Genomic DNA, 72,089 nt, shown 5'->3' with positions numbered 1-72,089 from the left:
TGTTAACTGTAAACAAGAAGCTAGTCCTCATAATATGTAAAAAAGACAACATAATGAATTCATCAACATAATTACATGTAGTCATCAAACAAGTCCATCATAGCCATCATCGGCATAACATCACAATTATTATCACATTCATTAATAATAAAAGTAAAATAACTGGATCCTCGACCTGAAGTCCTCAAAGAATAATGTATGAGCCCTGAGGCTATATTAGGGCTAATGTAATATCAAACTCAATCAACCAGAGTGTGGCACTACAACTTACACTATAGGTGTGCAAGCTACTCATATATGCTTAATAGATAGAGAGGATGAGTTGGTTTAGTCACTTTCCCCTTTTGGGGATTCAACACCTAAGATGGGTTATCTCCATTTACTAGTAGACAGGTTGGGAGGAGAACAAGTATGGTGGTGGAAGCCACCATGGAAGATTAAATGTCCCACGAAAGCCCAACTCTTCATGTGGTGTCTCCTTGAAAATAAGGTCCCAACTTGGGATAATCTACATAAGAGACAATTCGAAGGACCAAGCTAGTGCACTTTGTGTAAGGATGGGAGTGAGATTATATAGCATCTCTTCCTCGATTGCCCCTCTACAAAGTCCATTCAGAATACATGTAGAATAAAATTAGCTTTAACAATAGATTGGCGTGGAAGAAATCTACTGGAGCTATGGAAGACCTGGGCTGAAAACAAAGCTATTAAAAAATTTCATGTTTTTCCACTACTCCTTTATTAGGTCATTTGGATAGAAAGAAATAGAGATATTTTTCAAGATGCCACCACTTATCATGTTAGAAGAAAAACTCAAATTTGGCTATTTTTGCCAATCTTCCTCAAAACACCTTGGTGCGTGGTGAAAGACACATTGTGGAAGAAGAGATTGACAAGGAAAGACCTTGGGCTTTCTTCGATGGAGCCTCCCAAGGTGAGGATAGGAAATTTGGGGGCGAGTGGTCCTTTATCTTTCTAAAACATGCTTATTCACTCTAGAAATGGGTTTAGGAGCAGGCTCAAACAATTTTACAAAATTGTTGGCTCTAAAACTGTTATTTCTCTTTGCAAAAGAAAAAGGTTGCTCATCTCTACAATTATTCAAGGACTTTATGCTTGAGATAAACTGGCTTAAAGAAGTGCAACAATGTCACAACCTTAACTTGTTACCCTTAGTGGAAGAGTTGTTACATATAAAATCTACTTTTGATTTATTTTCATTTTTCCATGTTTAAGGGAAAGGAACCAGCTTGCCAATCAACTATCTAAAGCGAGCCTAAGAAGGATTTTGGGAAATGGTTAATCAAGGAAACCAAAGGTGTATATCACTATGAATTTTATCATCGCCCTTTCATTTAAGACCAAACAAATCATCGGCCACATTAGTAATAGCATAGGATTTTTTTCCATTATTAGCCTTTTATAGGCATCATTGAATTGTAGGCTCTTGAAGCTCCTATTTATGTATATGTATTACTGCCATAAGGATAAAATTTGTGTCCAATACAAATATGTGTGACATAGACAGATGGATAAACATCTCAGGCTTTTTGGTCTCTGCTACTTGTATTAGAATGCATTCTAGGAAATGCATAGACAAGGTGTAATTTTGTATAATCATCTCATGAAATAAAATTATTATTTTATCCAAAGAAAACAAATAATAATAACAATTTATTTTATTGATAATATTTCCTCGTATGTGTGGCACTATTAGTATGAAAATATTTAATTAAAAAAATTTGGGTAAAATTTTGGAGTACTTATGAGGAATCTTGCAATTGGTATTAGAACCTAATTCACACATTGAACATGGGCACACCACTTGATTATGTCTGTAAATTGAAGTGAACCTTCAAATTCTGTGAAATTTTCTTGTGGCCTAATAACATGAATTGACCCTATCAACTCAATAGAATCTAGTTCATTGTTATTTAGTTGGTATTGAATCTGCCATTTGATGATAGTTTCATAAATGATCATTAAGTAAAGACCATCAACAACAGAGTAGCTTGTTTTCCAAGCTATTTTAATGCAATTTAATGTCAAGAATATATAGAATATCTAATTAACTTGTTTTAGAACGATCACTTTTTGCATGATGTTAGTTGGCAAGCTCTCAATGTTAAAACATAAGTTCATTAAATGAACACGGGAAAATGGAGAAACTGGTAAATTGTACCAATTCTAGTTTGTATAGTTATAAATTAAGTAGTTGAAATGAAACTGCGTTTCTTTAGTATGAGCCTTTTCAGAAAAACTACATCTTGCAAAACCTAAATCATCGATAATTTAGATGAAAATGTTTCATCGTAGAAAATAAGGACATAACAACTTTGGTGTTAATGTGCTTATCATCTCAAATTTCTTGTATATCCCTACACTTGAAATTATAATTTGTTGTGCTTCTTTGAGCAATGAAGGCTCACTAGTAGAATATCTATATTCTTCAAACAAAATTGAAGATATCTCTAAATAGCGAAGCAAGTAAATCATGGGGCCTACTCTAGTTGTTGCCAATTTGTCATTTCTCCTTCCATAGCCATCCAATAACTCTTAATTTTAGTTCTTTCCTATAACCACCCGAGGAAAACAATGCCATGTTTAAGGATGATCAAACCATCATTGCCATCACACCTTCTTGTGGCTATCTCTAACACTTCGTAGAAAACCTTTCAAAAGTGATTTCCGCCCATTTTCTCTAACATCAAGAGTCCCAAGGAAAATTTTAAGGATGGAAAATTTTCTTGAAGTTTAAAAACATTAACGAATCTCACTAATCCCTAATATGCAAACTATAATATGTTTATTGATATATTTGTAAAATTATTCAAATTTATAGTTATTTTATATATAGTATCTATATAATGTTGGCGCTTTCAAGGTAAAATAATTTTATATTCTAAAATTTGGGTGAATCATCTTTTATAAAAATTGGAAATTGGTGAATCTTTTATGTGGAAAAATCATGGAAAATTAGCCCACTGGGTGAACATTAGCCCCTAAAATTTTCCATGGCTAGCCTATACGCCATTGACCCTATCCTTTCAAGCACTTTAAATGGCCCACAAAACTGTGGTGTCAGCTTTGCCCATGACCCAATTATCAAGGAGCTCTTCCTGGGCCTAACATGAAAATACACATGCTCCCCAACCTTGAACTCTTTATGGACTCTATGTTGGTCTGCTTAGCTCTTCTACCTATCTTGTTCCACCTTCGAATTCCTTATGTTAGTTTCTATCTCTTGTTACATTTCCTTCAACATGTTCGGCCCAATAAGTGCTTCAAATGGACTTATTTAAAAAGACTCTTGGTACCCATTATTGTATGCAAACTCCATAAGTGGAAGATATACCTCCCACTTCCTTGGTTGATGCATTACATACATTCTTAGCATGTCTTCAAAAATTATATGTGTTCTATTTGTTTTCCCATTAGTTTGTGGATGGAATGTTGTGCTAAAATGTAACTCTACCCCGAAGACTGCAAATAATTCTTTCCAAAACTTTGAAGTAAATTTAGAACCTCTATCCGAGATTATTTTCTTGGGAAATCCATGCAACCTTATGATCTTCTTTATGAAAACTTGGGCTACATTAGTTGTTGAATTAGTATATTTTATAGCCACAAAATGAGCAACTTTGCTTAATTTGTGAACAACTGCCATGACTACATCATGTTGTTTATATGTCCTTGGAAACCCTGTAATAAATTCCATGGATATCACTTCCAATTTTCATTCTGGAAAGGGAATGGGCTACAATAAACCAGTTGGGTGCTTGCACTCGACCTTCTCTTGCTCGCAATTTATGCACTTAGAAATTAAATCAGCCACCTCTCTTTTCAAATTAGGCCAATAATATAATTACTTGATGGATGCGAGAGACTTTTGATATCTTGGATGGGCAAAATATGGTTTTGCATGAAACTCCTTTAATATGAGATTCTTTAGCTTGCTTTCATTTGGCATATAGAATTTATTTTTGAATTTAATCAGCCCCTCTTATGTGAGGCAATATTCCTTTCACTTTTCACCCTTAGGATCTTGTTGTAGCTTTTCCTTTATTTGCTAATATTTTTCATCATGTTGCCCCACGTTTTTAATTTTGTTCAAGATCAATTCCATAAGAACTCATGGCTGCTACATGGCACATTTGTACTCTCCTACTAAGTGCATCAACAACTCGGTTTTCTTTTCCTTTTATGTACTTAATATCTAAATCAAACTCCCTAAGCGTGGCTAGCCATCTAGATTTCCTCATATTCAACTTAGGTTGATCAAATAAATAATTCAACCCTCCATGATTAGTTATTAAAATGAATCCCCTACCAAGGAGATAATGCCTCCACATTTTTAATGCATGGATGATGGCAACCAATTCCAAGTCATGAGTTACATAGTTTTTCTCATGTTCATTTAACTTTCGTGATTCATAACAAACCACTTCCTGCATTAAGACTCCACCAAGTCCTTCTTTGCAGGCATCTGTGCACACCACAAAATCCTTATCCAAGTATACTATTTTTAGTACTAGTGCATTGATGAGCAGTTGCTTCATTTGATCGAAGATTTAACTTGTCCTTCCTGCATCAAGACTCCACCAATTCCTTCTTTGAAGGCATTTGTGCACACCACAAAATCCTTATCCAAGTATACTAGTGCATTGGTGAGAAATTGCTTCATTTGATCGAAGATTGATGCACATTCGATTATCCATTCAAACTTCTTCCCCTTCTTTTGTAAGGCTATGATTGCATGACCAATCTTGGAGAATTTTTTAATGGATCTTCTATAGTAGCATTTCAGCCCCATAAAGGACCTAATTTCATAGAGCTTATGTTCTCTTAGCAACTATAGTACTATAGATAAATGCACTTATGCTCCTCCTTGGTATTTGGATAAAACAATATCTCATCAGCAAAAGCTACTACAAATTTATCTAAATAATGGTGCAACACATTATCCACAAAGCACATAAATGTTGTAGGTGCATTGGTAAGCCCAAAGGGCACTAACACAAACTTGCAATGCACATACCGTGTTCTAAATATTGTCTTATGGATGTCTTCGTCTTTAATGCGCACTTGATGATAACCTGATCTTAAATAAATCTTGGAGAAGATTGTTTCTCCCCTTAATTGATCAAATAGATCGTCAATCTGTGGAAAGGGATATTCGTTTTTGATCGTTATTTTATTAAGTTGTTTGTAATCAATGTACACTCTGAGTGTGTCGTACTCTTTTTCACAAATAAAATAGGTGCTCCCCATGGTGACACACTTGGCCTTATGTAGCCTTTGTCCAGCATGTCCTTGAGTTGTAGCTTCAACTCAATTAATTCTGGAGTGCTCATTCTGTATGCAACCTTGGATGTTAGGGTTTTCCTTGGTAACAATTCAATAGAGAAATCCACCTTCTCGTGAGTGGGAAAACCTAGTATCTCTTCAAGAAATACATATTTAAATTGATTTAGAATGGGATGCTTCATTAGAATGTCCTGACCATCACCTTCGGTGCTGTTGTTAGCTTCAATATTGCCATTAATTTGAAAAACAAATAAAATGCACCCCTTACTTTGACTCCTTTTGGATTGCATGGTTGTGATTAACCCCATTGATGTGGGTTTTAATTTTCCCCGTAGTATCCTTCCTTCCCCAAACTCATCCAAGCACTTGATTGCCTTATCAAAGAAATCTACCTTGGTGCAATGCATATATAGCCAGTCCATTCTCAGTTGTGCATTGTAGACTCCTAGTGGCAATATATTAAAATTTGTAGTTGTTGGAATGCCACATAGCTCAAATGGGCATGCTTTTACCCAATGCTACACTCTTTTCTTTGCACCTGTGGCTAATTGAATGAGCCATGATTCTTCATGCGGATTCTTGGAAATTTAGCACAGCTCCACTATTTCTAGGCTAACATAGCTATAGTTAGATCTTAGGTAAATTAAAATGGAGATAGTGCAGTCAAAAATCTTACCTTCCATCTCAAATATGGATGCCTAATGGTCAACCTATCTGCTATCTAATGTTGCATAGATCCTAGGCATGCTTTTATCCATGTCCCCCACTATCGGGGATTCCTGCACATTATAAAGTCGTGACTCAACGTCCCTTTTTGTGGAAAATCTCTTTTGCGGTGATTTTCTCTGCATGTCCAACACTTAAATGGTTCCCAACCATCGCCTTTGTTCTGTCCTCCCATGACCCGGTTTTCTCGGATTTTCTCAATTGAATTAAACTTTGGTTGTGGTTGGCCTTGACTGATTGATGTCGCACCTTCCCTTTTTCCAGTAGCTTGATGCATCCCTTCTCCCTTATGTCATTTTCCTTTATTTTTCACGCTTTCCTTTTCCTTCCAATCAATCTTGATTTCAGGCTTGCACTTTGACTGTTCATAATAGTGATTTAGTTTTTTGACTGCGTCTTCTAATGCCTTAGGTTCATCAAAATCAATTATGTCCTTGAAAGATTGTGTTAGCCCACTAACATACCTTTGAATATTTTCTTTTTCCTACTTGAGGTATGGAACATACCGGAACAACTCTAAAAATTTGGTGGTATACTCATCGTCTAACATCTACCCTATCTGAGTTCATAGAACTCCTTGGCCTTACTATAAAATACATTTCTAATAGGTATTTTCTCTTGAAAAGTCTTTAAAAATCACTCTAAGACAACTCTTCTTCTCTTATGCCTTTTACATTCTTTAGATCCTTACACCATATGTTTTCCTTTCCTTTTTAGCTAAAGGTGGCTACTTTTGCCTTCATATTCTATGAATGACTGTGAATTCTCAAGAACTCTTTTATCCCAAGGATCCATGCTTCAACAACCTCTAATTTCTTCACCTCACCATCAAATGCAAGAGGTTTTTACTTCTTGAATTCCTCTGGTACATACTCCCTTTCATTTCCTTTATCTTGATGATGATTATGATGTCTACGAACATCTCTGGATCACTGCCTATGATTCTCCACCATTGGTTTACATAAAAGCCAAGGCCCTCCAACACCTGGTTCTAACGCTTAGCCGTATGACATAACAAGGCTCAAGGCCCTTTTCCTTTGAAGATTTAAAGTTCTCATCCCCACACAAATATATATGGCCTCCTCCCTTAGCACTTGGTTATGATACTCGGCATATGGGTGAGGTAAGCCTCGAGGGCTTATCCTTCTAGGGCCTAAGGTTCCCAACCTATGCCCTTTTGTGTGTATTAAATGAAAGTGTTAGCCCTCCCGAGTTGTCCAGTGCCTCCATCAAGCATGTGTATTTACTTAGATTGTCTCCTGCACACTCGAGGTATTAGTCTAAGTTTTTAAGGCCTTAGTCAAACTTGTATCATTATATAAAATCGAAAATCAAGGCCTTGAAGCCTTCTTGTAAATATTTCAATAATAGTACAGTGATCTAATCATATCATTCAAGCAAGACATAGAGAGTTTTAAACTCAAATATTAACCGATATATGCATCCAATACATTCTAACCATTAGCTTAAAATTTGTACACAAAATAACACAGGAAAATATCCATTTTCCAAATCTAAGCACACATTTTAGTGTTTCATCATTGAATAGGAATTCCTCATTCCTTATTATTACCAGGTATACATAAATCAACATATCAAAATGTAAAAAATATACAAAACTTAGGATCATAAGAGAACACTTGTATTTTATAAATAGAGCTTGACAACTGAGATTGGGACTATGACTCTCCACCCAACCTTAGATTTGGCTACATTGTGGCCTTTCTTGCAGCCATTCACCCCGAGCCAGATTCCAAAGCTTGAGGATGAATGCTCAAAGGATTAAACCAATATTGTTGGCTGAAACAAGGACTCCATAGGCCCAATACCTTCATCCACTAGCTATTCAATCAATGGGCTGAAACAGGGAATGCAGAGGCCCATCACCTCCACAACCAACCCAATAAGGGAGTCTAGAAGTATGTCACCTCTACCCTCAATCAATCAAGGGAATCTAGATTTTCTTCACCTCCACCCTCAAGGTAATGTCAATAGTGACTTCACCTAGGACTGGGAATCCAAAACACATTGTAATGAAACTAGAAAACAAGAAAGAAAGCTCCAAAACACTCCTTACCAGGAATCCAAGAATCATACCTCCACCCCAACTATCAAGGGAATCCGGATATTAATCATATCCAACCTCCAACCTATTAGGGAATCTAGAGGGCACTACTTGTCACTTCACAATTGTTCTTCTTGCTTTCAATGCTCAATCGAAATATCATTTCTTCTTCTTCCTATAATAGTTGCAGAGCTTCCTCTTTTTTTCCTTGTTCCCCTACGATAAACCTCCTTATCTTTTTATTCACACATTCATGATGATTGGTCTCCTCCTTTCTTCTCTATGTACCCCTATATGATCTCCTTACCTCTTTTTCTTTCATGCCTCTACATTTGTTTTCCCTGTTTGTTCATGATTTGTCTAGGTTAGTGAACCGATTCTATGTGCCTCTTGTCTCCCCACAACCTTCCTTATTTTATTTTCTATTATCTTCTTGTTGTAACATATGGCCAGCTGTCCCCTACATGTTATCATCCATGGATTGGATTCTAAAAAACGTGGCCATATCCTCTTTAAATTGTTGTCCCTTCTTGCTTGTATATTGTTGCAAGAGGCATGTTTTATGCCCTTCTTTCTACCAAGTTAATGTATATAACATGTGCCTTTAAGCACACATGCCAACCTCCCAAGGTTGCCATTTAAACACTTAGGCTTCCTTCTAATCCCAAGCAATCTCCTTCCTCAACTTTGGAAATTTGTGTCCCATTGTCTCAACCCATTTCATCATAACAAAATAATTGCAATATTCACAATAAGGGGGATTAGCTAGGAGATGTCACACCATCTTAATATTGCAATCCATTTCATATATCAGAATAGTTAAATAATCTAAATGGTGTGTTTTTATTTCTACTAAAGTGCTACAAACATAAAAATATAGTTGTATAGTGGATCATATTCTCACTATCATTTTAAGTTCAGATCTATTGTGGTGAGCCAATTATTGAAATAACCAATGTGGTTTATAGATTGATAAATGCCACAAGCAACTTTGAAAAACTTGGATAGAGTGGTTAAGGAATTGTTGTGGCTATGCTTTGAATAAAGAGTATACACACAAATTTGAGTTCGAGAGTGATAGATTATTGACATAAGCTTGAGTATGCAGATAGTAAGTGAAAACAAAATATCATCAACAAAATCACCAACCCCTTTTGTAATAATGGATTACAATTTTTAGGTCTACCTTATATAGATACTTCTATAACCACCTGTTGACGGTGCTGAACCCGGCAACATTTAGGGGATCTCCCCGATATGAAGTCCCAACTAGACCTCACACCGTTTGATGTAAGAGTCCCATCCGGTACAATGGTTCGATTTCCATTATCTTAGATATTTGCCTTAGCTCTTGTTGTTCAGCACATGAGAGTGTTATGCTTGTAACTTCAAGAAAGTGAGTGAGTATGCCTGGTGAGTTGTAATGTAACTTTGTGTCCGAGTTCTCTTACTGTAAGGGAGAAGGTAAAAGTGAGCCTCTAGATGAAAGGTAGTAGTACCACCTAGGGAGAGACACATGCGAAAACAACAAGGGTCTGTCCAACATTTAGTGGAATAGTCCATAACAGATGCAGCAGGCGTTAAAACCAAAGTGCAAGGGAAAATATGTACACCATCTAATGGAGTAGTCCACACGAGGGTGATGGTCGTTATAACCAAGAAAACAAGAATGGTCTGTCTAATGTCCGACGGAGTAGTCCACATGGACGAGACAACGGTGATAAACAATAAAATACATCTTCAATAATGTAGGTACTAAAATAATCGAAGTAGTTCAACTATATTAGTACAAGTTAAGAAAATACGCATTACAAACATTTAAAGAATAGTCTTACAAACGTATAGAAAACATGTGTGAAAATGTGTTGGCTCGAGATAGGATTCTAAATTAACAAAAATTTCCAAGACAAATCTGTACACCATACATCACTAGCCCCAGTAGTGGGACATTGGAGCCACTCCTCACTCCTCAAAGAACAAACTACAGACTCTCAAGGCTATGTGGGAGGAGCCAAGGTGAAAAGTCCTTTGCTCATACAATGAGGGGGTATATATAGCCAAGGGGGATACTTGACCCTTGTGACTCTTCGACTTCCCTCATGACTGTTTGACTTCCTATGACTTTTCGACTTACATGACTCTTCAACTTCATATGTATGTCTCTAGGACTTTCACATTACATTACATGTGATTACAACAATCATGGCCCATATTAGTGATGTGGCCGAGACAACTCATGACACAACTCAACATGACATTGTTGAAATGTATTGGCCAATTGTGTTGTCTGTGTCGAGTTTCTATGTTGTTAAGTGATGGGTGTGCTCTCGGTTTATCATGTCTTCACCTCTGCATCGAAAATTGTGTTGGGTCTTCAATGGTCTTGGTCTTTGCTTGATGGTGCATGTGTATTTGTCCCTTTCGCTTGTTTCTCGATGTGCTTCGTACATTCGTTCAACTACGAGTAAGTCTTCTAGCATGCGCTCCTTCATTTTGTTTGTAGTCGCGTCATGTTTCATCAATGTACTTGTTCCTACAATCACTCATGACGAGACGACATCAAATCCAAAAATATCCTAGTCTAGAATGATGCATTGTTTTTCGTTTCGGGTGCAGGTGACCAAGAGGGAGGACAAGGCACTGAAACTGCGCAGAGCACAACTCAGGCCGGGATGATAGGCTTCGGAGCACTGTCGGGAAAAACTGCGCAGATGTCACTAGGAGGAAAATTTGCGCAATCTGAGATAAAAGTGACAGCTGCAAGGTAGAACCCAGCTAGGCAAAATTGCACAGTTCTTGGGATGAAGACAAGGAAAGGTGTCGGGAGGAACTGTTGGGAAATTTTGCGCAGTTTTCAGAATGAGGAGTGGGTAGGTCATTCGGGGGTCCATTTGGGAATCTACGTAGTTTCTCCGAGGAAGACAAAATGGGAAGAGGGAGGCACTGGCAAACATTTCTGTACATTTTTCTAGAGCAAGGTTGGATCAAGTTGCAAGGAGTTGTTGGTCACAACTGCACAGTTTTGAGGGACAATGTTGAATAGGCAGTAGGGGCCTTCTTGAAACAGCTGCACAGTTTCTGGGATGAGTGCAAAGCAGGTCAACAGGGAGAGTGCCAGTCAAAACTATGCAATTTCCATGGATAGAGCAGAGCAAGCCAACAAGGGGGCCTTCCAGTCAGATCTACACAATTTCTTGGAACAGTGCAGTTCCAGGTAGCAGAGGCCTGACTCACATGACTGTGCAATTTCTGCAAGCAATGCAGGGCAGGAAATTGGGCATGTCTACATAATTTTGGAGAGCAGTGCAACCTGGGGTCACAATGCAGTTCAAGTTTTCAGTAGACCAGAGGGAGGCTTGATGAGTGATCTTGCAAGAAGTGCATATTGGATTGGACTTGGGGACAACTTCTATGTAGTTCTGGGAGACAGTCAGCTTGCTCACTTCCAGGATTGCACAGTGCAGGTTTCCCCGGAGGACAACCTCAAGCTATGCGCAGCTATGGGCAACAGAGTGGGGTCACTCAGAGCTGAGACTACGCAGTGCATCTCAGTCGGGGTCCGGTTGAAGGAGGGTTGTCAGGCAGAAAGATTTTCAAGAAAAATGGCTAAGTGTGAGAGAAAGTGAAATTTTGCATGCATAACATTATGATCACACTCTTAGCGTGACTCGATGACAAGACACCTCAAACCAACAAGACAAACATGTGCTTAGTGAGACTGTCTTAAAGGTTAAGAGCAACAAATGTGACACTTGAGATATATCTTCGAACGATCGTGACGATACTTGCACGACAGTGCTTGAAACTTTGTGTGTGAGTATGACCGATGTTCACAGAGTGAAAATAACTCATGCACACAAAGACAAACCTTCAAAATTGCCAGAACAAGATCACAAACATGACATAGAAATGACATGCCAAAAGACGACCGGTGGTTGATCAAGAAAAAAGGGTGTAAAGACTCGACAAGAGCTCATGGAATGAGCCTGATTGTTTGAAACCATCAAGGGAAAAACCAAGGAAGGCTCCAAAATTTTGGTGTAGGCCCAAAATTTTGGAAGGTGTTGTAGCTGCTACAACACTTGAAGACACACTAGTTGAATACCAACTTCTTTGTTTATGTTCATTTTTAGCACAGGTCCTTGGCCTTTTAGGGAGTATTGATTTGTTGTGCAGGTTGCTTTGGCTTCCCCACTTACCCCATGTACAAACATGGTTCACCTTGTACCAACTCAGTCAAACATAGAAAAAGTTTCAACCAGATCACAGTGATTCAAAATCAGGAAGGGTAGTTTGGCTCACGAGCTTAAGATTTTCAGAGTATAAGTTTCTCATCTCTGGTGTTTCTCTGTTGCCATCAGGCTTGGACAACACCCTGGCGGAGTCACGTAGGAACACAAGCATTACTCCACTACCAACGAGCCTGATCAGTAACCCGATGGAGTTTCTTGATTCACCTCTCTGTGCGGGAAGCCTTTCTCTTCTTTCACCTTTGTAATTTTTTTGAAAGAGGACTATGCATAGGCACTTATTTATTTTTAGGCAGAAGAGGGATCCCGAATTATTGAGAGTAGAAGAGGTTTTTCCTTCAGAGAAGCATGTAAGGCCTCTTATTTAGGTCTACTCGTTTAGATTTTCCCCTTCTCCATTTCTACTAATTGGATAAGCTTGAACATACAGAGCAGAAGAGGTTGTTCCTTCAAAGAAGCATGTAAGACCTCTGATTTAGGTTTACTCATTTAGATTTTCCCCTTCTCCATTTCTACTAATTGGATAAGCTTGAACATATAGAGCAGAAGACTAAGTGCATGCATGGGGTTTCCTAGTTTGGACACAGGTTCATGGTTTGACCACAACTTCCCTTACAAATGGATCGTATTTCTGTGAACACTTCATCGGCCAAAAGTTACAACCAAGCATAGAGAAGACGTACACAAGATTGGTCAAGCGATGTAGTGTCACAAGACTCCTATACTTCAGCCACATACTTATTCAAAAGCCATAACATAGTGTAGGACAACACTTATTTACAAACGAAATGGCAAGACATCAAAATAATGCAAAGAAAAACAAAGCAAAAAACAACAAAGCGAACAACAAAATAACAATAAACATGCTATGTACATAGGCCGGGGCACGGCCCCAGATCATTGAAAATAACATTTTAAATCTTGGCCATTGACAGGAAGGTTGTCAATCCTCTCATCAAGTGATTGTAAATGATATGTGTGTTGGCCAAGTTTTTCGTGAACCATGAAAGGACCAATCCACATGGATTGAAACTTCGTATGTTTGTCTTTGTCTTCACGGGGTTTATCCCACTTCAAGACTAAGTCATCCACAGCGAAGTTGGTGTTCCCTACAGACTTTTTGTCAAACCATCTCTTGATACAGTTATGGTGGAGTTAAATTTTTTCTTTTTCTTTCATCTGTTCTTCCTGTAACTTGTGTAGTGTGTCCATCCTATGCTGAACCAATAGACATGACTTGCCTTGGGATTCTTGGGATAACTGGAGAGCAGGCAAGTAGATATTTGGTGGGAGGATGACTTCTTTTCTGTATACAAGGAAGTATAGTGATGAGTTCAGAGAGGGTTTGGGTGTAACTTGATCATCCCAAAGAGAAATCACCATAGCAAAATGCAAGTTTCGTTATTCAGAGTAAATGCTCTTTTTTATGATGAAAATGAGATTCTTGTTTGTAGATTCGACAAGACCATTTCCCTGCAGGTAGTAGTTAGTTGAATGCTTAAGCACAATACCATATTGCAATGCAAAATCATAAAGTTTCAACGAAGAGAAGTAAGTTTCATTGTCAAAAACAAGTGATACAGGAACGCCAAACCTCAAAATGATGTTCTGTTGAAGGAAGTTGATGACTTCTTGGTCATTCACTTGTTTGAGCGGAACTGCTTCTATCCACCGCGTGAAGTAATCTATAGAAGTCAGGATGTAGCAGTGTTGCTTTGATGAATGTGGGAAAATTTACCCAATGATGTCTAAGCCCCACTGTTGGAATGGTTCATCCACTGCAACAGGTTATAGCGGGGCCGCTAATCTTCGAGTTCTATCGGCGCATCGTTGACAGACCGGGCACTTGTGGGCATAAGCGTGCGCATCTTTGAATAATGTGGGCTAGTAGAAACTAACACTCATGACTTTATGCATTGTTGTGTTACCCGCGAAGTGACCCTGGTTGGTCCGCCATGCAGATCTCGTAACACTCTCTCTAAATCCTGTGATTCCAGGCACCTGAGAAAAATGTCATTGCGGTGCTTTTTGTAAAGCACTATGTGCACCAACTGGTAAGATAAGGATTTGAGTCGGAGTGCCCTCTTTTTCTGCATAGATAAGTGAGAGGGCATGGTGTCATGCTCAAGGTGCTGAAGCACTTCTTTGTACCAAGAGTTGTCGTGCGAAGTGGGTGGTGCTCGCTCTACATTATACATATCAATTTCTTGCTCCCATCCATTAAGATCTTCTTCTTCCTCTTGTGCCTGTACCATTTCTACTGCAAGTCCGCAGAGGCCGTGACCCTTGATAATGTGAACTAGCTTGATATCAAGATCATATTCTTGCAGTCCTGTCATCCAATTCACACATCTTTCACTCATCTCTTGTTGAATAAGAAATGATCCGGCTACTTGGTGTGGCACAAAGACTATGCAATGGTTTTTCAACAAGTAGGGCCTGAAGTGTTTCACCACCTTGTATGATGCATATTATTTCTTATCCATGGTAAGATAGTTGAGCTCGGGTCCCTGCATGCTCGTGCTCATGAAGGAGATGAGACATTTGTTGTTCAGCTCATCCTTCTGAGTGAGCACTACAATGAGTGAAGTGTCAGAAGCGAAAGTATAAAGCAAGAAAAATTTGTTGAAATATGGTTTGTATAGTGCAGGTGCATCTGCTATCGCCTGCTTGATACGAGTGAATGTGTCCTTTCCTTCTTTCCCCAGTCTTGATCAAACATTGGATATGTTTAACAATTTATGCATAATTGAGATGAACTTCCGGAGCAAGTTGATCTTCCCCAAGAAGGACTGCATAGCTTTCTTGTTCACTAGGTGAGGAATCTGCATGATAGTTCGAACTCGGTCCAGATCAACCTTGATCCCACTCTTAGTGATGATATGCCCAAGGAGGTTCCCCACAGACACTGCAAATACACTCTTCTTAGGATTCAAGGATATCCCGTACTTGCGACATCACTCAAAGATATTCTTGAGATGGCACAGGTGGTATGACTGTTTTCTGGAAAAAAACGATTATGTCATCAAGGTAGACCGCCACTCTCTATTCGATGAGCCCACAAAAGGTGATGTCAATAGCGCACTGAAAATACTTGCCTGCGTTTACTAGCCCAAATGGAATTCTTCGGAAAGCGAACATACCCCACTTGGTATGGGATGTAGTTTTAATCCTGTCAAGTTCTGCTACCAGAACCTCATTGTATCTGGAAAAATTGTCAAGCAAAGAAAACATGCATGCTCCAAATATTGTATGCAAGATGTGCTCCATAGACAACACTGGGTAGTTGTCTTTGTCCGAGGCACGATTAAGATTTCATAAAATACTCATAGGCGATCTCCCTAGATTTCTTCCTTACATGAAATAAGTTTGAAGCCCAAGTAGAATGATGAACCTTGTAAATGATCAAAGCATCCAATAACTTAGTTAATTCTTTTTGTATGAGCGGTTCAAGTGACAGATGGAATTTTCTGAGCTTCTGCTGAAATGGCTTGACCCCTTCTTTGATCAGAATGATGTGTTGGATTATTCGTGTGTCATATGTTTTCAAGTCATCGTATGTCCACGCAAATACATCATGGTACTATCTAAATAGGAAAAAAAGGCTTTCCACTCTTCTAATGTGCAACACGTACTAAGATTCATGAACTTCAGATGTTTGTCTGTTCCCAGATTAATCTGTTTGTGCATTAGTGTGGAATTGTGGGTTTTAGTGTTAATGGCATTGAAGCGGTTCTGCAAGTCATATAGCTTCTCGAGTGAAACCACACCCTTGGGGATGAGGTTTCCTTTACTCTTATTAGTTATCTTACAGAGACTGCTCGTGCACATCTTCATCTATCACTGCGTCTTTGAAGATGTCAGCGTTGGCCATGAAATGCAGTATATGTTCATCATCATAAAAAACACATAAATTAGTGATGTTGTCAGGGATAGATGGCTTATACAAAATTTCAACAGAAAATCTATCCCTAAGCGATGTCATCCTAGCAGTTGCATTTGCCAGAGCATCTGCAGTTGCATTACACATTCTTGGTACAGAGATGATATTGAAAGCTTGGAAATTAGAGATAAGTCGCCATACCTCTTGTTGGTAACTCTTAAGACGAGGTGAAACACAGTGTATGGTGTTACATACCTGACATACCACAATCTCTGAATCACCTACCACTTTCATCATAGAAATGTTGAGGTTGATGGCTTTCTATAAACCCAAAACAAGTGCTTCACATTCGGAAGTATTGTTCGTGCACTTGAACTCTAAGCGGCTTGAGACTAAGTGTTTCCTTTTCCTTGGGTCTATCAAAACACACCCAGCTCTAGAGCCATCCTGTGTTTTGGATCCATTGAAATACAAGGTCCACAAGTCATATGTACAAGGACCGTTTGTTGCACTAGTACTGCTAACAATACTACTACTACTGTTACAATGTATTGTACAGGTTTCATTTCTATCAGTTGGGCAAGGAAGGAGACCCAACTGTGTATCTAGTGGGGTCGGGCTCGGTTGTGCCAGATAACAACCTAACTATGTTTCCAAAAATAAATTGTTGAACATAAGTTATGCTAAAGCCAATGGTTCATTTTGACCATTCAAGGGAGTAACATTATGTTTCATATATCTCTCTGACAATACTTGGATCTAGTTGTTTCTACCCTAGTACGGAAGCCATAAGTGTGACCAGTCTGTAGCAAAATATCCTTGCAACTTGCTGAGCCAGTCTCTGCTGAACAATAAGCCATATGCTTCCGGGATGTCCACGATCACAATGTTAATGCACTGATGAACTCGTTCGTCAGATGATAACCGGATGATCACATCCCGAAGTTCACGAATGGCTGGTGCACATGTTCGGTTAAGTTGGATGATCTACACAATTGTACTCCATTGTGCATTGATCTGTTTAGCGATGGAGAGTGGCACAACATTGACTAATGTGGCAGAGTCAACCAAACAATTGTGGACATTGAAGTTGAATACTTCAAATGATAACAAAAATGGTGGGCAAAGTGAGTTCACTTCTTTCATGTGAAACTCGTTGAGCACAGATGCGATTGATCCAGGAGACTTGATTGATCCCTTGCTAGAAGAGGCAACATTATTTGTGGAGGTTTATCCCAATGTGCGCAAAAGAATATCTCGTTGACCTGTGAACTTGGTTAACTCATAAAAAGAGATGTTCACACAAGTATTTTTCATATCTTCAACAATATTGTAATCCAAAGCAGTAAGACTCACCGATTTGTCCGGGGGAAGACTTGTGTTTTTACTATTTGGTGGAGTGTTTTGGAGTTTGCTGCTCATGAACGTATCTTTCACTATAGTTGTCTTCCCGGACTTTCTTTGTGTTTTCTATATTGAGGAGGCTGGTGGATCAACTATTTTGAGTAGTTGTCTAAATTTTTCTTTCGGTATCTCAAACACAGTGGGAGCCCCTTGACTTCTCAAGTTGTATCGATTGTTCTGCTTTGGGGGCTCCTTCTCAATGGTTGTTTTCTTCTGGGTAGTGTTAAGACATTGATACATGTTAATTACATGCCCAGAACTTGGAGCTTCATTAGATGCAATATCCTCTTCTTCATCTTCATCCTTCGGGTGAAATTACTCACTGGATTTAAAATGATCAACCAACCTTGAAGCCATAGTGCCCATAACTCGATTCCATTTTGGTCAAGACTTCTCTGAATGTTGTTCTTTATGGATTGCGCAGTAGTGATCCTTTGCAATTTGGTCCATTTGGAACACAACATTGGAGCTCTGCGCAAATTTAGCTGGGTGGCTACTGCTGCTACCTGATGTCACATTCTTCCTCTATGCAAATCTGGGAGGTATGTTTCTCACTTATGTCGCGGTCATCTATTGCTTGAGTTCGAACACTTTAGTTGTTAAGGTTTTAAGGAGACGAGTAAGGTTCTCAATTTCACTTGCTTCCTTTTCCTTTACCTTACTGATAGCAGTCTGAGACCTCCTTCATGTGTCTTTGGAGTCCTTAGTTGGTTTTTCATCTACAATGACTCCAATAGCACGTAGGTCTTTCTCCACATCAATTTCTTCTTGGAAATTTTCTAAAAGTGTTGGTTTCGCAGCTCGCTTGACGAACTATAGAATATTGGTCAGCAGTGCAGATGTGTAGTAGTCAACTATGATTGAGTCATGAGGTTTAGTGTCTACAATGAACTTCTTCAAGATACGGTTAAACCTATGGTTAAAATATTTCACTATTTCTTTCAACAACATGGCGGGGTTTTTGTCCTCAGAAAACTTCTCTAGGAAAATTATCTTGAACATCCCCTAGTTATGAATGGAGTTGACAGGAAGGCTATGGTACCATACAACTGCTCTTCCATCCAAGGTACATGGAAACAATCTACATGCATCATCGTCATAATGTACCTCAAGTGTTTGTAGATGTAGGCAGAACGTGTCTAGATGATCTTATGCCTTCATTGTTCTGTCAGTGTCATACTTTGTCAACAACTTCTCTGCGTGTCTTGGAATCTTGTGCAAGGCACCTAGGAGTGCCAATGGGACCTGTGTCATCCATTCTAGATTTTGATCAACCATATTGTCCTCATCTTCTTCCTCCTCCTCTTCTTCTGAATTTGATGGTTCAACCTCTGAATATGTTGGTTCGTCTCCACCTTTTCCTCCTTCGCTGCCTTCCCCTCTGCTGTCTCTGTTGGAACCTGAGTCCAAGAGTAATTTGTTAACTTCTTCCCCTTCTAGGAAAATAGGAGGTTCCTCTTTGTTCTCAATAGCTTCTGCCAGCTCTTCAAGAGTGGAAAGGATTTCTTCTTCAACATATGAGATTACCACTCTTGTGGGTGTAGTCTTTTGCTTCCTCTGCGAAGAGGGAAGAGTGTGTACTCCTAAAATCAATCCAACAACTTTGGAAAACTAACAGGTGATGGGATGGGCAACATAGATTTGATGATATGAAATTTCTTTTTAGGTCTTGGAGGTGAGGAGTAACCAACTTCAGAGTTGTGTGTGGGAGAGAGGGAGTTTGTGTTACTGCCTTGACTAGATGATAGATAAGTGCAGTTGAGAGGACATTCAACCATAAACTACTAGCATCCCTCCTTTTAGATCCAGAAATGTTGACGGTGTTGGACCTACCAAAATTCAAGGGATCTCCCCGGTATGAAGTCCCAACTAGACCTCACACCATTTGGTGTAGGAGTCCCATCTGGTAAATTGCCATTATATTAGATATTTTCCTTAGCTCTCACTATTTAGAACATGAGAGTGTTATGCTTGTAACTTCAAGAAAGCGAGGTGAGTGAATAATGTAAATTTGTGTCTGGGTTCTCTTACTGTAAGGGAGAGGGTAAAAGTGAGCCTCTAGATGAGAGGTAGTAGTACCACCTAGGGAGAGACACATGCGAAAACAACAAGGGTCTATCCAGCATCCAGCGGAATAGTCCACAACGGATGTGACAGTCATTAAAACCAAAGTGCAAGGGAAAACACGTACACCATCCAATGGAGTAGTCCACACGGGGGTGACAGTCATTATAACCAAGAAAACAAGAATGGTTATCTAATGTCTGGCAGAGTAGTCCACACAGACGAGAAAACAGTGATAAATAATAAAACACATCTTCAACAATGTAAGTACTAAAATAACCGAAGTAGTTCAACTATCTTAGTATAGGTTAAGCAAACATGCATTACAAACATTTAAAGAATAGTCTTACAAATGGATACAAAACATGCGTGAAAACGTGTTGGCCTGAGACAAGCTTCTGAATTAAGAAAAAGTTCCAAGACACATATGTACACCATACATCACTAGCCCCAATAGTGGGACATTGGAGCCACTCCTCGCTCCTCAAAGAACAAACTACAGACTCTCAAGGCTATGTGGGAGGAGCCAAGGTGAAAAGTCCTTTCCTCATATAATGAGGGGGTATATATAGCCAAGGGGGATACTTGACCCTTGTGACTCTTTGAATTCCCTCATGACTGTTTGACTTCTTATGACTTTTCGACTTACATGACTCTTCAACTTCATATGTGTGTCTCTTGGAATTTCACATTACATTACATTTGATTACAACAAGTATGGCCCATAGTAGTGATGTGGCTAAGACAATTCATGACACTTTGACATGTATTGGCTGACTGTGGTGTTCATGTCGAGCTGCTATGCTACCAAGTGATGGGTGTTCTCTTGGTGTATCATGTCTTCACCTCGCATGGAAAAGTATGCAGGGTCTTCGATGGTCTTGGTCTTTGCTTGATGGTGCACGTGTATGTGCCCCTTTCGCTTGTTTTTCGATGGGCTTCGTACATTCAGTCTACTGCGAATGAGTCTTCTAGCATGTGCTCCTTCTTCATTTCGTTCATTTTCGTGCCATGTTTCATCAATGTACTTATTCTTGTAATCGCTCATGATGAGACGACATCAAATCCAAAAATCTCCTAGTGTAACATGATGCATTGTTTTCCGTCTCGGGTGCAGGTGACTGGGAGGGAGGACAAGGCACTGAAAATGCGCAGAGCATAGCTCAGCCTGGATGAGAGGCTCCAAAGAATTGTTGGGAAAAACCATGCGGATGTCACTGGGAGGTAGATTTGCGCAATCCGGGACAATAATGACAGCTACAAGGTAGAACCTAGCTAGGAAGAACTGCGTAGTTCCTGGGAGGAAGACAAGGCAGGGTGTCGGGAGGAATTGCTGGGAAATCTTGTGTAGTTTTCAGGATAAGGACTGGGTAGGTCATCTGGGGGTCCAGCTGGGAATCTGCGCATTTTATTTGAGGAAGACAGAGTGGGCAGTAACAGGCACTGGCAGAAATTTCTGCGCAGTTTTCCAGAGAAATGTTGGATCAGGCTGCGGGGAGATGTTGGTCACAACTATGCATTTTTGAGGGACAATGTTGGACAAGCAACAGGGGCCTTCTCGACACAACCGCACAGTTTCTGGGATGAGCGCCAAGTGAGGAAGTAGGGAGAGTGCCAGTCAAAACTACATATTTTTTAGGGATAGAGCAAAGCAAGCTAGCTAGGGTCCTACTAGTCAGATTTGCACAATTTCTTGGAACAATGCAGTGCCAGGAAACAAAGGCCTGACTCACATGACTGTGCAATTGCTGCAGGCAGTGCAGGGCAGGTATTTGGGCATATCTGCACAATTTTGGAGAGTAGTGTAGCTTGGGGTCACAATGCAATTTAGGTTTCCAGTATACCAAAGGGAGGATTGATGAGTGATCTTGTGGGAAGTGCAGATTGGATCAGACTTGGGGCCAACTTCTGCGCAGTTTTGGGAGACAATCAGCTTGCTCACTTCTGGATTTCGCAGTGCAGGATGCCCTAGAGGACAACCTCAAGCTCTGTGCATTTCTGGGCAACAGAACGGGGTCAATGAGAGCTGATACTGTGCAATGCAGCTCAGTCGGGGTCCAATTGAAGGAGGGTTGTCTGGACGAAAGATTTTCAGGAAAAATTGTTGAGTGTGAGAGCAAGCGAACTTGTGCATACACGACATTTTCATCACACACTTATCGTGACTTGATGACGAGACACCTCAAACCAACAAGACAAACATGTGCTTAGTGAGATTGCCTTAAAGGTTAAGAGCGACAAGTGCGACACTTGAGATAGATCTTCGAACAACCGTGACGATACTTGCACAACATTGCTTGCAACTTTGTGTGTGAGTACGACCGATGTTCACAGAGCGAAAATAACTCATGCACACAAAGACAAACCTTCAAAATTTCCAGAACAATATCGCAAGCATGACATAGCAATCAACATGCCAAAAGACGACCGGTGGTCGATCAAGAAAAAAGGGTGTAAAGGCTCAACAAGAGCTCATGGAATGAGCCCAAGTGTTTGTAACCATCAGGGGAAAAACCAAGGAAGGCTCCAAAATTTGGATGCAGGCCCAAAATTTTGGAGGGTGTTGAAACCGCTACAACACCACCTTACTTGAGAAAAATATATGGATTTGATTGATATTGTAATGGTTGTTGATGATTACTTTTTTTATTAATATTCTCATGAAGTTGCTCTACTTGTTGTTCCTATATGGTATGTCATGTGCTTTACTAGCTTGTTGTAAAATAAGGACCTAGATGCAATTTATTTTCTATTAATATAATAGAGTTAGATACTTGTTATGGATATGCCTTTGTTGTTGTCTAGTATCTAGATGACATTTGCATTCTTTTATTTGTGACGAAAAAATGTAGTTTAAAGTTAACTAATGGAATATGTGCTTCCACCACTACTTTTTTTTCCAAGGAAAGAAATCATCCTCTCTCTCCTCCCAAGGGCTATAGTGAGGTTTTCGGTACTAGGCCAACCCATAGGTATACTCACTTAAGAGTTCATAAGGCTCAAATCTAATACAACATATTCATAAGCATGAAGTCATTACAACAATAATTACATAGGTATTATAGCTCATCATGTCATTAGCGGGGATTCGAACCTAGGTGGGGAAGATAACACCCATTCCACCCAACCACCCAAGATAACCTGATTGACTTTCCCACTACTTTACTTTCTGACTTGAATTTGACTTAATTTTCATTTCAATATTTGTAATAGTCAACCTTAGCAAGGTAGTGCCAAATTAGATATCAGTCTCTAAATTGTCTCTCGACTTGTTATAAGCTTGGATTAGTCTCTTGACAACAACATCACATGCTTTCCTATTTTTATCTATTCATATAAAGACAGGTTTTGTGTTGATATTGACTATTGGCCACAAGATAAAAGGTTAGCTCCAAATAACAACATTTCCATAACTTTGTATACAAGCCAATGTCATACCATCATAGCTAACTCACAGGTAAATAATGCTCTTTCTCCATGGTTTAAAATTCTTGTTATATAGGATTACTGTTACAATTGGTGTCAGAAACTATGGACGTGATAGAACTCTTGGACATGATTCACAATATCATTAGACAAATTTAAACCTACCACACTTTTCTAAATATATAGACCAGTGATGCGATCATAAGAATCAGATAAATAGGACGATCATAAGAATCAAATAAATAGGACATGAACAAAGGCCATGTTTTTAGCCCGAACTTCATACTTACTAGAGGCACTACTCTTTTAGACTTGTTCCCAATGTAGTTTCCAATAGGTAAGAGTAAATTTATAGTCATTGAAGACATGGAATAATGCCACAAGATAGGCTTATTAGAGAATATCACCCACTTCTACATTCATGCCTTTCATTGTTGTGAAACACACGTTATCTCCCACTCTTATACACGTAAATTGTAGGAGATAATTCTTTGACCATGGCTGGCCCTTGTAACAAATTTCACTTGATTTCCATTTTCTTTGGCTTTGACATTAATGAAAAACTTCTCAACATACATAAATATCCCACACATCCCATGCAGCAATTCAACCTCCTTCCAAAGACTTCTCATTAATTAGCTACTAATTTGAAAAATCACCATTATCATATATATTTGATCCCAATGATGCCCAATTTTATATCCTTAAATGTTAACCTCCTAACCATCCCTTTTCAAGGGGAAAACACATTATTTCATATTCATATAATATATCAATATTGCATTCCCAAATGCTTATAACAATAGCTATCTTAAGGTGGATACGATAATACCCCTTAGGAAAAAAACATTTTTTTGTTTATAGTCCCTTGGGATAAATATGATCCTATGAGGAATCATTCAAAACTATCTTAGAAATTATATTTTAGAAAAATAAAACAAAAATGATGAAAAATCCTCACCAAAATATCAAACCCAAAGGGCCAAAATACATCAAAATGGGTGCAAAGATCATATTCTCCATTTAATTGAGAGAAAATAAAACTAAATACTAAGCTTGGATTTCCTTAATATAGCCCCTCTAGTACAAGAACTCAAAGGATATACATAAAAGGAAGAAAATTTAAATGCTTACCTTTACCAAAAGAAGAAAACATCCCACAAACCTTTGGCATACACAATGAAACACCCTTGATCATAAGAGACTATATTTTAAGGAATTCTAGCACCCAAGTTTGGAAATGAATCCACAACAAAGAAATGAGATATTTAGTGTCTGTCACAATTTGAAGCATTTGGACACTACCCATCACCAGTTTTGAAAAAATAGGAACTGTGCACTAAATGAGAAAGAGAGAGATCTTCTAAAGAAGCATATGAAGCCTTCTTTACCAACCCTAACATCCTAGATGAAAAAATTGGAAACATATGAAAACCTTCAACCACCTGGCTTTCCCCCCCTCTGAATCTAGGACATAAGTGAAATAAGTGAGAACGTTAACCCCTGGCACCCTACTTTTCCCCTTAACTATCTTCCATCAAAGCTAAGGGAATATCGTCATGACCTAGACCAATCATAGAAATAGATGATACTTGAGAATATCCCTTTCCAAACTCTAGCAAAACCAACTCAACATCAAATTCAATTCTTGAAACTACTGCAAAAATGTAAAGAATCCAATTTAAAGTAGGCAAAGTAAGGTTGATTTCTATCCTTTGAGAGAGAAACCTGAGATTGTCCACAACCAAGGCATTTATGTTGGGGAGAATGATATCCATAATATCAACAATATGAGGGGTGACAACCTTTGAAATTGGATCTACGCCAACAAAAGATCAAAAAACACGTTTATGTCAATTAAAAAGGCCCATGACCTATGAGTCAATAAGGTCCTCCCCCAATGCTTCAAAGTAAGCTAATATTATCTCATTATCTTCATTTTTAAAGGAACAAAAGTGGAAGAGTGAACCTTCACACCTCCTATATACCTGTACTTCTTATAGGTTATATCTCTCATACGACAATCCCATAGGATATGGTCAACAAAGTGGAAAAATATACACCTAAATAAAATGTTTTCATAGTCTAAATCTAGTCTAGATTAACAGATCATTTCCACTCTCCACAACCCGGTCATGATATTTTATCTAGTAAACTACCATTTAGGTCCAATAAAACTAATATCAGAGAAACAACTTCCATATTTAGGGTTTTTAGAGCCATTCCATGAAAAAGACTTGGGGAATCTCCAATGGCCTTCAATATTTATAAGATACAAAGATAAAGAGGCCACAACCCATTAATTGCACTCATAACAATTGTTTATCTATATTCATCAAAGATAAATCAAAGTGCTTCAACCACAGAATGAGAGCTAGGCCATTATCACCATAACACCATGGACCTCCTTAACACAACTTCACTTCCTCTACCCTTTCAAAGAAGAAGGAAAAAACTACCCATCTAGAGGGGATATCTTCACCTTCTAGGAATCAAAATCTCCCACACTTCATTAATCTAAAACCTTCCCACAAAAATATCTAGACAAAGCTCTACCCTTAGCATTTTCATGCCTCCCATAATTCATGCATGAGGAAAATCCATGTTATTTTCACCATCCTTATCGAAATATAATGTTTCTCTCTCTTTTTTGACCTCGTCTAGTAAAAAAATTACACCTCCACTAATACCGACCACAACCATTACTTAAAACTTTAAACACCATACTCTTCCTTAAAGCCTTCCTTCCCTCCTCTGTTATCTCCCATTGTGCACCCTCAAAATTCCTTCTAAGCATCCTTGTTACCCAAAAATCTAATGGGTGCCTTTCATTTCCCTTCCTCTTTAAAGTTTGAAGAAGGTTAAATCATGTCCCTTCCTCCTTAAGGTTGGGAGAAGGGTCATTAAAAAATTATTATGTGCCTTTCCTCCTTAAATTTTGAAGAAGGTTCATTAGGAAAAAAAATCATGTCCCTTCCTCCTTCATGTTGGGAGAAGGGTCATTAAAAAATTATTATGTGCCTTTCATTTCCATTTAGGTTTGAAGGAAGGACATTAGAAAATTGTCATGGAAAAATTAGTCACTGTTTAACTTAATTCACTACAAATTACTGTGAATGAAGAAAAAATTCTTATAAATATTTTGTTCTCTCAATCCATTCGATGTATCCTTCACGATGGCAAGATAGGTCTTTATTTTCCTTAAGAAGGAAAGTTTAAAGCTATAATGAACTTAGACTCCGCTTTGAAGATGATTTTTTTTAATAATTTACCTTTAAATTATATAGCAACCTTTATTGTGTCTTTATTATATCAATATTTGTTTGGTTATTATTTCATGGACTCTATGAACTTCAAGATATTATATCAATATTTGTTTGGTTATTATATTTCATGGACTCTATGAACCTCAGGATGGCCTTTATAAGGCATCTCTCATCTATGGTCACTCCTCTTACTTTATAAGGGTGGCCTTTAGCAAGTCTATCAAATTTAACTTTACCTTGTCATTGCTTTAATGGTTTTCGTTGAGGACGAGATGTCCAAACATCAATTTATTTGTCTAGGAATAAATCATAACGTGGCCAAATAACCTCTGGACAAGGTCTTGGGGGGAGAGAGGAACCACGAGTCTAAATGGGATAGAATGGGATTCATGCGATTTGTGGGAATTATGGAATTAATGTATTAGATAAGAGGGGTGTTTATGCATAGTGTAGCTATTTGCAACGGGGAGTCTTTGTATTGAAAAAGGGGGCTTGGGTAGGTTTGAGGTCACATTTTAAGTAATTAACTTGCATGTTTTATTAGGCCATTAATGATAATACAATAGGTAAAGTGTGGATTTTGCATTACATTTATAACCAATCAGATATAGAACTAATAAATCATATATAATATAAATTATTATATTTATGATCAAATTACTAATAAATTAAATTACTATTATGTCTTATGTTTTTAGGATTTGAATGATCTATGTGGATGTGGGAAAGAAGATTAATAGTTGATATGACATATGTTTTAAGCGGAGCTAATCTTAAGAAATTATGGTTTTATGGTATGATTTTTGTATGGAAAACTTTATTTGAACTAATAAGAGATGCAAAAATATCAAAATTTCCAAATTAATCTTGCATGGCCTAAGAGTAGTACAATATGTTAAAAGGGTATTGTTATTGAAATTTGCATATTTGGAACAAATGATCTTGACTCTCAAGGGCATCTTTGGAGAAAAGAGACAATAGTGACTAGCTATTAGGGAAAAATTTAAGGCTGAAAAATTATCTTAAAGTGCATAAACCTTGGTGAATCTTACAATTCCGTGATATACAAACTATCGTTTGATGATATTTTTGTAAAATATTCAAATATATAATTATTTTGTATAGTATCTATAATTTTTTGGTGATTTTTAAGGTCAAATATTTTATCCTATAAAATTTGGAAAAATTGTTTTTAGAAAAAATATAAATTCGCAATTTTTTTTGGAAAAAGCATAGAAAATTAGCCCATCTATGAATTTTCCTTGCTAATTGTGTGGCTTTAAATCTAAATAAATTCATTTATAGTGGCATTAGGGGAATGACAATACTAAAGTGTACATAACTAGCATAGCAAACCATGGGACTAAGAAGAAGAATCTTTAGGGATAAAATGTCACCAGCATTAATCATAATCACCAATCCTATATAGAATATTTTTTTGAACATAATTAATGAATAAGAACAAGCACATGAAGGGAAAAGTAGAGTAGATGCAAATCATTAATTATGGTATCCATAACATCCCCAAAATATGCACTAGAGACTTACCAAAGTCCCCAAGGAGGGTCAGAAAAAGGCATAAGCACTAGATCCTAATAATTCTCTCTTCCAATCTACCTCAACCATTTAAAGTGGCTAAGAATTCCTATGAAAGTTTCCATTGCACTATGTCAAATAATGGAGACACGAGGCATGACACAAGAGTTGGAGATTGAGGAATGAGCCCAACAAAGGGTTTTTCTAGAGTAATAAAGGCAATATATCACAAGCACAAATGTGGTAGATCAATAAAAAGTAGTGGGATATGCTAAAAGGAAAAGAATAGGCTTACTGGTGACTCCAACAATTATAAAATCTAATACCCAAGTTGAACAACTGCCTCAGTCACAGTGTCAGTCATGCATCATAAGTCATAATTATGGGAAAATTTCAAGAAACGTAATGATATTGAGGTAGAGCTATCTAAAAAAAAGGTTTGATGACCAACTAGAGATATTGAAAATAGTATGATCATGCATTTATGGAAGTTGTAACCACCGACATGGAGAAAATGGATGAAGCCAAAAATCTTGCATTACAAGAAGGCACCTTGGAAGATCAAAAGAAGCATCTATAAAATTTGCCATAAAATATGCATGGAAAACTCAAGAATGACTCCTCTTTGTAAAAAAAAAACAAAAAAAACAAAGGTTAAGGTCAAAGGTTATCTAGAAAACATTGCAATAGAAAAGATTGTTACCAAGGAAACAACTACCGACTTTTTGCTAACCTATCGATTATGTTATAAAAAGTTGGAGTTTGATTTGTTCAAGGATTTTTCATTGTTCCAAGATGTACTAATCAAGGATATTCCAAAGTTATAGCGATCATTTGAGGAACATATGTCACAGCCAGCTGAGGACAATTTGGACAAAGTGGTCAATGAATTGATGTGGCTAGGTTTTGAAAAAATAATGGAGATACAAATTTGAGTTCAGTAACAGTGGTTGATTCACCAAAGACTTAAGCATGCAGGAAACAAGTAAAAGAAATACAACATCTATAAAACCATCTATCCAAAAGCCTATGCACATTGATATTTAAAGTGTGATCATTTTTGTAATAAATGATTACAACTTTCAGGTCTACATTCATCTAGATACTTATGTCATTGCCTGAGTCACCTAAACAACATATAGGGGTTTGATGGCTGATATTGTATAAGTTCTTAATTATCACTTTCTAATTGGTTTGCTCATGAGCTTGTTCTAGTTGTTGTTACTATATGGGTAATTCATATTCTCTACTAGTCCATTGTAACATTGAGGCACATATGTAATCTATGTTATGCTAACACATGAAATTACATGATTGTCATGCATATGTCGTTGTCATTGTCTGTAGCTATATGATATATATGTTCTTGTAATTTTTTTATGAATAAATGATTTCCATTTATTTGAATGAATGCAAGTAAAGGTTAATTAATGGGATTTGTAGTTCCATAACTTCTGATTATTGTACACATCAACTAAGTGGAATAAATTAAATGTTTTGAATGAACCTCTTTTGTATATAAGTTTGATTATGTTAGTGTACTATACTACATTAAACTTTTTTAAATATACTCTATAAACCTTAATTCTCAAAAAGAGTTAACAAAAATTAATAAAAATATTTCATGTAAATCTCGCACCACATTTCTAAGTAATAATATACTATCATTACCTTAATCTACAATTCAAACTTCTTCCCCCAATTTCCTATTAATTATCTAATAATATAACACATCACATTATCATATTTAAATTAAATCTTAACATTATCTTTTTTATTTCCTTAAACTTTATTTTTATCTTTCCTTTTTATTTCCTTAAACCTTATCCTTCTTACCATCTTGCAAAAATCAAAATTCATTTCCTTAAACCTTACCCTTCTTACCATCTTGCAAAAATCAAAATTTTAATTTTTAGCATATTTCTCTTTAAAATTTGGAAAAAGATCATTATACAATTTTAATTTTTAGCATATTTCTCTTTCAAATTTGGAAAAAGATCATTATACACTTGTCATAACAAGATTAATCACTATCTAGAATTTAATTTGCTTTATTTAATGCACTGGAAAGAAAATATTGAAAAGATAATATTTCTTCTCAATCCATTCTACATATCTTTCATGGTGAAAAGCTTGTTCCTTATTTTTCTAAAATTAGAAATCTAAAATCAACTTAAACTGTATTTCAAAAATGGGTTTTTGATAATTTATTTTATAAACATATCCCATTTTTTGATAATTTATTTTATAAACATATCTTTCATGATGAGCATTGGATCCTTATTTCTCTTTAAAAATATATATATAAAATGAACTTAAACTCTCCTTAAAAATGGGTTTGTGATGATTTATTTATAGCCACCTTTATTACATCAATATTTGTTTTAATGGGTTCAAAAATTTCATAAAAAGATTCTTTATAATGCCCCTCTCAACATTACCTTATAACTTTAATCTAATTACTATATATATACTTTCTATATACTTTCTTTGTATGTTCTAGTGGAATTCCTGAAATTTTAACATGGTGCTTGAATGTTTTTTTTATTTTAAATAGATTTTTTAAAATCATATTATTTTCTTAAGTATTAATATATTAAATTTATACGTATTTTTAAAATATATAATTTAAAATTATTAAAATTAAAAAATTAAAATTAGAATTAAAAAATATAAATTAAAATTTAAAATATTTTTGATAATTTTTTAAATATTATTATTATTATTTAATTTTAAAATCACAACCAAAGCAAACACCAAATTAATGTATAAGATTTTTTATTTGAATATATTTTTGATAATTTTTTGTAACTCTATAATATAAACTAAATTATTATCCAAAACTTATTTTTGACTTAAACTAAATTATTATAAAAAAACTTATTTATAATATAATTTATTATTTAATTTATAAATATATAAATATTTACGATTTAATTATTTTATTTATAAGAATAATATATATTATATTTTTTATACTTTTGTAAAAATACATATCTGATTCATTGTTAAAATGGAAATAATAATATTAAAATAAAATAAATAAAATGTATAATTTAAATGGCCCATTTGAGAAAATTTGGATTTTCAATACGGGGATTTGTATATTATATTTTTTTTTATGATTTTAATGTATTAAATTATAAAATTATGGTATTATTTTTAAAATGATCATAAATAAAATAATAAAAAAATGGCCCATTTGAGAAAATTTGGATTTTCAATACGGGGATTTGTATATTATATTTTTTTTTATGATTTTAATGTATTAAATTATAAAATTATGGTATTATTTTTAAAATGATCATAAATAAAATAATAAAAAATTGTAGTTATAGTTTGAATATGTTTAATGATTAAAATTTTAGATTTTTAGAAAGGGAGAATAAAAAAATAGAAGGATAGAATATGTATCTATGAATATATTGTTATTATTTGTAAATATTATTGTGAAGTTAGTAAGGTATCAATATTTTTATTTTAATTTATTAATTAAAAAGTAAAATCAATTATATTTTCCAAACATATATATATATATATATATATATATATATATATATAATTGAATTTGGTGAGTTTTAAACAAAGATCAAATTATGAAATCATCAAATTTATTTGGAAAATATTATAAATTTTATTGGGAGATATTATAGACTTTATTCTTAAAATTTTATTTGTGGATATTATGAACTTCATTTTAACTTGTGAATATTATAGATCTCCCTTGATATTTTAAAAATTCTTATTAGATTAGATTGTTAAGATTATAATATGCTTATTTAACTAAATATCATTATTGAGATTAAAGAAAATATCATGCAATAGCTATAATATGATAAGATAATTATAGTTATTGAATTTTGTGAATTATAAACAAAGATTAAAATATCAAATTAATAGAATTAACATTTTTTTTTAAATAGGGGAAAGCTTATCATAGCTTAGTTGTCAAACCAACAGTGTTGACAACTATCACTAGTTGTTATGGAACTCATCATTGTTATTTAAGGAAAATCATGTCACCTGTAATTACTAGCTGGTGGTTAGTAAGGGGCAGGATGCCTCAGAATTTCACTCCTGCCAGATGCCTCGGGCTTTCACTCCTACTAGATGCCTTTACCTCTTACGTTGTTAATATGTTTCGAGGAAAACCTCCTACCAGATGCCTTTACCTCAAACTTTCTACCAAATACTTTTACCTCTTAAGTTATTAATCTACTTTGAGGAAAACAAGATCTTAACCATACAAAAACAGTTTTAGGGCATATTCCATATCCATCTTCAAACTCACTTATAACATATTATAATTTTCACTTATAGATATTATAGATTTTACTCTTAAAACTTATTTGTGGATATTATAAACTTCCCTAATATTATAGACTTCTCTTAACATTTTTAGTACTTTTAATATTTTTTAATTTATTTATAGATTACTAAGATTGTAATCAACTCACTTACTTAAATATCATAATGGAAATGAGAAAAAATATCGTATAATAACTATATTTTTTAATATAAAAAATAAATATATAATTTAATGATGTAAATTTTATGTTTATTTAAAAAATGTTATATAAATATTTAACTATTTTTTAGATGTGAAAAATAAATATAATATTTAATATATTTTTAAAAAGTTCTAATGGCTTATTTAGATATTTTTTAAATGTAATAAATAAATATATTATTTAATAAAATAATTATTCATTTAAATAATATTTTTAAAGAATGTAATTTTTGTTATTTTTTATTATTGTTTAAATTTATTTATTTATAAAGCGATTAATTTTTGTTATTTTTTTTTATTATTTAAATTTATTTATTTGTAAGGTGATTGGTTGAGGTCTTAAATGTTGTTTAGTAATATTTTTTTCTATTGTATTTTTTGTTTTTGTTTTTTTCATTTTTTTTATTATTTCCATTTTCATGAATTATAGTTTTTGTTCTATATTTTCAATTTAAGATGACAAAATTTAAAGAGGAAAAAAATAAAAAAATAAAAATAAAAAACTTTTTTCCAATAATTTTTTTAAAATTTAAAATTTTATTAATTTTTAATTTTACTTATACTTTTTTTTAATCTTTTTGTATGGTTTTTTTCAATTCCATTAAGCATAGAAATTTTTTTCTTGTTTACACATGGCTATAATAATTGGTTATTAGTTTTTAGAATCTTGTGAGCATTTTTTCATAATTTTATTAAGAAAGTTTTTTTGATATATAGCTATGAGAATTAGTTATTAGTTTTTAGAATTGTGTGAGCTCTTTCATAATTTTATTAAAAAAAAATTATTGATATATAACTACTCATTTTTAAGGTATCGTGAACATTTATTGAATTTGTTTTATTTACGCATAGTTTTTATAATTCTTGCCTCCAATATATATTAAGAATTCAAGAAATTGATCTTCCTAAGAAAATAATAATAATAATAATAATAAATAAATAATAATAATAATAAATAAATAAATAAATAAAAATAAATATATATAAATAAGTAAATAATTATTAATTATATATATATATATATATATATATATAAACCTTTTGTTGCGCATACCTTCTTGCACGTTAGATGTAGCAACAAATCCATCCGAGTTAAGAACAAATCCACCCGAGGTAGTGACAAATCCAATGCAATGCACTGGAGCTCTACATCTCATTTTAGGGGATTCAAATTCTATGGTGCAAAGGTTGGGGTATGGGATCCAAAATAATTATACCAGTGCGTAACAATGAGGGTATTACCATCATCCCACTTTGAAGTTCCAGATTCCGCTTGAAGTAGCTACAAAACTAGGAAGTTCCAGATTGCACTTCAAGTTGCTGTCCAACTGGAAGTTCCATATTCTTCCGCTTCAAGTAGTTGCAGAACTAGAGATTGCTCGGCATTTATTGGGAGGTTAGTCTTCAATTTCTCATCTATTTCAATTGGTTGTTAAAGTTATTTTACCTTCTTTCCTCTAACCAAACACATAAGATTGGTCTCAGCTACCATGTAAAATGTTAATGTGTGAAAATTGTTAAAGCAATTTAATGTAGTGCAACTTTATTCCTAGTTTTATTGGAAGAGGAAGTTCCAGATTCCCCTTCAAGTTGCTGCACAACTGGAAGTTCCATATTCTTCCGCTTCAAGTCGTTGCAGAATTAGAGATTGCTTGGCATTTAATGGGAGGTTAGTCTTCAATTTCTCATCTATTTCAATTGGTTTGTTAAAGTTATTTTACCTTCTTTCCTCTAACCAAACACATAAGATTGGTCTCAGTTACCATGCAAAATGTTAATGTGTGAAAATTGTTAAAGCAATTTAATGTAGTGCAACTTTATTCCTAGTTTTATTGGAAGTGAATATGTCAAATTTAACCAAGTTAATACTAAATCACAAATCATAGACAAACATATAATATTTGGAAAATATTTGAAAAGGGCTAATAATACATTTGATTTATTTTAATATTTAATTTTTTAAATAATTTTTAAAATTTTGATGATATGAAATTTTTTAGGAACTAAGCATATTTATTTTAATATTTAAATTTTTTTAATGATTTTTTAAATTTTGATGATATGAAATGTTTTAGAAACTAAGTGTTTTGATTAGAAATTAAGTGTTTTGATATCTATCTATAGTTACTAGTGATTTAATTTATATAATTGTGCTAGTTATAATTTAGTTGTTAAATTAATAGTAAAACAATTGTTATTGCGTATTATTCATAAATATTAATTAACTTGTCTTTACAATTTAATTTAAAAATTAATTTAATACTAAATCACAAATTATAGATCATCTCAATTCCATTTTGCTTTGCAAAAAAAAGAATCATGCTTAAAACAATAAAAAATTTGTTCCATATTCCCCTACTTTTATTACCACAAACACAATTGCATTCAACTCTATATCAATCATGTACAATGCCCATGAACTTTGTAGGAGACAAATGGTTGTGCAAAACAAGTTTCTTGGAATTGACATCTCATTCACTTGAAACTAAGTTTCTCCATATCAATTTGAAGGACTGCCAAAGAAATAAAGTTATAAAACTTCATTACAACCAATGAGGTAAGGCGCTGACAAAAAAAAACATTTCAACACATCATTTTTTACTTTCATTTCTATTCTTCTTTTATGAAAGCTTTAATTGATCAACTCACAACCTCTCAATAATTTAAAATCCAATTAGTTATATTTAAATTAAAAGACAGATACTAACTACTACATAACATTTGTTTAATATTATAAATTATATTTAATAAAATAAGTAGACAATATAAGACAACTAAATAATATTTAAGTAAAAAGTGCATTCATCTATTATAAATTTTATTTAATAAAATAAGTAGACAATATAAGAGAACTAAATAATATTTAAGTAAAAAGTGCATTCATCTAACTTGTTTAAACAATAATTTCTATATATTTTTTTCAAAGAAATCAGATTGAATTATTTTTTCCAAAGAAATCGAATTCAATCTGATTAGTTATAAAGATTATTTAAAATTATATATTTCATTCAGAATTCAGAATTCCCCTTTCCAAAAAAATTATACATTATTAATTCCCAACATGTTTAACCTTTAAAAATTAATTTAAAAATAAAAATAAAAAAATCATTGAGCTCAATATGCTTTTCTTCGGTTCATACTACAAACCCTCAAACCTGTAAATTTTGAATATCCATCCACAAACCATTATCCTACTTTCTCCTGTAAGCAAACAAGGGAGTTTGGCTTTTATGTTGTGTTCTCGCTTTCCATATCACCAACAAATGAGAGAATCCCACCAGCCAATCACAGCCAAGTAAACTCCATCTTGTAAGGCTAAAATCCAGGCTCATAGGGATAGAGCAAAAGTTCATGGGATACGGTTTTTTATCTTCAGAATGGACAATTCCATCCTTCTCTTGTGGCCACACTCGATTCTCACAGGATATTTTGTTATGTGCGCATTGTTGTTTTCACCCTGGCCTACAACCATACAAGTGGTGCACATACCATCTGACCTGCAATGGCATCCTTCCACTGATAAAAAAAAACATTGTACATGCACAACCAACAACTGCCTTAGCGATGTTGTAGCTTAACGTTGAGCTATGCATGGTCATTGTTTTGCATTGTCCTATTATGGTGGAGGGCCAGAGGAGCATCGGTGGTGGTGGTAAAGCCAAGTCACCTTCTTGTCTCCTAGCTCTTCATCCATTTATCACAGTGTGCTGCTTCTTTTCCTGGAACTAGCAGGGCTCTTGATGACTCTGCTGACATAAAAAACGCAGGTGCAGTGTTGTATTTGGGCTTTTTGTACCTATAGTGCTGTACATTTCCTCTGTGCAATTCTAGTTTTGAATTTAGCTTGTATGGAAATTGTTCAATGCATATAGGAACAGAATTAATGCCATAGCCATTATTTCAAGACCAGCAGGCTGTAGCCGTTACATCGTTATGGCGTTTGTGGTATCATCTTCCTTCACATCCCCCAGTTTCAAGTTTGATCCTCTTCAACAAACTGGACGTCCATTATTCCTTACAGGTTAGCTTTTGTGTTCTAGTTTTTATTGGCTAATTGAATCCATGGCGTCTTGCACTGAATTTGTTGAAATCAGTGTCTTGGATACTGTGGATTTAAAATGAAAAATTCAAATCAGCATGCTTTTGTTTAACAATTTTTGAAAATGTTTAATGTTGTGAACGTGCAACAGTGCATAAACCCTTTGAAGGTCTTAGGCTTGCGAGGAATCTAGACATTCTCGGAAAACAGGTAGGATTTAAGCTGTTATTCTCTTCTATTTTTCCTTGAAATCTTTTTGTCACCATGGTCTCTTGGATTTCCTTTCCATCTCCATTATCGGACCAGTAACCTTTAGGTTCAGTCTCGGAAAGTCTTTCAATGGATGAATTCTGACATCTGGGCGAATGCTATAACTTACAATGGCGCGATTTTCAAAAATTGAATTTATTACATATCTCGTGCTAATGATCAAATGTTGTGATTTCAATGTCTTGCAATTCAGGGAGAGTATCAAACTCACAGTCAGGTATCTACATTTCCAGCCAACAGCTCAAAAGCTAGCAACAGAACTCCAAGGGTACAGTTCTTGCTCCATATCACAGGAGAACAGCAGAATCTCCTTTTTGTAATTGTTGTTTTAAATAAACAGTAATCATACTAATTGGAACATTGAGGCTTTGTGCTAAGACAGCTTGATAATGGCTTTGTTTGCATGAGGGTTTGTCGAGATCATTTTGTGAGAAGCTCATTTGTGATGTCCATGTTTGTGTTTATTTTTTATTCTCCTATAAGATCTACCTGAACTGGAGAAACTCCTCTTATAATTAAAAATGAAAACAAATGTAATTGGAAATTTGATCAAGGAAGTTGAGTTTTTAGGACCTCATTTCTATTGTCGAACAACTCGGTCAGTTCATTTTATTTTTCGTGGGACAGAATAGAGAATTATAATTGCAAATGCTTTTGTATTTCTTTCTGGTGGCTTCAGCGCTGTAGAGGATAAAATGTTTTCCATCCTCTATGGCTTGAGTTATGCAAATTGTCTGGGGGCCGTTTTCCTTGGGCTAATCTGACTTCTGAACTGTATTTTCATTGGGACTTTAGGGTGCACAAATTCTACTGACTGCATTTATCCTTCTGTACTTATAAGCACTGTAAAATTAACTGTTTCATGCAGGTTTGTGGGTACAAATTTTCTGCAAAGTAGAATTCTTGTGGACTAATATGAGTTTATAGCTGCTTGTAAGTTAGAACATAGATTGCAAAGATTTTGTAGGGTAAATAGGAGGTATAAGAATGCCTGAGGGATTATATCAATCCTAGAAAAACTAATAATTCAAGACTTAAGTGCGCAATCAGCTCTTAGACTAACATAATCTCCAAACTGAATTCCATATTTTGCATTTCATATCAGAATTCTCAATAGTTGTCATCTGGGTTGAAATTCATATCAGGTGACCTCTGCAATTGTTGGAAATGGTTTATACACACAAGGGACACCAGAGGTGAGACGAATTAGTCCAGAAAGAAATCAGGGTCTGCCCAGTGTGAAAATAGTCTATGTGGTTCTTGAAGCTCAATACCAGGCTTCTGTAAGTGCAGCAGTCCGGAATCTTAACCAGAAAAGAAAAGATGCCGTATTTGAGATTGTTGGGTACCTTTTAGAGGAGCTAAGGGACCAAAATACCTACAACATGTTCTGTAAAGATCTCTCTGATGCCAATATATTCATCGGATCTCTGATATTTGTCGAGGAACTCGCTCAAAAGGTAAAGACTGCAGTGGAGACTGAAAGAGAAAGACTGGATGCTGTCTTGGTTTTCCCTTCAATGCCAGAGGTAATGAGACTAAATAAACTGGGTTCTTTTAGTATGTCTCAGTTGGGCCAATCCAAAAGCCCTTTCTTTCAAATGTTTAAAAGAAAGAAGAAGTCAGCGGGCTTTGAGGAAAGCATGCTTAAGCTTGTTAGGACCCTACCCAAAGTCCTCAAGTATTTGCCAAGCGACAAGGCTCAGGATGCTAGAGCCTATATCATGAGTTTGCAGTTTTGGTTGGGTGGATCCCCAGAGAATCTTGAAAACTTCTTTAAGATGATTGCTGGGTCATATGTGCCTTCTCTCAATAAAACGCAATTGGAGTTTGCTGATCCAGTCGTCTATTTGGACACAGGAATATGGCACCCTCTGGCTCCTTGCATGTATGATGATGTTAAAGAGTATTTGAATTGGTATGACACCAGAAAGGATGCAAATGAGAAACTCAAAAACCCAAATGCACCAGTCATTGGTATCGCCTTGCAAAGAAGCCACATTATTACTGGTGATGATGGTCATTATGTGGCTGTTGTGATGGAATTGGAAGCCAGAGGTGCAAAGGTTGTGCCAATATTTTCAGGTGGATTAGATTTTTCCACCCCTGTGGAGCGTTTCTTGTATGATCCAATAACAAAGAAATCTCTTGTAGATGTTGTGGTTTCCTTGACTGGGTTTGCACTTGTGGGTGGACCTGCTAGACAGGATCATCCTCGTGCTATACAAACTTTGTCCAAGCTTGATGTTCCCTACATTGTGGCCTTGCCACTAGTGTTCCAGACTACAGAGGAATGGCTTATCAGCACTTTGGGATTGCATCCAATTCAAGTTGCATTGCAGGTTGCTCTTCCTGAGCTTGATGGTGGTTTGGAGCCGATTGTTTTCTCGGGCCGTGATGCCAGAACAGGTGGGTTTCATTGTTTTTCTGAACACTGTTTCAGCAAGTTTATCAATTAGATAATCTGTTAACAATCTAATCTGTCTAAAATTGTTAACCTTGTTGTGAAATTCATATTATCATTACATCGATGTCAGAATACCAAAACAGGGCCATGGTACCATACAAATATGTAGGATCAAAGTTTCTCTCGAGCCATTGCAGGGTTCTTTCAAAGTGGCTGTAAAAATTTGTTTCTAACTTCTTTATATTGATGTGTAGGCAAGTCACATGCACTTCATAAGCGTGTTGAACAGCTTTGTACAAGGGCTATCAAGTGGGCTCAGCTAAAGCGAATAGCAAAGGTGATTGTGTCAAAAAGCCATTTCAATTTGTTTTGCATGTTACAACCTGATTGAGATAACTGAAGTTAGTTATAACGATAGTCTTCACTGATGCAATATATTATTACTTACATGTCTGCAGGAGGACAAGAAAATAGCCATAACTGTATTTAGCTTCCCACCTGACAAAGGCAATGTTGGCACTGCAGCCTACCTCAATGTATTCTCTTCAATTTTCAGTGTATTACAGGAACTAAAGAAAGATGGCTATAATGTAGAAGGTTTGCCAGATACTTCTGAAGCACTGATTGAAGACATAATTCATGATAAAGAAGCTAAGTTCAACAGCCCAAATCTTAATATTGCTTACAAAATGAATGTGAGAGAGTACCAACAGCTCACACCTTATGCTAAGGCTTTGGAAGAAAACTGGGGCAAGCCTCCAGGGAACCTTAATTCTGATGGGGAGAACCTGCTTGTATATGGAAAACAGTTTGGCAATGTTTTCATTGGAGTGCAACCAACTTTTGGATATGAAGGCGATCCAATGAGGCTTCTTTTCGCAAAATCAGCAAGTCCACACCATGGATTTGCTGCTTATTACTCATTTTTGGATAAAATCTTTAAGGCCGATGCTGTCTTGCATTTTGGAACTCATGGATCCCTGGAATTTATGCCTGGAAAGCAAGTGGGGATGAGTGATGTGTGTTACCCAGACAGTTTGATAGGAAATATCCCCAACATATACTACTATGCTGCAAACAATCCTTCTGAAGCTACTATAGCCAAACGCCGCAGTTATGCCAATACAATAAGTTACCTGACACCTCCAGCAGAGAATGCTGGCTTATACAAAGGTTTAAAACAGCTGAGTGAACTCATAGCTTCATACCAGTCACTAAAGGACAGTGGAAGAGGCACACAGATAGTCAACAATATCATTAGTACTGCTAAACAATGCAACCTTGACAAAGATGTTGCCTTGCCTGAGGAAGGTACAAAACTTCTAGCTAAAGAGAGGGATTTTGTAGTGGGTAGAGTATATAGTAAGATCATGGAGATAGAATCTCGATTGTTACCCTGTGGCTTGCATGTTATTGGACAGCCACCTACTGCAATGGAAGTTGTAGCTACTCTAGTTAACATAGCTGCCCTAGATAGACCTGAGGATGAAATCTATTCTTTGCTAGGGATTCTTGCAGAAGCAGTATACCGAAATATAGAAGATATTTACAGAAATAATGACAGTGGAATCCTAAAAGATGTAGAGTTGTTAAAGCAGATAACAGAAGCATCCCGGGGGGCCATCTCTGCATTTGTTGACAGGACAACAAACAAGAGAGGTCAAGTGGTCAATGTTGCAGAGACGATTGGTTCATTTCTTGGATTTGGAAGAAAGGAGCCTTGGATTGAGTATCTAGAAAAGACAAGGTTTCGCTCAGCTGATCAAGAGAAGCTCCGCACTCTCTTTGGATTTCTTTCTGAGTGTCTGAAGCTAGTTGTGGCTGATAATGAACTTGGGGGATTGAAGCAAGCTTTAGAGGGCTGTTATGTATTACCTGGACCTGGAGGTGATCCAATCAGAAATCCCAAGGTGCTGCCCACAGGCAAAAACATCCATGCACTGGATCCACAAGCAATCCCAACAGTGGCAGCAATGCAGAGTGCCAAAGTGGTAGTTGAACGGCTTCTGGAACGCCAAAAAGCAGACAATGATGGGAAGTACCCAGAAACAATTGCTTTGGTTCTTTGGGGAACAGATAACATCAAGACTTATGGTGAATCACTTGCGCAGGTTTTGTGGATGGTTGGTGTGAAACCTGTTGCAGATGCTCTAGGTCGAGTCAACAAAGTGGAACCTGTGCTGCTGGAGGAGCTTGGACGACCTCGTATTGATGTGGTAGTGAATTGTTCAGGAGTTTTCAGAGACTTGTTTATCAATCAGGTACATATTTGGCCATGTTTTAAAATCGTTTCGTTAGGCATTATTGAAGCTGAAATTAGTTTCGCATTTACTGTCCATTTCTTGCTTTTTCTGGGCCTGGTTTGATTGTGTTAGATTTCATAAGAGTGAATTTCCTGACAGTTCTGTTTGAAATCCAATTCTCATTTTCCTTTTGGCTGTATCCTTACGTGTTTAGCATAGGAATGTTGCAAAATTCTCTGATTTTTCCAGAGTTTTTCAGGTTACCAAGTTTTGCTTCTAAGTTTTTTATCTCCAAGTTTATGCTTGCAAAGTTTTGCCAATATTTTCCCAATTCCCTGAGTGGGTGACTGTTACTGATTTTTTTGCCAATGGTGAGTTTTGCAAAAACCAATCATGATCAACTTTCTTATCTAGTGAACTTTTGTTTCTAATATGCGGCTCTCATATATCTGTAGATGAATCTTCTTGATCGAGCAATAAAAATGGTTGCTGAGCTTGATGAACCTTTGGAAATGAACTATGTAAGAAAGCATGCCTCGGAACAAGCTCAAACACTGGGAATTGGAGTACGTGAGGCTGCCACACGTGTATTTTCAAATGCCTCTGGATCCTACTCATCTAATGTCAATTTAGCAGTTGAAAATTCTTCTTGGAATGATGAAAAACAGCTCCAGGACATGTATGTTAGCAGGAAATCCTTTGCCTTTGATTCTGATGCACCAGGGGCAGGCATGAAGGAGAACAAGCAAGTATTTGAAATGGCTTTATCAACAGCAGAGGCCACTTTCCAGAACCTTGATTCATCTGAGATATCTCTTACAGATGTGAGCCATTACTTTGACTCAGACCCAACAAACCTTGTACAGAACTTAAGAAAGGACAAGAAAAAGCCAAACGCATATATTGCAGACACCACTACTGCAAATGCACAGGTCAGGACTCTGTCTGAGACAGTCAGGTTAGATGCCAGGACAAAGCTACTTAATCCTAAATGGTATGAAGGAATGCTTTCTAGCGGATATGAAGGTGTTAGGGAGATTGAGAAGAGACTGACAAATACCGTGGGATGGAGTGCTACATCCGGCCAAGTGGATAACTGGGTTTATGAGGAAGCCAATTCCACTTTCATAGCAGATGAAGACATGTTAAAGAGGTTACTAGAGACAAACCCAAATTCATTTAGAAAGCTAGTGCAGACATTTTTAGAGGCAAATGGGCGAGGTTACTGGGAGACTTCTGAGCAGAATCTGGAGAGATTAAGGCAGTTATATTCTGAGGTTGAAGACAAAATTGAAGGCATTGATAGGACTTAATATGTCCAGTGTAACTGAAGTGGCATTTTAGGATTAGGCTCTTTTTCATTATGTTTTTCATTTGAAGTTTCTATTTTTTATTTTCATGTCTTTCACTGTATGTATATGTAAGTACTAAGTAATTTCAATCAGCGTCCCAGTTTGTATGCTGCAGAACAAAAGCATCATTTATTAAATTAATTCCAAGGTGATTAACTCACCTTATTTTCAACATCTTTGAAAATTGTTAACACAGTTAAATAAACTGTGTTCAGGATTTTTATCTGTTCTCCTGTTTTTACTTCTTGCTCCCCAACTTTCCTCCAATATCCAAACTTTCTGTTTTATTTCTTATATTTTCTCCAAATGGAAACGACTTTTAAATTCCTTAATTTGACAACTTTCAACGAGCTGATGCACATATGGTAGGACATTCTCTCTCTTCAAAGCATGGATAGGTGGAATAATGGGCTCTGTCCTTCACCCACTCCCTGTCCAAACACCTTTGTTGGATCCTTTCAGGATGGTCACCCAGACTGCTACGTGTAAAATCAGAAGCTGATAAATCATAGTGATTGGAAATTTCAGTCTGTGTGTACCTCACAGGCCATGGCAAGAATATTGGTACCTTATTGCATGCTGTAACTTTGACCTTTGAGTTTCACCAGATGAAAATCAAAATTTAGTGACGAGCCTCTTCCCTTGTCTTAGATTATGTCATGATCAAGATCTGTTCACATATAAAGACTAAAACTTAGGATGTTTTGCTGGTGAAAGAGCAATAGCTTGAGTTGAGCCCATGCAATGCCAATATATAAAACTTGAGAAATGGTCATAGAATGATACTTAAATAATCTTCAACACCAAGAATGATAGCAACAAGGTGGCCAATGAATATTGCTTCTTTTGTTCCTCTTTGAGCAACAAAGAATTAGTCAGCCCCTCAAACATTAGTCTTACTTGAACAAGATATTAACTGTATTTGTCTGTTCATATGAACACAATACCTGGTAATTATTTAGTATTTATTTGAGATTATTAGATTATAAATTTATAATACAAATTAGTTTCAAATTCAATTAAAAAGTTCTTTCCATTTGAGATCTTTACCTAAACGGCCCTCAATATGCAGATGGTCAATGCATTATTTAGCTTGTAGTGTTCAGCAATTAGAATTGTCTACAAAATAGGAAGCTTCTTCTCAAATGGAAATTCAGTGTCTTTCCTAAACTATGTTTTTTAATAGAAACACAAAGGGTTACCTGTCTTCTTGATTTCTTTATGGGTTTAGAAAATTGCAGATGACTAGAAAGAAGATTGTTTGTAGCTAAGTTGCACGAAATGCTGAAACATTTCAGAGTTTCCGAAACGGGTACGTTCAGAAACGTTACCTGCCAAAAATGGAAATGTTGGCCGAAACATTGGCTGAAATGCCATATATGTTTATATATATAAAAAGAAATTTATAAATAAGTGAATAACACGTTATCTTGCAAGAAAAAAGGGAATAAGACCCATAAATGACAATTTAGAAGGAAAACCAAGTCTATATTAACTCTCCTGGATGATTACATAATGGTCGAGTTTTGGTCAAGTTTCGGCAGGAGTTTCGGAGTTTTGGGTACGGGTACGTCCCGAAACGTCAGGTTCCTAGAAGTTTCGTGCAACATAGGTTTGTAGAAAATCCACAAAAATTTTGATCTGCTTGAATGAACAAATCTGAAATTAACTTGTAACCCAAGACACAAAGTTTTCTCTACTCAATTTGCAGCGGAATAGGAACAGAAAAAACACAGTCACACAATATCAAAAATGCAATTTTTCTAGGGAACCCCACTGGGAAAACCTTCTGCCTGATTGAGAATTTTATTGATAGAAGAATGAGCAATAGATCTCTTACAAAATAGTCTTGTTTCAATAGAAATCAATCTGGTTTTCTCTGCTTATACTAAGCTGAAAAACCTGCAAGACTCTGATCCCTGCTTCCCTATTTCTTTGTGCAAATCCCAAGGAGATTCTCCTATAAATATGTGCACAAGCCTCTATTGGTACGCTGATCCTCTCACAAGCTCACACACACAAACACAAATTTGTGTTCTCAAATCCTCTCACAAGCTCACACACACAAACACAAATCTGTGTTCTCCACTGCCTTGTCTCACCAACTCGTGCTCACAAAACAATGAATAACAATGTGCCTTGATCCTCCTTTGAAGCTTTTCGAATAAGCTAAATCCGGCAAGTCTTTATTTTAGGAAATCAAATAGGTGATTGATTGAGTTAATTGAGTCTAACTGACTCATGTAACTCGTCCTGCCCAAATTTAGAATTTGAGACTCACTCGCTTGTCTTTTTCCAAAGATAACTCACACTAGGAGACAACAACTGAGCCTTCCACTCCAGCACATCAGCGAAATTGCTTCATGAGCCGTCCTAACTTATAGGAATTCATCCTGATTTTTAGGAATTCGTCCTAAATTTTAGGAACTTGTCCTAACTTTTAGGAACTCATGCGTGCTAAGGAAAACTGCTTCTTAGTCTCTTTGACTAAGGCACAAGTCAAAGAAGGACCTTTCTCGTTACTATTTTCAACACTTCTTGTTAGCGAGGAAGGTGCTTCTGGAATGACCTCATCCACTTGGATCTATCTCCAACACTACCATGTTCTCCATTGTTGCAGTTGTTCCCTCTGAACTAGAATACTTCCTTGCATTCTTTTGCGGAACTTGATCTAAACACCTGTTCTTTCCCACCATGTTCTGCAAGTCCATTACTTCAGTCATAAGTTCCATGTACCTTGTGTACCTCTGTGGTTGCTTCCTCTGGCTGGAAGTGATATTGGAAGATTCAACTCTCTTCTAAACTCCCTTAACCAAATCCTTTGACCACTTTGCTCGAAATCTCTCTATACTGGGAGTCTTTGACTGAGTGGTTGCTTCCACTTGCCTGGGCTATGCTCCTTATCATCTTGCTGGTCAGTGCAACTGCCAACTAGCTTAGACTCAAATTGAGATACTAGTTGAGGCTCCAACTTGAGAGCTCTATCTGTCTCTCGCTTTACCACCACTTCTCTACTCTAAGCTCTCCTTGCCTTGCTACTCAAGGCTGCATCTATCTCTACCCGCAACTTGTAAAGATTCTTCACCCTCACACCTATTTGCTTCTTACATCCAGAAGCTAAGTGTTGAATGTACACCTTACCTCTGCTGAAGATGATATCATATCCCTTGGCCTCAAGGGTAGCTAGTGAAAAAAGATTTGCCCTCAATCCTGGAACATAGAGAACAAATTTGAGATGAAGAGGATTACTTGACTCCTAGCTCCTAACCATCATCTCCTAGCTCAGTCTGTAACTGCATGTCCTTCTCCTTCAGGTTGCTGAAACTCTTCATGTTCCCGGTCTTGTGGAAGGATGCTCCTGAATCAATATACCATATACTACTATATGTTGAGCTTTCCATGCAAGCAATCAATGAGAAATCTTTCTTGAATTGGGCGATAAATGCATCTACCTCCACTGATGCAACAACATGATCTTTATTGGACTCCTTCCACTTAGGACACTTAGTGGCATAATGTCCAAACTCATGGAAATGGAACCACTTGATCTTTCATAGATCCTTCTTCTTGCCCTTTTGACTGGACTCGGCCTCTCCTTGACCCTTCTTACCCTTGGCCTTGCTTGCACAAGGTTCTCCTCGTCCACTATCATAACTAATCTCCCTTCTATGGTTCCTCTTTGGATCTCTTCCTGTATGGAGTCAATCCAAAACTTTTCCCAATATGGAAAGTTCTCTCTCCCACTAACGACATCCTGGAACCCTTTCCAAGACTTATGAAGTACAAGTAAGGCAAAACTCACAAGGTCATGATCAAATACAACCAAACCCACACCACCTAGTTCATCTCGTACTTGAGTGGACCTTGACAAATATGCGACGACAAGCTCATCCTTGCTCATCCAGATACTCCTCAGCTTCTCCTTAAGAGCAAGCCTCTTGGTATCACTGGTACTCTGATATAGTTTTAAGATGGCATCAAACATCTCATATGTTGTCTTCTTCTCATGGATATGAGGTACTATATGATCTCTAACCTCTTCTAGAATAATCTTCCTTGCCTTGATATCATTCTTATTATGTTGTGTCAATTGATGGGGATCTTGAGGTGGTGCTACTGCCTACTTGATAAACTCTCCCACCCCATTGTTGAAAATTGCAACTAGGTTCGGTCTTCATAATGATCTAATTGTTATGTTGTAGGAAACGTTGGTCCTGAGCTCGTTTCTAGGATGAAACGGTACGGAAACACGGAAACGCGTTTGGTATGGCCTGGAAACAGGTTTCAGGCTGTACTGCCACGTTTCACGTGGGGGAAACATGGCCCAGTATGACTTGAAACGCGTTTCGAGGTCGTACGGTCACATGTTTGCCTTTAAGTGGCGTTTTTTTAATTATTTTATTTGTTGAATAAAATATCTTTTGGAAGCTTCTAGATGGCTCTTGCAAGTTATAAAAAAACTCCCACCTCATTCCCTCATCACATGAATTGAGCAAGTTGTTTCACTTGGAGACGAACGATTTTAGCAAGGAGAAAAGAGGAAGAGAGTAGTGCTTTCAGCTAGGGCGTGTTCAACAGTAAGCAAAGGAGATTTCAACAAGAGAAAGAGATTTCACAAGCAGATTTGGAGTGGGGAGTTTTCGGCTATGACATTCTTGGTGTTTTGCTCATCTACAACCATATTTCTCATATTTTGTGGCATTTTGGGGTAGCTTCAACTACAAAAAATTAATTTGGGTAAGAAGCATTCATTTTCTTAGTTTTTTTTTCCCACTATTTCTTCTATTTTTCAAGGGTTTATGCTTCCAAAAATATGAAAAACGTTTTTTCTTTACAAATTTGTTTTTTTTATTTGTTTTTATAGCAATTGCTTCCAACTGAGGTGCAAGTTCAAGCCCCAAGTCCAACTCAAGGGCTGAATATTACCCTCTTTGGGGGCATGTTTAGAAGCTTCAAATATGTGGAGGTGGTGGCTCATGCGAATGGCGATGTAATCTTTGCAGTGATTCATACAATGGCTCCTACCCAAGAGTAAATGCACATCTTTTGCATGGAGGAGGACAGGGGATTGCAAGTTGCACAAAAAAAATAGACCCATTGGTGAGGAGGGAATATCAAATAGAACAAGATGAGGGAGATGGAATTAAAAGAAGGCATGAAGAGCTTAGTCAAGCTACTCTTCAATCTCCACCAAACATTGAGCTAAGAATTGTAGTTGAAGCAAGGAAGAGGAGAACCACTCAACAACAAGAACAACCACCATCCAAAAATACCAGAGGGGCATTTGCTTGAGTTCAATATCGCATAATTTCTAAAATAGTGAATGTGCAAGTGAGAGAAGAGGTTGATTCCAAAGTGGCTAGGTGCATCTATGCATGTGGTATCCCATTCAATGTTGTTCACTCTCCTTACTAGCAAGAAATGATAAGGGCAGTTAACAAATCTCCTCAAGGGTACAAGGGGCCCAACTATGAGAAAGTAAGAACTCAAATTCTAAAAAATGAGGAGGAGCTCGTGGAAGATATCTTATCACCAATTCGTTCTTCCTGGAGTAGCTTTGGGGTTACCATAGTCTCGTATGGATGGACAGATATAAGGAATAGACCATTGATAAATATCATTGCCACTTCACCAAAAGGAGCAATGTTTTTAAAGATGGAAACTGCTCAAGAGAGGTAAAAGATGCATAGTTCATTGTGATGTTATTATAAAATCTATTGAACAAATAGGGGACCTAACAAGGTGGTGCAAGTGATCACAGATAATGCAATAGTTTACAAAGCTGCAGGTTTAATTTTTGAGGGGAGGTATGACCACATCTTTTGGACATTGTCCATAATTTGAATCTAATCTTGAGGAGATCAACAATAAAGTTCCATGGATAAAGAAAATCATAGGGGAAGCAAGGGAGCTTGTTAAATTCATCACCAACCACCACCAATCTCAAGCAATATTTCGAGAGTACTCCAAATTGGAGTTGTTAAAAGTTGTTGAGACAAGATATGCCTCAAACTTCCTAATGTTGCGTCGCCTTGTTGAGGTTAAGAAAGCATTAGTTTCTATGGTGGTGAGTCAAATTTGGGCTGAGAGGAGACACACAGATTCAGAGCGAGGATATATGGTGCGTAGATTGTGCCTTGATGAGGAGTGGTGAAGCAAGATAGATTTCTTACTAAAGTTCACAACCCTTGCATTTGAGCTTCTTCGGAATGTTGACACTGACCAACCTTTCTTAGGAGAGGTATATGTTGGCATGGATACCATGGTTGAGAAAAATATGGAAATCATTTCACAAGAGTCTCCACAACTTTTGTTATTTGATGAAATCATTGTTGATAGGTGGAATAATTTCAACACTCCATTTCACACTTTAGCACATGCCTTGAACCCCAAATTTTATGATGAGAAGCTTATTTCTCAAAGCAATGTTTCCAGTTCATCTACGCAGGGAGGTGAAGGAAGAATTTGCCAGTTTTTCTGCAGAATTAAATGATTATTGAGATATATCAACTTCGGAGGAGAGAAGCACCATGAATCTAGTTAGGTGGTGGGTTTGTCATGGAGTAAATGGTGTAGATTTGCAAAACCTTGCCATTCTTGTTCTTTCACAAGTGGCAAGCTTTTCATCAACAAAAAGTAATTGGAGCACCTATGGTTTTATTCATTCTGTGAAGCGCAACAGGTTGGGCTCACAGAAGGCAGAGGATCTTGTTTATGTGCACTCCAACCTTTGCCTTGCATCTCGTAGGTCCAGAATATAGCAGTGGTCCTTCTACATAATAGGATGTGGATCCAGAAAGTCCTGATTTGGAGCTCTCTATTGCTGCCTTGAATATTGAGGACCAGGAACCTAGAAGTGGAATTGGCCAATCATCTTCTTCAGCTCCACCATCCATTATTGAGCATGCTTTTGCTTCCATTTTTTATTAGTCTTTAGTCTTTATAGTACTTGTAGCCTCATATAGCCTCATAGTTTTTATTGTACTTACAACCTCATATATATAATAAAGGTTGATTTTGGATATTCCAATATTTTCATTTTCGTTATGTGATCATTCATGAGTAAATGTGATGTAAATTTATAGACTTATAGTTTATGCATTGGCATTGGACAATTTAATCATAATTTTTAAACTTTAAATGTAATAATTTATAATGTATCATGTATGCTTTATGATTGCACATAACATTTCTTAAATGTCCTAATATATATATATATATTTCTTGTTTCCTCATTTCCAAAATTTGGAGGGGTCACATTTTGTACCCGTACCCATTTCGGAAACTCGTTCCCACTTCCCCGTATCATCCAACTTAGCCTAATCGTAATCATGAGATTGTATATTCTTTATAAAGAAAGAGAAATTATATTTTATTTTTTGAGTATGGGTTTCATACTCAAGTTTGAGTCGAAAGCATGTTCTTCGTGCTTTTAGATTTTCTAGGTCTTTCTAGGATAAAAGATATTATTGGTCATGTGTGATAGTCCCATTTGGACTCTTTGTAATAAAGAAAAAAATTATTTCGTCAAGAAAAATCCACTTATAAGCCCAAGACCAAGTCGGCCTTAAGGGAGAAAATTCCACCCTCAAGAAAGGCTATATAAAGGAGAGGAGCTCGACTCATTTTGACACACAACAAGCACAAGTTATTGAACAATGTAACTAGTGTCGGTCTTCATAATTGTATTTGAGTCATAATGTAATGTATTTTTCAAAAGAAAGAAAAATAAAGTTATTTATTAGCATGGGTTTCAATCTTTATTATTTTATTTTTAGGTTAAAGCCTCCATTGTAAGCTTCTAGAGTTTATGTCAAGCGTCTTTGTCCATGTCATCATGTAGTAGACCCTTCTTGGGCTTTGTATATCAAGAAAGAAAATTATTTTGATGTAAATTAAGTCAAATAGGCCTCCTCCACCAAGTCGGCCTCAAAGAAAACAAGTCAGCCTCAAAGGGAGACAAAAACCACTATATATAGGCAACAACTCGACCTCATTTGGAGCATAAGACAAGCAAGTTCGATCTGCAATTGAAGGAAGAAAAGGGAGTGTGAAATACCCAAAAGGAGAAAACCCTAGCGAAGGAGACATTTGGCATGCAAGAAGAAGCTGATTTTTTCTCTTTTTTGTCACGTGTGAATTTTTGGGTAGCTGCAAGAGGGCCGAAATTTCAGATCGACAGTAGCAAGAAAAATTTTGGGAGCTAGAAGGCCAAAATTCTGTGTTGTAGTTGGGTTGAAGCTGTTTGACTAGAAGATACTATTGAAGTTTGGATAATCATTCTAGAAGAATGACTTGGTGGAGTGAGGAAGGTCTTTTGGTCTGTTCTAAGGCCTTGGAAAATCTCAATCTGATTTGAATCTACTAGTGGAAGAGTTTGACTGGGTTTTCCCTTAAATAAGGGTTTTAGCCCTGGTTGAGTGCCTATATTTGGTGTCATTGATCTTCATGTTTTTGATTTGATGATTGCTTGATGAGAAGAACATAAAAAAAGTTAATAAGAATACAAGAATATCAAAAGTAATTGTCAACATAAGAAAATATTTCTATCTTTTTGATTTTCTAACACAAGTTTGATCTGCAATAGCGAAGAAGAAAAAGAGAGTAGCTGGAGGGATGAAGAAGAGGAATAGAAGCCAAATTTTTTTCTAAGGTCATCTTCTCTTGTTTCTCTCTGGGTTTTTGAAGCTGTTAGTTGCAGGGGGGCCAAAGTTCTGTTGCAGGGGGCTGAAATTTTGTGAAGCAATTCCAGGAAGCCGAAGTTGCAACATAATAGTAGCAATAGCAAAGTTCATGAAGCTACCTTGCAGAAGATATTACTGGGGGATGACTTGGTGCTTGGTAGGGTTGTTGGCTTAGGTCGTTGGGTCTTGGAAGTCTCTTTGTAAGTAGATTCTAAAGAAGGAGAGAAGCATTTTTTGGGTTTTCCCCTTAGAGAGGTTTCGCCATAGCTTGGAGCCTACATCTTGTGTACTTTGTCTTATTGTAATCTTCATTATTTTGGTAATTGCTTGATGAACAAATATCTAATAAAGTAATAACAAGCCAACACATATCACAAGTAATTATCAAGTTAAGGAAAAAAATCATCTATAATACATGAGTCTCTTGATTTTCCAACATGGTATCAGAGTTAAGGTGCAAGAAGGAGACTGAAGATCACATCTTTGTTGGCATTATGGCAAGGGTTATAAGGAAGGGTTTCAAGGTTCTTGGAAATATCTCTACATCTATCAGGAAATGTCTATTGAAGATCACCTCCAAGCTCACAAAGGGAGTAGTAGATGGAAGTTTTTTCTCTGTTTTATTCGACACTTTCAAGGACGAGAATGTATGGGTTATTGATAGTGATTCCTCCAAACATATGACGGGAGAATGCAGTCAACTTCAAACTCTATCTAAAGGAAATTCCTCTCATTCAATCGAACTTGGAGACAAGAAGAGCTATCTAGTGAAAGGGATTGGATCTACTTCGTTGGAGCTCGAGTCTGGTGGAAGCATTCACCTCAACAATATCTTATATGTTCTAGGTTTAAAGAAAAACTTACTTTCTATTTATTGTCTAGAGGATAAGGGTGATAGAGTTGCTTTTGTTGATGGCAAGGTTTTGGTTTGGGGTAAGGGCTCTAGTATTTATGATGCTAGGGTGATTGGGATTCATGAGGGGACATTATATAGACTATATACACCTCTATCTCATGTCCTAGTCCACTTGGATGTAAGTCCTGCCAAACTATGGCATAGAAGGTATGGAGACCTTCATTATAAGATTTTTCCATCTCTAAGTCAAATGGTCAATGGCATCCCCAAATTGAAGGAAGAACATGAAGGGACCTATAAGGGATGTGCTTTAGGGAAGAACGTAAAGAAGCCATTTACAAGAAGTGATACCAAAAGTTTTGGATCTCATACATTCAGATGTATGTGGACCTATGGCAGTAAAGTCTCTCGGTGGGCATCAATATTATATAACCTTCATTGATGAATTCTCAAGGAAGACATAGTTATACCTTCTGGTGAACCTTAGAATTACCCTCTCATTGACATTTTTTCTCACCATTTTGCCTCACTTTCTCATAAGATTATAAACCTAATCAATGATAAATGCTAAGTTTTGTCTTAAGGAAAGCATTAAAATGATCACCATATTATATTTTTATGTTCTTGCTATTTGAATAGATTTTTGCAAATTAGCTACAGAACGCAGCCTATTCTGCAGCTAACCGTGGATTTCGTAGCTACTCTCATGGTTTGATAGGTTCCAAGTGTCAAATGAAGAATTGGGCCACATGGGCATTTCTAGAATAATCTCCACATGAATTCTATCCTATTCACTCGGTCCAGATCGACAGAAAAGTAAGCCTATGGTCATGGTCAAAGATGGAGTCAAAGTATGTTATCTGGAAGTAGTAGGACTTTTGATTTTCTCTTTCGTAGCTAATCAAGAGTCTAACAATTTTGTTGCAAATTTAATTTGAATTAGCCACCTGTAGCTGATCAAAAGTTTAAACAGTCTTATTGCAATTCGAATTAGCCACCTGTAGCAAGTTTTTTCATAAAAAATCATGTTAGATTTAGTTCAAATTAGTCACCTGTAGCAAGTTTATCTCATAAACAGTTATGTTATTTTCCTATAATATTCGTTGCATGGAACCAAGAAGTAGTTAGAGGTTAGAATGAATTACGTTAAGTTCAGGCTTTTTGTTGATACTCTGTATTCAGACTTTGTTTTTTTATAATACAAACTTCGTGTTGCCAATGATCTTTTAAAGTGCATCCTTAACTAGCTAGCATTCCAGCCACGTCAGTTGCAGAGGGCCCTTGCACTGAAGGAGGTTTTTCATTTGTTGTTTTTAGTTCAATTTTCATGACTCTATTTTTAGCAAATATGTTTTCTAAATTAGGATGATATTTCATTTCAGTTTGTAATCAATAACATAATGATGAATCACAATTGTGAAGCTTTTTTCTTCTAAGATTTTTCGTGGAGAAAAACGACTTTGTTTCCAAACTGAATTAAGATTGAAGTAATAAGAATACACAGTTGCTTAGTTTTCTTACTATTTTGTCATTCATTTTCTTAGAATAGAATTGTCAATTAACTGTGTTAATGGATGTTTTCAAAAGCCACTTCAAGATGATGATGATCCTAAACTAAATGGTTAAATGTATAATTCATACAGTGATTGAATTTATTCAATACATTGTTATTTTCCTAGGAACTTAGGAACTAATGTATAATTGATTTCTTGCACAACACTTCAAGAGGATAATGCTTCACATTTGAATGTTGGAGAAAGTCAAAAATACATTAGTTGTTTACAGTTAGTTTTACATGCTTTTACCTTTATCAGATCCTCACTTAGTTGTGTCACTGATATTCCAAAAAATCATTTCAAGGAGATTGATTTAATCATATTCCAAGATTGAATGGTTGAATGTTTAATGAATGCAATTACTGAGTTACCTTCTGCATCAATTTCATTCATGGTTTTAAGAATTAGATCCATAGATTAGGACTAATGGGAAGATGGGATAGATGCTCTGTTTTTATTAGGTTCTAACTAGCCAACAGTGCTTGGTCCATTTTTAGGAAATTAGATTAACTTAGGAACATTTCCTTTCCTTTAAAATTCATTAGATTCACTTAAATTTTCTCATAGTTTCAGGTTGTACATTCTTAAACATTAAAGAACAGAAACCACCCAAAAAAAACAACATAAAATACAAAACAACGAAGTAAGAAAAATGTTAACTAAGCACATATAGTGCACCACACTTCATCAGCTTACAAACCTCGGTTGATAATTTATGCAAGCAATTTAGGACACTAAATTGACTAAACATTTTGGCGCCATTTCCGGGGAAGTGTAATTAGGTAACCTCATCTCTTACATCTAAAAAACGATATGCGTAGAGAAAGAGACTCTAGGGGTAGATTCATAGCTAGAAGCAGGAGTTTAATTCCTACAACACCACTTGCTCCACCAAGACTAAAAAGAGGTATACCTCCATCTCAAACTCATATTCCACATTTCACTAGCCATAGACTTCCTGAAGTTCTAAGGTTAGAAATCCAATTAAGAGGATCTCCTACTTCATCTACTGAGGCAGTCCTAGAGGAAGAAAATCTTGGATCTCCAACAGGAGTAGCCTTTTTCACCTCTACAAGGGAACATATTTTAGTTGAAGAATTAAAAATTCATAGAGGAGAGGGAGAAGTAGAACCTTTCTTCCACATACCATTGGTAGAGGAACTAGAGGAAGAGCAATTAACCTTGCAGGTTGAATCTTATATTAACCCTGAAGAATCTATAATGGCAGGAAGAGAAGAAGAAGGAGAGGGAGTTCTGAATGGAGAATTTACACTATTTGGAGGGGAAGAGGTAGAGGAAATATGGAATTTGTTAATTCTTTTGGATTCCCTATAGTTGATGAAGAAACAGATGCCATAATGAAAAATATCTCACCTTTTGTCCTCCCAAATTTTCATGGATTAAAAAGTGAAGATCCTAAAACCTTTTTATTTGAATTTGAAGTCTTGTGCAGAACTTATGATTATTTACAAGACTCTCAAAAACTCAAATTGTTTCCTTCAACATTGAAAGGAGCTGCTTTAAAATGGTTCATGGGATTGGTCACTCAGCCTATTAGAACATGGAATGACATGAAGAAAGCATTTTTGGACAGGTATTTGGATTATTGCATGTCTATCAATCACAAAGATGAAGTGTTTAAAATGATGCAAAGAGAGGACGAAATTTTGGAGGATTTAATTGAAAGATTCAACTATAACTTAAAAAGAGCAAAGATGGATAACTTAGATCAAGATACTTTAAAAGCTCTTTTATTAAAAGCCATTAAAGATGAGTGGATAGACATCCTTAACATGTTGGGGAAGGGAGATATCTCTCAACTCCCATTAAGTGACATTGGAGAATTATGTGTTCATCTCTCAAGAGAAAAATCCAAAAATGGGAAAGGTCCAAAAGATCCTTCTCTTGCTAGAGTGAATAAATCTGCAACTGGATTAGTGACTAGGGCAGAAATTGGAAACATGCTTGATGAATTTAAAACTAATATTCTAGGGAGCCTTAGTGAATAGATAAACACCCTTAAGTTACAAAACAAGCAGCAAGTCGAGACTGATGCTTTAGCTATTTTCTGTCCCAAATGTAGAAAGAAGCATGCTTTAAGAGAATGCCCTTTATATGCAAAAATCATAGAGACTTATGTGATTTGTTCAGAAAACCATGAGACTAAGAGTTGTCCCTCAATTCCTAGTCTTAAGGTTGTTTTTCAAGAAGAAACTATTTCAAGTCCAACAAAATCTCTTTGCTTTGTCTCTAGAAGACCTTGGTAGGGGCCACAAAACCAGGGTTTTAGCAACCAAATGTATATTTAGCCCCCACCAAATTGGAATTCTTGGTAGCAACCTTGGCTTCAATCTCAATCTCAATCTCAACCTTAGGCTCAAGGAGTGCAAAATCTATATGGAAAATTCTCTCAATACTATCAATATCCTCCATCATATCCAAACTATCATCCCCAATAAATTCCTCAACAAAATCAACAACCCCAACTTCAAAACAAAAATCCTCAACTTTCACTACCATTCCCACAAAGACCAAATCAGTTACCTGCCCAACCATTACCAAACCCCAACAATAAAAATCCTCAAAATACCTATATGGTGGAAGGACAACAATTTCCAACTTATATGATTACTCCTCTAGATCCTAATGATGTTCAACTAAGATTTGGTAGGATATTAAAAAAGAAAAAACCTTCTGTAATTATTCAAGAACAAGACAATTCTAAGGAAGATTCTCTACAACCAAATAAAAGTTTTGAAAAAACATCTCTTCAAACGTAGAAGACTGAAAATGAAAAAGAGAAAGAACCAATAAACTCAACTCCTATCATAGAGCAACCACCAGTATCTACTTCTACACCTCCTTTTCCTGAAAGATTACAAGTTGATAGAGGGGTAGAAAAGCATATTATGTTGCCTAATTATGATTTTCTAGATGAATTGAAAAATGCTTGTATCAAAATCCCTTTGTTACAAGCCATTAAGGAGATTCCAATTCTAGCTAAAACAATAAAGGAGTTCAACATGAAGAAACCAAGAAGAAAAACAAAGTAAATAAAAAGAATTTAGTTGGCAGGAAAAATAATAGACATAATGATGGGAAAAATTTCCATACAAAAATATGTAGATCTAGGAAGTCCAGTTGTAAAAACACATATCAATGGAGTTGAAATTCCGAATACATTGATTGATTTAGGAGCAGCATTAAACATCATGAGCAAACAAACCATGGAACAACTCAAGCTTCCTAATATTCTTTATACCCCTACATTACTACAATTGGCAGATAGATCTGTAATCAAACTAGATGGTGTGTTACAAGATATTTCAGTGTCCTTAAACTCTTGGGAGTACCTTGTTGATTTTATGGTCATAGCCCCTAAGAACAATCTAGGAGGACATCCACTTATATTAGGAAGACCTTGGTTGGCTACAACTGATGCTTTCATAGTTGTAGATCTGGTAATATGTATATCTCTGATGGTAACTCAACTAAGAAATTCACTCTATATCCTCCAGCAGGAACAATCACATAGATTGATGACAAAGAATGGATTGATGATGAAAATGATATTCAACCTCTCTTTACTATTTCAACCTTTAGTGAAGATAGTCAAATCTTAAATATAATGGAAAATTTTGAATCATCTCCAGAATATGAACATGATTAATTTCAACAAAAATCCAGCATTAAATATTTGTCATCTAGGCGGATGCCTCTTTTTTTTATGGAAGAATTTGATAGCTCTATAGTTGAAATCTTTCGAGGGAAAACATTGAACATAAATAATAACTTGGAAAAATTACGATAGGAAAAGCGAATCAAAACATTACAACAATATTTTTCTGCATATGCATGGGAATACACTGACATGAAAGGAATTAGTCCTAAGACTTGTATACATCATATCTACATTGAGAAAAATTGTAAACCTAACAAACAACATTAAAGAAGGATGAATCCAAATCTTAGGGAAATTGTGAAAGAGGAGTTGCAAAAATTGCTGAATGTAAACTTCATTTACCCAATTTCATACATCCTGTGGGTTTTTCCTCTAGTGGTTGTGCCTAAAAAGAATGGTAAATGGAGGATATGTATTGATTATCAAGAATTGAATAAAGCTACCCTAAAATATCATTTTCCTTTGGCCTTTATAGATCAAGTGTTAGATACATTAGCAGGTAAGAAGTATTTCTCATTTTTGGATGGTTTTAGTGGTTACAATCAAATTCAGGTAGCACTTAAAGATCAAGATAAAACCACATTCACTTGTCCACGGGGAACTTATGCCTACCGAGTACTTCCTTTTGGATTGTGCAATGCACCTGAAACATTCCAAAGAGCAGTACTATGACTTTTTTCTGATATAATACATGATTGTGTAGAGGTGTATATGGATGAATTTACAGTTTATGGGAATACATTTGAAGAAGCTTTATAAAATTTGGAAAAAGTTCTTAAAAGATGTAAGGAAGAAAACCTTTCACTAAGCCATAAAAAATGTTTTATGATGTTTACAAAAGGGATTGTTTTAGGACATCACATTTCAGGAGATGAAATTAAAGTTGATAAATCTAAAGTTGAAGTCATTTTTAAACTATCAATTCCAAGTTGTCAAATGGATGTTAGAAGTTTTTTAGGATTCACAGGATATTATAGAAGGTTTATAGAAAATTTCGCTAAACTAGCATCCCCACTCTTCAAATTACTCACCAAAGATTGTGAATTCAATTGAAACCCTGATTTCCAGTTGACCATTGAGACTTTAAAAGCAAAATTTTTTGAAGCACCCATCTTAAGAGGTCCAAATTGGAAACTACCTTTTCATATTTCAACAAATGCTTCAGATACAGCTCTGGGAGTTGTATTAGGATAAAAGTATTTGATTGCCTATGCCATCTATTACACAAGCAAGAATTTGACTCCCACTGAGTTAAATTACACTGTAACTGAAAAGGAATTCTTAGTTGTTGTTCATGCTATCAACAAGTTCAGACATTACATAACAGGCTATGAAACCTTTGTTCATACAGATCACTCTGCAATTAGGTACTTAATGAATAAACCTATTACTAATGGCAGAGTTACAAGATGGTTATTACTCCTACAAGAATTCAACATCATTGTTCTAGATAGACCTGGAAAACAAAACACAGTTGCTGATTTCTTGTCTAGAATTCAAAATATCAAAGATGACACTCCAGTTGAAGATAAATTTCTTGATGAATATCTTTTTGCAGTAACTACTCAGACCCCTTGGTTTGCAGATATTTCCAATTACTTAGTCACAGGAAAATTACCTTCACATTTGTTTCCTAAGGAGAAGAAAAATCATTCAAACAAGTGCAAGTTACTCATGGATTACTAATGAATTGTATAAAATAGGCCCAGATCTCATGATTAGAAGATGTGTTCAAGAAGATGAAATGTTTGAAATTCTTAAGGCATGTCATGATCAGCCTTGTGGTGGACACTTTGCTGACAAGAGGACATCTTATAAAATCCTTCATTTAGGATATTATTGGCCCTCCATCTTCAGAGATGCCAACAAATATATAAAAAGGTGTGATAGCTGCCAAAGGGTAGGAAAACATGCTCATTCAGATGAAATTCCACTACAAACTTAGGTACTTACTGAACCTTTTGAAAAATGGGCCTTAGATTTTGTTGGACCAATTAATCTTCCATCTAAAAAAAATAAGTATATTTTGGTATGCACTGGTTATGTCACTAAATGGGTAGAGGCTAAAGCATTACCTTTTGCTAATGAAAAATCTGTTGTTAATTTTATTTTTGAGGATATCTTCACTCATTTTGGTGTTCCAAGAGAAATTGTGATAGATCAGGGATCTCAATTTACATCTAAAATGGTAGAAAGGCTTGTGGAAGATTACAAGATCAAACACAGAAAGTCTACTCCTTATCATCCACAAGCAAATGGTCAAGTTGAATCTACCAATAAGGTGATTGAAGGAATTCTCACTAAGATTGTACATCTACACAGAAGAGATTGGGCAAAAAGGCTTCCTGAAGCCTTATGGGCCTACAGAACTACATGGAGGAACACAACAGGACATACTCCCTATGAACTTGTTTATGGGAAGCAAGTCATGTTCCCTATAGAGTTTCAAATTAGAACCTTCAAGATGGCAGTGCAATTGGGACTGGATTTATCAGAAGCACAGAAACATAGATTGGAGCAACTCAATGAGCTTGATGAAATTAGGCAAGATGTAGTTCAAAAAACCAATTTAGTCCAGCAGCAAAGGGCTAAATGGCATGATAAGTATATCAAAGAGAAGAAGTTTCAAGCAGGGGATTGGGCACTTTTGTTCGATTCAAAATTCAAAGATTTTTAAGGAAAGTTTCATACCCATTGGCTTGGGCCATATGAGATTGAAGAAGTTTTTAATAATGGAGCGGTGAGAATAAGGACAATAGATGAAAGAACCTCTTCTTGTGAATGGTCATCGGTTGAAGATATATCATAAGACAATTTCAAGAGAGGATTTTATCAAGATTCTCCAAGATAACATTGAAATGAAGTTGGTGAAGAAGAATTTTTCTTCTCCACTAACTTAGCTTTTATTTTTTCTGTCTATAATAATAATAATAATAATAATAAAATGTATATGTATGAAAATTAATCATTAGCTGGCATACTTATATAGAAAATACAGGGTGAAAATCAGAGATTTCTGACATCCTATATTTTCCATTTCCTTTTTATAATAAGTAGTGACATAAAGCTACATTCATTTGCAATTCATAATCTGCAAATTCATTTTATTTTACAGTTTCATTCCATCTCACTCCACTTTCATTCCATTTCACTGTCATATTCCATTTCCATTTCATTTCACATTCATGTTCCATAGCCATACTTCATTTTTATCATGTTCCACAGCTGATTCCATGCTACATCTAATTTGATTCTGCAACCATATCTCATTCAACAGCTCTAGCATAATTATACAGCTTACAAACAAATGATGATTGCAGGAAATTGAAGAAGATTGTTTTGAACACCAATATCCTAAAAGGGTACCTACGGATCAACACTAAAGAAAACAACAAACAAAAAGGTTAAGTTCTAAAAGATAAAGTGCAAAAATTTATTTTAAATAGTAAGGTTAAAACATGAAGTATATATAATATGGATATTCATATGTTTCCTTGATGAATCATCATTTGATTTGATTACAATCTCCATCATGCTACATATCCGCCACATCCTCCATATTTTGTCACATAACGGTCCATAATTAACTCCCATGTTGATTATTAATGGTCATGACTACGACATGACATACTTGTCTACGTGTCTCCAGAACCCCTACCATCTATTCATTTCATACAAACCCGCAGTTCCTTTCACCATATTCACAGCCAATTCATTTCATAAAACCGGGAAGGGTAATTCTGAAGGTTGAGAACTCTGCGTAGTAGAAGGCATGGGGCTAATTGTCAGAACAGAACCGGTAGGAGAAAAGTACATGGAAGGATACCCACAACTCAAAGAAATGTTGCAGAAAGCTGGATGGCTTAAATTCATTGAGAAATTTGATGGTTTTCATAAGGAGATTACAAAATCTTTTGCTCGATCTTTTGATGGCGCGTAGGTAGAAATTGGAGATATCAAGTTTGCAATGACTGAGTCATTCATGACTGAGGCTAAAAAGACTTACAAGGCATGGTGAAAGATGGTTCAAGAACAAGGAGTTCCACAATGAATCATGGAAAGTAATACTCAAAAACTTAGGTATGGATGTCTCTGTTTTTAGAAAAGGAATTCTCATTTCAGCGCTTAAAAGTAAGTGGAAGAACATGCTCTTGGTATTATAGAAATTTATCACTTGTGAGGGGAGGTTTGGTTGCATGTATGTCTACCATATCCGTTTACTGATGAATTTCTTAGAAAATGGAGAAATCAACCTTCCTTTCTTCCTACTAAATAGTTTAAGAAGGATGACCTCAAATGTGCAAAAGAGAATACAGTTTATAGATACAATCTTGTATCACCATGGGTTGATAAAGATATTGATCGAGTTTCATTTAAAAAGCATATGAGATACCGGGGAAAATTTCCTTATTAGAAACCATTTCCAAGAAGCACCAGAGTCACCTAAAGAAGATAATGTCAAAAGAAATAGAAGAAAGAACATTGGTATAGCTATTGAAAACATACCTGAGTCTTCATTGCAGAAAGATGATGAAAAGTTAATATCTGAAAAATTGACAGAAATCGGGAAGCAAATCAAGGCAAGAGGGAAGATAAGAAAGGAGAAAAAGGTCACAAATGAGGAAAATGTAAGTCCTACACAACTTAGAAGGAGCTCTAGACTCCGATATTTGGTAAAGAAAACATCATCAAAAGGGATGGAGTTTATAAATTTAGATGAGGAAATCCCAGAACCATCTCCTGTTAACTTCTCTTCTACACACAATCCTCAAAATTCTATATTCATCATTTTGAAGGAATCCCAAGCAAAAGATCTCCAAGCATAAACCCAGTGCAGCAACAAATATATGACTATATAGAATCACTGGAGAAGAGAAGTGCCTCAATGAACCCAGAATCTTCTGTCAATCCAAAAGAATCTCTAATTGATGCTCTCAAACAGGAAATTTATGAATTAGAGATATTGAACAAACATATCAAACAGGGGAATGAGACCTTGAAGGAACAAAACAAATTGGACAAGCCAATTCACGATAATACCATTCTGCATCTAGGACGGTGGTATAAGAAAAATAGGAAATTGAAAAGAAAGAATAATATTTTGAACAAATCAATCATTAACTTTAAGTACAAGCTTCTTATGAGAAAGCCCAGAATGGCAGTGACTTCAAAGAAGAGCAAAAGAAGGAAATTGGATGTACTAGCAAAGGTGTCTGAGCAAATGCATTAGGGAGGAAGAACTCACATTTTTGGAAAATTGCATGAGGACATGTAATGATTTTGCAGTAGGAGTATGTTGAACCTCAGAATTACCCTCTCCTTGAGATTTTTTCTCACCTTTTTCCATCACTTTCTCATAAGATTACAGACCCAATCAATGATAAATGCTAGGTTTTGTCTTAAGGAAAGCATTAAAATGATCACCATATTATATTTTCATGTTCTTGCTATTTGAAAAGATTTTTGCAAATTAGCTACAGAACACAGCCTATTTTGCAGCTAATTGTGGATTCCGTAGCTACTCTCATGGTTTGGCAGGTTCCAGGTGTCAAATGAAGAATTGGGCCACATATGCATTTTTAGAATCATTTTCACATGGATTCTATCCTATTCACTCGGTCCAGATCGATGGAAAAGCAAGTCTACGGTCATGGTCAAAGATGAAGTCAAAGTACGTTATCCGGAAGTAGTAGGACTTTTGATTTTCTCTTTCGTAGCTAATCAAGAGTCTAACAATTCTTTTGCAAATTTAATTCAAATTAGCCACGTGAAGCTGATCAAAAGTTTAAACAGTCCTATTGCAATTCGAATTAGCCACCTGTAGTAGGTTTTTCTCATAAACAATCATGTTAGATTTAATTTGAATTAGCCACCTGTAGCAAGTTTATCTTATAAACAATTGTGTTAGTTTCCTATAAATATCAGTTGCATGGAACCAAGAAGTAGTTAGAAGTTAGAAGGAATTACGTTAAGCTCAAGATTTTTGTTGATACTCTGTATTCAGACTTCATTTTTTTATAATACAAACTTTGTGTTTCCAATGATCATTTAAAGTGCATCCTTAACTAGCTAGCATTCCAGCCACGTCAGTTGCGGAGGTCCCTTGCACTGAAGGAGGTTTTTCATTTGTTGTTTTTAGTTCAATTTCCATTACTCTATTTTTAGCAAATATGTTTTCTAAATTAGGATGATATTTCATTTCAGTTTTTAATCAATAGCATAATGATGAATCACAATTGTGTAGCCTTGTTCTTCTAAGATTTTTCGTGGAGAAAAACAACTCCGTTTCCAAACTAAATTAAGATTGAAGTAATAAGAATACATAGTTGCTTAGTTTTCTTAATATTTTGTCATTCATTTTTTTAGAACAAAATTGTCAATTAACTGTGTTAATGGATATTTTTAAAAGCCATTTCAAGATGATGATAATCCTAAACTAAATGGTTAAATGTATAATTCATACAGTGATTGAATTTACTCAGTACATTGTTATTTTCCTAGCAACTTAGGAACTAAGGTATAATTGATTTCTTGCACAACACTTCAAGAGGGTAATGCTTCACATTTGAATGTTGGAGAAAGTCAAAAATACATTAGTTGTTTACAGTTAGTTTTACATGCTTTTATTTTTTTCTTTCAGATCATCACTTAGTTGCATCACTGATATTCCAAAAAATCATTTCAAGGAGATTGATTTAATCATATTCCAAGATTGAATGGTTGAATGTTTAATGAATGCAATCACTGTGTTACCTTCTGCATCAATTTGATTCTTGATTTTAAGAATTACATCCATAGATTAGGACTAATGGTAAGATGAGATAGATGCTCTATTTTTTTTAGGTTCTAACTAGCCAAAAATGCTTGGTCCATTTTTAGAAAATTAGATTAACTTATGAACATTTCCTTTCCTTTAAAATTCGTTAGATTCACTTAAATTTTCTCATAGTTTCAGGTTGTACATTCTTAGACATCAAAGAACAAAACCCCCCCAAAAAACAACATAAAATACAAAACAATGAAGTAAGAAAAAGGTTAACTAAGCACATATAGTGCACCACACTTCATTAGCTTACAAACCTTGGTTGATAATTTATGGAAGCAATTTAGAACACTAAATTGACTAAACACCTTTTAAAGAACAAGGATGAGGTATTCAAAAAGTTTTAGGAGTTCAAGAATGAAGTGGAGATTCTAACTGAGAGGAAGATCAAGACTCTGAGGTCAGACAATGGTGTTGAACACACCTGCAAAGAGCTGATATCATTTTGCAAGGAGGCTGGGATCAAGAGGGAGCTTATCGTTCCCTATAATCATGAAGGGAATGGCGTGGATGAAAGGAAGAATAGAATTATGGAAGAATGTGTCAGGGCCATGCTACATAATCAAGATCTCCCTCAATTCCTATGGGGAGAAGCATGTATGATAATTATGTACTTGCAGAATCGAAGTACCCATAGAATCCTCCACAACATGACTCTGCAAGAAGAATTTATCGGAAAGAAGTTGAGTGTGGATAACCTTAGTGATGAGCCTAGGTATTGCAACAAGAATGTTGCAACTCCCGGGGCTACCAGCTTTACTTATCAACCCGGGGTTTGTACAAACTTAGAGGTGACTGTGTTATATGCACAAGTAGGAGTGAAGGTACTTCATGTTGTCACTGCTCATCTGGAAAGAGACCCCGGGGTTCCAAGCCAGACTTTTATAGGGTCAGAAGAAGCTTGATTTTGATGGAAGGAGAGAAAACATAGTCTAGGGGAGAGCTAATCTACTGCAGAAATAAAGAAAGCAACATGCAACCCTAAATCACACCATAACATGATTAACCATGGAAACAGTTATGCCTGAATAGAATTGGAAATTAACACTAACATACTGCTACTATCTAGGTTGAAGAAGCAAAAAAAACACCAAAACTAGGCTAAGGGGTCAGAAATGGAACTAGGCTACGTCTAGGTTGAAGCGAAAGAAGCAGTCAGAGGTCGAAATGGTGGAAAGAGAACGTAATGGGCAACAACGCATGAGGACCGTTGGATCAGGCGGGTAAAGGGTAAATGAATGGTTGAGATCAGACAGTAGGAGGGTACGTAGGAGAATGGGTGGACATGGCGGACTAACAGGATGGACGACTAGGATTATATTACGAAGGTGAGAGGCAGATGAACGGCGGAGATCGACCAAGCCACTTAGCGATCAGGTGATGCGACAACCGTCAGATCTGGTAGGGCAGATCGACGGTGGAAGTTAGAGCGTGAAAAGAAACGTGCGGAAAGGACGAGTGGGTTTGGAGGGTGGTAAGTTGTATCTCGTACGCCCTCAAAACCGTAAATGGAATTTTTAGAATTCACGCGACTAGCCTCCCTGACCGACACGTAGCACAGGGAAATCGCCCATATCACATGTTGTTAGCCCGATAATGTTCAGACAGAAATCCACGCGATATGGCATGAAGGCCATCAGATCTTAGCAAATCAGATCTATGGCAGAGAGGTGACTGAGCAGGTTGGTGAGCAGCCGCGCGACAGCCGTCGGATCTGACAAGGCAGATCGATGGTGGGGATTTAAAGGGAAAAAGGTCAAACATGAAAAATGGATTTGAGCGGTGATTGGACAATTTGGCTTGTGAAAGGCATTTGACGGTTAAAAACCATTTAAACATGAATTATCAGCGCATGCGCAAGCATTTCAGGCTGAAAGAGAAAGACATGGGAATGTGAGTGAAGCCTAAGATAGAAGGAGACCAAACAAGCTGATGACCATTAAAGGGGCAGAGCACTATGAAATGACTTCGGTGACTGTATTAAATGACACAACTCCATGAAAATCAAAACCCTGTGTTTTTGGGGTTGCTGCAAGGTTTCTTCCTCACACCATAGTCCCAAAGGGGGGAGGTGAGGCCAAAACACTTGTGAGCATCCTGATGGATATTTTCTTTACCAACCTACTCAGATTATATGAAAACATCAATGGAACACACTGAAACACAACTACTTTGTTCTACCCTGCTGTAATGGACTGCAACTATTCAAGCAAATGAATAGGAAACAGGAAACTACTTAAGTCAATGAGCAGGAAACTAGAAATATGTGTTGAACCACGGTAATGAAAATGCATCTATTTAACCAAATGAACAATCAAACCATGCATCTATGCTACTGCTGTAATGAGAATGCATTTTATTAAGCAAATGAACAGAAAGCAAGAAGTTATGCTAGAATACAATACAAGAAAGAGGATCTTTGGCTACTAGGGTTAGGCCCTAACCTAAGAGCTTCAGCCCTCTGAGTTAACTCAGTGTTGGCTCGAATCAAAACTCATATTCATTATTAAAGAACTGCATTACATCAAAACTTTCACAAAGTAGAAGTTCGAATCCTTGCTACTCACTAACTAACTATCTAGCTAATTGGTAACTAACTGACTGCTAGAAAAACTGAGGTCCTAAGCCTCTCTATTTATACATCTGAAGTCCCAATGACTTCCCTCAAAATTAGGGAGGTACAAATCCCAACTTAATGGTAACTTGTCCTTTCACTTTCACTAGCTCAACTGCCTTCTAGTAGGGATGTTGCTCGTACTTCCACTTGCTTGGTTGTCTTTCAGTACTTCAGATTTGGTTGTTTGTACTTTCACCTGATGGAGGGATATTTGAATGGATGGGCAGTAAATGAGGATGATTTAACTCTTGTAATTCCTCTCCCTTGTCCCATTTGAGTTTTTACCAAGGTCTTTTACCATAATTCCAACTCTAACTCATCTCATAAGAAAAATATAATCAAAAGTATGCAATAGGTTGTGAGAATAGTTGGTTTGACTAAGCTAGGAGGTGAATTAAAGCCAATTAATCTCCATATAATTACTCAATGATGAGACTCATCATCACCCCCATGCTGAAAGTGTTGCTCATCCTTTGAGCAACTTAGTGGCTCTGGTAGCCTCTCTGACATCTCATTCTTTTGTTGTGGTCTTTTCTTCTTGTTTATAGCAGCCTGCTTTCCTTGCTCCTTCTCCCCATTGATATTCTTTGATCTTCAAGCTATGTGGCAGTGTTTTATCTATTTTAGCATGCATGTATATTCATTTCTTTAGCAACCTAAACAAATCCTCATAATGTGTACTTGCTTTCCCTTGGACAACAAGATATCTAAGTGTTAGTTGAGGATTACTTGCAATTAGATGCTAATTAGGGCCATGGGGTTTGATTGTTCAGTTGCTTCTCTGCCCTTGAGGCCACTTAGCTCTTTTGTTTCTTGCTTCTCTTTTCTTTTTTCTTCAATGCCTTCTTTCTCTTCTGTTTCAGCATCATGTTTCTTTGTGTTCTCCTTCATCATGTCCCTCTATATTAGTTTCTTCTGTATCCATCTCCTCCCCATCTAGATTTGTATCTACTTTCTCTTGTCTTGTCTCCTCCTTACTGACAGAAGGACTAACATCATAGATGAAGGTTTTGATGTCATCCTCTGCTTGGTAAGTCATTAAAGATTGTCCATGTTATAGGGATCCTGAGATTTTGGAGGGCATAGCCTTTTTTAGAGGAGATTGGCCACCTTTTTACTCACAAACCAACTACCTCTTAACCTTTACAACTTTTGATCAAATGATGCAAATGAGTGAGCGAGTAGGATACTTACCTGTGGCCTTAATGCCATGCTGCAAGTGTCAAATATCAGAGGTGTTGTTGATGGTCATTCTTCTTCCTCCTCTGTTGTCTGCTGATGGTTTCTTGACTGCAGATCTGATGTTGTTGCTGCTATATTTTCATCTTTCCACCTCTACTTTTGTTTGTTGTACAGAGGGAGTAGGAGTGTGTGTGAAGGCAAGGATGGTGGTAATGGATGAGGTGATGCTGTGGAAAACATAACCTTCTCCTGGATTGCAGTAGTGAAGTGAAAAAAACAATGGAATTTATGGAGGGATGCATGGTAAGGAGTGGGGGAGATGAACATATGTGAGGCAGGGCCCCCTTTGGATCTTCTCTTTGCTCCTTAATTGCCTTTCTCATCCTCCTACAATCAACAATTCTGTTATTATTATTATTATTATTATTATTATTATATTTTTTGAAAAACACCTAGGCTGCCTCAGAGAGGTTTTCACCCTAGGTATCTACCCTGGGCACCTCAAGGAAGGTTTTCACCCAAGGATCTTCTTTTTCTTTCCTTTTTCTCATCCTTGGGCCACCTCATGGAGGTTTTAAACCCAAATATGGGACTCAGGTGCCTCATGGAGGTTTTCACTTGAATCCTTATTCTGTTTTTTCTTTCTTTTTCAGTGACCTGATGAGGGAGGAGCTGAAACTTGCTCCACCATCATCATTGTCTTATTGATGTTGTCAATAAACTCTTGTTTAGATGAAGGCCTCTTGTATAATTTCAGTTTGTGTCCATTAGCTAGCAATGGAATGGATTCTTCATCTATAGTCTTGATTCACACTGAACCACTGTCATGGCATCTTTCCACCACATATTGATCCGGATTTAAACAGGAATGCAACAAATTATAGAGATAACCATATACACAAAAATGCAGCAGAAATAATACTTCATTTCATTAATGGAAAATACTGAAATATGCTTACAACCAGAAATGGAAATAAACTAGCTAGGGCAATGGTAGCTTATCTCTGAGAAGAGATGTGGTGGCTACATGCCTCTGAACTGTGTTATAATGAGGCTCGAAGGCCTATTTATTGTTGAGAAACAATGGAAAACCCTTAACATTCCAAAACCTAACCCTATAAGATGAAACGCCAAATTGTGGGCCCCGTTTGGGTAAATTGGTACATCAATTTCCCAGGGTCGTAACTTTGGCATACGATCTATGTTTTACGCGTACAATAGCTCCTTAGAAAGATCTATCCGAGCACTCGATGTTGCCCCAGATTTCCCAAAAAACGTCGTTTAGGGCCTCAAAACAGCTCCGGAAGTTTAGGACCTGAAAAACTGCTAAAAATAGTAAACTGTGCTACAATTTAGGAAACTGAAAATGCTGAAAGAGACAGTTGTGGGGGTCCAAATGGGATAGGTGGGTGGCCACTAACATCCACCTGGATCACATATGGTCCAAGCCATCTTGTTTTTAGCTTTCCCTTGAAGTCCTTGTACCTTGAATCATATAATAAGGCCTAATCTCCTTCTTGAAACAACTTTTCCTTAATGTGATTGTCATGCCAGATCTTCCTCTGAAGCTGAACTATCTCTGTATGAAGGAGGACCTGCATTCTGAATTCATCTATGCCATTCAAATGGAACAAACTTTCTTTTTGTGCATGACTGAGATCTAGATCTAGTTTGGCTGCCATCCTCAATGTTTTATATTCAAATTCAATGGACAACAAAGCCTTTTTCCCATAGACCAGCTCATAGGGTGTGAATCTAGTGGTGGTCTTCATGTTGTATTATAGGCCCAGGTGGCCTCAACTAGTCTCTCAGCCTAGTACTTTCTGCTGTTGTTCACTAACTAGGTCAGGATGTTCTCCAGTGCTCTGTTGGTCATCTCCACTTGCCCATTAGCTTGTGGATGATAAGGAGTGGAGGTCCTATGTTTGATTTTGTGATGCTTGAGCAGTTCTTCGATCATGATGGAGGCGAACTTGTTACCTTGGTTTGTGACCAATTCTCTAGGGTACCCAAATTTATAGAATATGTTCTCCCTTAGGAATTCAACCAGCTTTTCTTCTGTTGCTGCCTTGATTGCTTTGGTTTCTACCCACTTAGTCATATAATCAGTGCACACAATGATGTGTTGTTTTTGCTTTGAAGGAGGGTTGATAGGTCCAATGAAGTCAATGCCCCACTTTTCAAATGGCTTGAAAGTCACTTGAGGCTGCAGGGGCATTTCATCCCTTGGAGTAGGCTTTCCCATCCTTTGGAACTGACCACACTAACTAACATACTTCTTCACATCCTGATGAAGAGTAGGACAATAATAGCCTGCTTGCAACACCTTGAATGTTGTCCTTTTTGCTGCAAAGTGACCTCCACAAGGCCCATCATGATAGGTCAGAAGGATGTCAAAGACCTCCTCTTCCCTCACACATCTTCTCAAGATTTGATCTGGGCCAAGTTTGAACAGATTGCCCCCAACCCAAGTGAAGGGGGCACTTTTCCTGATTATCTTGTTTTTTCTCTGGAGGACAAGTTTGGTGGGAACTATGCTGACACCAGATAGTTTTCTATATCAACAAAGCATGGGGAGAGCACTAAAATAGCAAACAAATGCTTATCTGGGAACTGATCATCCACCATTCCTTCTTCACATGCAGGCAGATTCATTCTAGACAGAAAGTCAGAAACAACATTTTCTCTACCAGGCTTATCAACAATAATAGAGTTTAGGCTTCTGTGATCCATATTAAGTTAGAGAAAGATTTCGGCGTAAATCACATGAAAAGTCATTTGTCGATGCGTTTCGAACCAACCAGTGTGGTTCATCGTCAGGACAAGATGAAGAAAACAGATCTAGCTTAGCATGCTATATAGACCGAGCAGAGCCTCCAACGGCTAGTTTGACCCAACCGCTAATATTGACCAAAGGACCAGGATCAAATAAAGATAACCAATAAATAATAAAAAATTAAAGGTCAAATTACTAATAAAAGAAAATTAGTTGCAATGGACCGTTTCTAAGAAAGAATTAAGGGAGAATAACTAAGTAAACTATTAAAATAACAAATTAAATAAATAAATAGATATAAAAACCCGAACTAAAAATAGTAAAAATAAAACAAATACACAAACATAAAAATAAAAATAAATAAAATAAAAGATAAATCAAACAAAAATAAACCACTAGATATGACTAAGAGTTAAACGAGAATAAAAATAAAAATAAAAAAATAAAACGCACAACAAAAATAAAAATAAAATAATAAATCAAGTGATAATAAATTAATTAAATTAATTAATTAATAATATTAAAAATTAATAATAAAATAAAATTAAAAAAAAAAAAAAAAACTAACTAAATAAACGAAAAATACTAATAAAACAACGAAAAAATGAAAAAAATAATAATAAATATATAAGAATGAATAACTAAGAGGGAATAGAATAAGCTTAAAAAATAATAAATTAATTGAATTAATTAATTAATAAAAGCTAAAAATAATAATAATAATAAAATAACTAATCTAAATAAAAGTAAAATAATAACAAAACACGAAATAAAAATAAAAATGAAATAAAATAATAATGAATAAGTAGAATTGAAGAAATAAACAGGGGACTAAAACATAACTCAAACAGTAATAATAATAATAAAAATAAATAAATAAACGAATAAAATAAATAAATAAATAAATAAATAATAAAAAACCAAAAAATAACAAAATAAATAAATTTATAATAATAAATGAAATAACTAAATAAGAATAAAAGGGAAAAAAAGATGAATAGAGTCCTGAATACAGCTAAATAGCGAGTTAAATGGTATCAAAGTAAGGAAACAAGTTACCACCAGGCCCTTAACTAATCAGAAACATAAAGGAAAGGCGATTAGAAGGATGACAATGACATAAATAAATACGCGACAAAACAGTAAAAATCACAGAGGACGGAAA

At 36.0% G+C, this 72,089-nt stretch overlaps 1 protein-coding gene across 4 annotated transcripts; it reads left to right on the top strand.

The window, feature by feature from the left end:
• The first annotated feature begins 35,851 nt into the window (after nt 1-35,851).
• GUN5 (magnesium-chelatase subunit chlH, chloroplast, putative / Mg-protoporphyrin IX chelatase, putative (CHLH)) lies at nt 35,852-42,922 on the top strand. 4 transcript variants are annotated; one of them, XM_089432788.1, is made up of 8 exons: nt 35,852-36,204; nt 36,351-36,458; nt 36,628-36,686; nt 36,940-37,014; nt 37,892-39,155; nt 39,408-39,490; nt 39,612-41,414; nt 41,852-42,922. In XM_089432788.1, exons 2-8 carry the CDS (start codon nt 36,371-36,373, stop codon nt 42,707-42,709), a joined length of 4,230 nt encoding a protein of 1,409 aa, XP_089288914.1. In that variant the 5' UTR covers nt 35,852-36,204; nt 36,351-36,370; the 3' UTR covers nt 42,710-42,922. The 4 variants fall into 4 exon arrangements, with proteins under 4 accessions (XP_089288914.1, XP_089288912.1, XP_089288913.1 ...); XM_089432786.1 differs by having other exon boundaries at nt 36,316-36,458; XM_089432787.1 differs by having other exon boundaries at nt 36,310-36,458.
• The last annotated feature ends 29,167 nt before the right edge of the window (nt 42,923-72,089 follow it).

This window comes from Pinus tabuliformis, chromosome 5_1 (genome assembly GCF_031772625.1).
Source record: "Pinus tabuliformis cultivar Carrire ecotype Pingquan chromosome 5_1, CPIR1, whole genome shotgun sequence".
Classification (NCBI taxonomy): domain Eukaryota; kingdom Viridiplantae; phylum Streptophyta; class Pinopsida; order Pinales; family Pinaceae; genus Pinus; species Pinus tabuliformis.
The sequence above is the reverse complement of the archived record's forward strand: the minus strand, read 5'-3'. Positions and strand labels throughout refer to the sequence as shown.

What these genes read in the sequence shown, in the direction of transcription:
- GUN5 (XM_089432788.1), top strand. Translation starts at nt 36,371, where the DNA reads ATGGCGTTTGTGGTATCATCTTCCTTCACATCCCCCAGTTTCAAGTTT. An exon ending in CTAGCAACAGAACTCCAAGG is followed by an intron (nt 37,015 to 37,891) that starts GTACAGTTCTTG and finishes AATTCATATCAG; the next exon opens with GTGACCTCTGCAATTGTTGG. An exon ending in GAGACTTGTTTATCAATCAG is followed by an intron (nt 41,415 to 41,851) that starts GTACATATTTGG and finishes ATATATCTGTAG; the next exon opens with ATGAATCTTCTTGATCGAGC.